The sequence below is a fragment of the Hordeum vulgare genome, chromosome 4H (genome assembly GCF_904849725.1).
Source record: "Hordeum vulgare subsp. vulgare chromosome 4H, MorexV3_pseudomolecules_assembly, whole genome shotgun sequence".
Classification (NCBI taxonomy): Eukaryota; Viridiplantae; Streptophyta; class Magnoliopsida; order Poales; family Poaceae; genus Hordeum; species Hordeum vulgare.
In genome coordinates this window covers 211,840,367-211,912,455 of record NC_058521.1, presented here as the reverse complement: position 1 = coordinate 211,912,455, position 72,089 = coordinate 211,840,367, and positions in this window count along the sequence as shown.

Below are 72,089 nucleotides of genomic sequence, written 5' to 3'. Positions count from 1 at the left end.
ACACTTGATGCTCTTTCCGAAGTTTTGACTCTGCGACTTTCAGCATCGCGAATAACTCGCCGGGTGAATTGTTCATCCCTTGCATGTTATAGTTCAACACAAAGCTCTTATAGCCAGGTGGCAGTGATTGAAGAATTATGTTAGTGATAGCCTCCTACGGGAGTTCAATCCCCAGCTCAGCTAGACGGTTTGAGTACCCAGACATTTTGAGAAAATGTTCACTCACAGACGAATTTTCCTCCATCTTGCAAGCATAGAATTTATCGGAGGTCTCACACCTCTCGATCCGGGTATTCTTCTGAAAGATAAACTTCAACTCCTCTTACATCTCATATGCTCCATGATGCTCAAAGCAACGTTGAATTCCCGGTTCCAAGCCATACAAGACTGCACATTGAACTACTGAGTAGTCCTCCTTACGCGATTGCCAAGCGTTCAAAAACATCTTGGTGAGATGTAGCGGGTGGTTCATCTCCTAGCACAGAAACAAGGACATAATTCTTTTTCCAAGCTTGTAGGATGAGCCTAAGATTACGTGCCCAGTCTACAAAGTTGCTTCCATCATCTTTCAACTTAAATTTTTCTAGGAACGTATTGAAATTCAGGGTTGCTACTACGTGAGACATTGATCTACAACATAAAATATTGCAAAGTGGACTTAGACTATGTTCAAGACAATTAGAGTTTAACTAATCAAATTACTAATAAACTCCCACTCAAAAATACATCCCTTTAGTCATTTGAGTGGTGCATGATCCAAATTCGCTAACTCAAGTCCGATCATCACGTGAGTTGAGTATAGTTTCAGTGGTAAACATCTCTATGCTAATCATATCAACTATATGATTCATGCTCGACCTTTCGGTCTCTTGTGTTCCAAGGCCATGTCCTCACATGCTAGGCTCGTCAAGTTTAACCCGAGTGTTCCGCGTGTGCAACTGTTTTGCACCCGTTGTATGTGAACGTTGAGTCTATCACACCCGATCATCACGTGGTGTCTCGAAACGGCGAACTGTCGCAACGGTGCACAGTCGGGGAGAACACAATTTCATCTTGAAGTTTTAGTGAGGGCTCACCTTATAATGCTACCGTCGTTCTAAGAAAGATAAGGTGCATAAAAGGATAACATCACATGCAATTCATAAGTGACATGATATGGCCATGATCTTGTGCTTCTTGATCTCCATCACCAAAGCACCGGCAGGATCTTCTTGTCACCGGCGCCACACCATGATCCCCATCATAATGATCTCCATCATCATTCCGCCATCGAGGTTGTCGTGCTATCTATGCTATTACCACTAAAGCTATAACCTAGAAATATAGTAAACGCATTTGCAAACACAAACGTTAGTTTAAAGACAACCCTATGGCTCCTGCTGGTTGCCGTAGCATGGACGTGCAAGTCGATATTAACTGTTACAACATGATCATCTCATACATCCAATATATCACATCATGTCTTTGGCCATATCACGTCACAAGCATACCCTGCAAAAACAAGTTAGACGTCCTCTAATTTGTTGTTGCATGTGTTATGTGGCTGCTATGGGTATCTAGTATGATCGCATCTTACTTACGCAAAAATCACAACGGAGATGTGCAAATTGCTATTTAACCTCTCTCCAAGGACCGCCTCGGTCAAATCCAATTCAACTAAAGTTGAAGAAACCGACACCCGCTAGTCATCTTTATGCAACGAGTCGCATGTTGGTCGATGAAACCAGCCTCTCGTAAGCGTACGGGTAATGTCGGTTCAGGCCGCTTCAATCCAACAATACCACCGAATCGAGAAAATACTAAGGAAGGCAGCAAATCGAACATCAACACCCACAAAAATTGTTGTGTTCTACTCGAGATAACATCTACGCATGAATATAGCTCATGATGCCACTATTGGGGAACGTTGCATGGGAAACAAAAATTTGCCTACGCACATGAAGACCTATCATGGTGATGTTCATCTACGAGAGGGAGATTGGATCCACATACCCTTGTAGATCGCTAAGCGGGAAGCGTTAAGAAACGCGGGTGATGTAGTGTTACAGCTTCGTGATTCGAATCACCGTCGTCCCACGATTTGTTCCGATCTAGCGCCGAACGGACGGCACCTCCGCGTTCACACACGTACAGCTCTATGACGATCTCGGCCTTCTTGATCCAGCAAGAGATATGAAGAAGTAGATGAGTTCTGCGGCAGCGTGACGGCGCACCGGTGGTGGTGATGATCTACTCCTGCAGGGCTCCGCCCGAGCTCCGCAGAAATCCGATCTAGAGGAAGAACTACGTGGTATAGGTTTGATTTTCACGTGGCAAAGTTGTGTCTCAAAAAGCCCTAAAACCACCAAAATATATACATGAGGAGGGTAGGGGCTAGCCTTGGGGCTCAAGGGAGCCCCAAGGGCGCTGGCCGATAGGAGGAGGTGGACGCACACCCCAATTCGGTTTGGGGGAAGGAGTCCACTCCTTTCTTCCCACCTCCCTCTTTACTTGGTATTTTTCTCTTGTGGTGTCATAGCCCTCTTGGGCTGGCCTCACCATCCCACTAAGGGCTGGTGCGCCACCCTAGGGTTACTGGGCTCACTCTCGGGTGGGTGGTCCCCTCCCGGTGAATACCCTAAACCCATTCGTCACTCCCGGTACACTGCTGGAAATGCCCGAAATCTTTCCGGTGACCAAATGAAACCATCCTATATATCAATCTTCGTTTCCGGACTAGTCTGGAAACCCTCGTCACATCCGTGATCTCATCCGAGACTCCAAACAACCTTCGATCACCAACACATATAACTCAACTATACTAAAACATCATCGAACCTTAAGTGTGCAGACCCTGCGGGTTTAAGAATTATGCAGACATGACCCAAGACGCTCCTCGGTCAATATCCAATAGCGGGACCTGGATGTCCATATTGCATCCTACATATTCTACGAAGATCTTATCGGTTAAACCTATGTGCCAAGGATTCATATAATCCAATATAACATTTCCTTTTGTCCTTCGGTATGTTACTTGCTCGAGATTTGATCGTCGGTATCCCTATACCTATTTCAATATCATTACCGGCAAGTCTCTTTACTCGTTCCGTAATACAAGATCCCGTGACTCACATTTGAGTCATATTGCTTGCAAGGCTTGTATGTGATGTTGCATTACCGAGTGGGCCCTGAGTTACCTCTCCGTCACACGGAGTGACAAATCCCAGTCTTGATCCATGCTAACTCAACGAACACCTTTAGAGATACCTGTAGAGCACCTATATAGTAATAGAGTAACGTTGTGACGTTTGATACACACAAGATATTCCTCCGGTGTCAGTGAGTTACATGATCTCATGGTCACAGGAATGAATACTTGACACGCAGAAAACAATAGCAACAAAATGACACGATCACATGCTACGTTCATAGTTTGGGTCTAGTCCATCAAATGATTCTCCTAATGATGTGATCCAGTTATCAAGTGACAACACTTTGCATATGGTCAGAAAACCTTAACCATCCTTGATCAACTAGCTAGCCAACTAGAGGCTTACTAGGGACATTATATTGTCTATATATTCACACATGTATCCATGCTTTCATTCAATACAATTATTGCATGGATAATAAATGATTATCTTGAATCAGGAAATATAATAATAACTATTTTATCATTGCCTCTAGGGCATATTTCTAACAGTCAGTCCCGCCCACGGCGGTATCGAGCTTGGCGAACGCCGAGCGATCTCCTTTCATGTAGTTGGACGCTCCAGAGTCCAGGTACCACACGCCATTTCCACCGCCCCCCTCGTGCCCGAGGTTGACCTGGATGGTGTCCTCGACCAGGTGGATGGGTGCAGTGCATGCTCTATCAGTGTCGATATGGAATAGGCCGCACACTTGGGCCATCAGTACCCCTTGCTCTTCATCATCAACACCGGCCTGTGCGAGATGAGCCTCCCCGTTGTTCCCGGACCTGCACTCACACGCCCAATGCCCCACCTTCTTGCAGTGGCGGCAGACGTCCTTGGACTTGTCGCCGCAGCTCACGCCACGGCCCGTGCTCTCCCCACGTCCACGCCCGCGGCCAAGGCCGCGGCCGCGCCCCCGTCCATCACTCGATGAACCATCGCCTTCTCGTAGCTTCATTCGCAAGCCACTCCTCCTCCGTGAGGAGCAGCTTGTCGTTGTGGTCACCCACGCCAGGCGCGGTGTCCAGCTCATACCTCTCCTCGGCGGCCTTGAGCCGCTCGATCAGTTCTTCAAGGGGGAGGGTTTCCAGGTCCACTAGTGTCTTGATCGCGCATGCCATCTGGGAATACGATTTGGGCACGACCGAGAGGAACTTGCGGACGACCGCGGGCTCGCCGATCTTGTCACCAAGGAGCTCAAGTTGAGTGACGAGGGAGGAGAGGCGCATACCACAGTCATTGATGCTTTCGCCGTCGTTGAACCTGGTCGTCTCGAATTGCCGGTGAAGCGCTGTTGCCTCGGCTTTCCGCACGCGACTCACTCCGAGTCGCATCGTCTTGATCGTCTCCCACGCATCCTTCGTCGTGTCCTTCACGGCGAGTGTGGACACCATCGCAGGCGGAACTGACCGCAACAGGCACTCCATTGCCGTGCGATCTGTCTCCCGCTCAGGCGTCCCGTCGTTGAAGACGACCCAGAGTTGTCGCGCCTCCAGCATGACCTTCATCAGGAGGGCCCAGTCGGAGTAGTTGGAGCGCATGAGCATGGGCCACATGCTGCCGGTGTCGCGCACGACGCGCTGATGTACTACCATCGCACCACTTCTTGTTTCGCTGATCTCATCGCTCTTCTTTGCTAGACTGCTAGGTTCTGTCATCCCCACATGTGGTTGAGCACGAGGCTCTGATACCAAATGTCGGACGGATTCCTCCGCGGCCGGTGGTTCGCCGGAGTTCACCGAACATAAGGAAAAAAGGGACTCACACGCAAAAGAGAGGTGGTTCTTTTTGTGCATTACAACCTTTTCTGTCTTTCACTTTTTGTTCAGAGTTCAGAGTCTAAGGGCCCCAACAGTCGATGCGAAAAATCACGGCAATGATCCCTGTGACTCGTGCCATTCCACGAGTCAGATCGTGCGCGCATGAATCCGTCCTTGACGACTCATCCAGCTCCCTTACAATGCCGTGCCATCCCACGACTGGGCAAGCTGGAAATCCGCAAAGGAATACCCTACAAACTACACTACAGCCAGACCGAATACTACGCAGAGTTGACAATGGCGCTTATTCTTCAGGGAAAAAACAAACTATACCGTGACAGCTGATTCTGCCACGGCAAAACTACTGAACTTGAGTTTAACACCAAAAAGAAGTGAGCAAAAGCATCCAGCCTCGGTAGAAATATGGCAGACGCATGGCTCCCCATTCTAGCTTCTCTGCTCCTCGCACTCGCTACTAGCACGGGATCAACACCAATTGCACACGCCGGAATCGCCACAAGGAATTCCACTTCCAGCGACCACTCTGCTCTCCTATCCTGCAAGTCGCTCATAAGGGATGACCCCTTGCAAGCTCTGGAGTCATGGGGCAACCGGTCCACACCCATGTGTCAATGACACGGCGAGGCATGCGGCAGGCGGGGACGCCGCCGTGGCCGGGTCGTGGCGCTGGACCTCGACGACCTCGATCTTCTGGGCGTGGTCTCCGGCTCTTTGGCCAACCTTACATTCTTGAGGAGGCTCCGCCTCCCCGGCAACCGCCTGCATGGCGCCGTGCCATCGGCGCTTGGCCACCTACGGTACCTGAAGCGGCTCAACCTGTCAGACAACTCTCTGGACAGAGCTATCCGCCGTCGCTTTCGCGGTGCCGACAGCTCGACAGCATCAGCCTTGCATACAACAGGCTGAGAGGGGAGATACCACGGGAGCTCGCTACCTTGCCCAACCTGGTCTTACTCGAGCTCCGCCGGAACGAGCTCGGAGGGGAGATACCGCATGAGCTTGGTGTTAGATTGATCTCTCGTTCAATGTGGGCCCATTGGAACCTTGACCCACGCCGTGATCGGACGCGTCCAGCCCAAGCAAGGCTGGTGGGCCCCTGTCGCGCACTGCTATAAAGAGGAGGTGGGGACCATGGCACAAGACACGAGGTTCGCCGTCGCCACTGGTTCCCCACTCTCAACCCTAATCCGGTCCAGAGGGTAGCATTGAAGCGATGGGAAGTCCATCACCGCCGCTACCGCATATCTCTCTCCTTCCCCACCGTCGTCACCACCTCACGACGGTCGCTGGAGGGAGCTCATCGAGTTCACCATAAGGTAATAAATCACTATCTCATCACGAACACATCTAGCCTAAGATCCACGGGATCTATCAATGGTATCATGAGCCACGAGGCTTTAGATGCGTTTTTGGTTAAAAGAGACAAGTGAAGTTTCCCCATCCCCGATATGAACCCGAGAAGGGCAAAGTTCAAAGAAAATAAAGGTTTCACCGGAGTACTCTCCGGCAAAGAGCGCCGCCTCGGCCACGCCTGTTCCTCTCGATCCTCACACCCATCGGCAAGCCGAGGTGTGGGGAAGAAAAACCCACCTCCTTGAAGGCAAAGAATGGATCTAGATCTTAAAGAAAAAAATGAAAGCAAACGGATCAGATGCGGAAAAGGCAAAAGGAGGGGAAAATGCAAACGAAAACAAAGTAACCCCACGGGGGTTAAGGACTCCATGACCAAATCCCTCGACGGCGACACGCCCACCGCAAGGCGGATGCACCACCGGCGAGGCGGATGTCAAAGGAGCTGTTTGCGATCGCGCACATGGAACACCCTCTCGACAGGGAAGATGGCACCCCAACACACCACTTGACGGCGGCGCACTCTCCCTCGGGAGAGGGCGCACACTGGCAAAAGGAGTGAAGGGGGCCGCCGCTGCAAATGAAAGAAAAGGGAGGAGGGGCTTTGTTCCTCTCACGCAAAGAAAAGCCGAAGGCTGCAGGGGAGAAGGCGCGGCGCGGGACCCATAGTCTCCGTTGCCGACGGCCAACTCCACCTCGCAGGCCGACAGAGCTTCCCCTAGGTGGGGCATCGCTGCCGCTGGCTCGAGGGAAGAACCCGGCCACCTGGAAGGGGGGATACTGACACAAGCCACCGCGCAGGCTCCTCGACGGGGCAGCAAGCCACCGCGCGAGCGCCAACAGGGGTAGGGCGCCAGCGCGCTATGCAGGTCACGAGCCTCTCGGCGGGGCCTGAGAGCCACCACGCAAGAAGGGGCTCGGCCTCCGCATGACAAGGGACGAGGGGCTCCTTGTCGAGGCTGCAGCCGCCGCGCCGGGCGCGGCACTGCTGCCGCGGCGCGCTGAGGAAAGGACCAAGAAGAGAGCGGCGGGGTGGGGAGAGAAATAGAAGAAATGAATTAGGGTTAAACCCCGCGGCTGTGAGCTGATTTTTGTATCAGTATCCCCCTCCCAGGTGGCCGGGTTCTTCCCTCGCGCCGGCGGCAGCCATTTTGCCTTCTAGACCGTTCATAAAGTCTATGTTAGTGAAATTCAATCCGATGGCAGCCCGTCGGTTTCGGCTGATACAAAAATCAGCTCACAGCCGCGGGGTTTAACCCTAATTCATTTCTTCCATTTCTCTCCCCACCCCGCCACTCTCTTTTCGATCCTTTCCCGAGCGCGCCGCAGCAGCAGTACCTCGCCCGGCGCGGCGGCTGCAGCCTCGACAAGGAGCCCCTTGTCCCTTGTCGTGCGTAGGCCGAGCCCCTTCTCGTGCAGTGGCTCTCAAGCCCCGCCAAGAGGCCCCATGACCTACATAGTGCGCTGGCGCCCGACCCCTGTTGGCGCTCGCGCGGTGGCTTGCTGCCCCGCCGAGGAGCCCGTGCGGTGGCTTGTGTCAGTATCCCCCCTCCCAGGTGGCCGGGTTCTTCCCTCACCCCGGCGGCAGCCATGCCCCGCCTAGGGGAAGCTCTGTCGGCCTGCGAGGTGGAGTTGGCCGCCGGCAACGGAGACTATGGCTCCCACGCGAAAGAAAGGGGAGGAGGGGCTCTCTTCCTCTCGCACAAAGAAAAGCTGAAGGGTGCAGGGATAGGACGCCTGAAAAGAAATGTTGATTTTTCTAAAAAGAAAAATAAAAGGTTCTCAAAATAAAATAAGTTTTTCAGAAAAAGAAAAGTTCATGGATTTTATAAAAGGGATTATAAAGTTCATGAATTTGTTAATTATGACAGAATATTTTCTGTAATAGTAACATGATTTTTCTGAAAAGAAAAATAAAAGGTTCTGAAAATAAAAGAAAGATTTTCAGAAAAAGAAAAGTTCATGGATTTTGTAAAAGGGATTATAAAGTTCATGAATTTTTAGTTTTAACAAAATACTTTTCTGTAAAGGTGCATGAATTTTTATATTCGCGTTTTTCCGCTGCAAAGTAAAAAGGTTTAATCCTCCAATTAAATTGGAACTAACGGGAAAATTTAATTGGAAGAATTGTTCTTAGCAATGATTTTTCCCCTGTGGGTGAAATAAGACTCAAACAGTTTCCGCTATAGAAAGATGTTTGTTTTAAAGTTAAAATATGGTATTGTTGCTATCTGACCAACGTTGATGATAACAATACTATAATTGTATGAGTCATCTCATGATCAAAGCTTAAATCTTTGATAAATTTTGTATCAAAGTGATCAATTCTCAAAGCACAGACAAAGAAATGCATATTTCTTTTTCTGCTGCAATATGGTTAATGATGATGATTATTTCTTAGCAAAGTTGTTCAATAAAAATACTATCAGCACATTGTTTATAAGTTATATGCATTATTTCCTTTTCTGCCCAACGGTGATATGGAATTAATGTAGAAGGATGATGTTTTATTCTAATTATGCCACAATGGTGATTTAGAATATACAAGAAAGTTTTAAAAAGTTTAATGTGCATGATTTTAATCAGACCAACGTAGGGTTATTTTTATGCTCATTACCGTTGTTTATTGGCTAAGTTTTCTCAAACTAAAAGTTTTCAAGCTTTCATTCATGAAAGCGGATGGCTGGGTACTTGTGACCCGAAAGATAAGCAAGAAAGGTAATAACTTGAGGGAAATTGTTCTCTCTATGGAATGGCTTCAAAAGAAAAGAACTCTTGGATACTAATTCAAGAAAAGAAAAGAGATAGATCATTGAGAGTCTTGGTTAACGAATGTCTTTCATGTACTCTCTATGAAGAAGTCTCCTTTTTCAGTCAATATGATTGAGATAAACAGGCAACATGCATGTTTAATTTGACCAATGTCGGATCAAGCATATGTGTCAAACATAATTCGGATTTATTTCTGAATTTGATGATTCAATATGCAGTCAAAAGAGCCGATTATGGAATTTATGTCCCTTACGGGGAATTACCCGCATGGCGGGAAAAGTCTGGGAAAATACCTGCGTAACTGGGTAAAGTTGACATTGTATTATGTCAACAATCCGTGTATAGCGGGAGAAAATTTTGGCAAATGCCTTATCCTGTATGACAGGAGAAAGTTATGATGACTCATGTGCGGTTAATGTGTCCCACTATGGGAGAAAAGTATGGTGTAGCTATTAAGCTTTCCTAGTATCGACCGTACACCTTATGTGTAACGGTCATTAAGCAATCACTAAATCCAGAAAGGATAAAAGTAACAGACGGACCTAAAGACAAGAATGATATGCAAGTGTGACTTGCAAAAGTGACAATTATAAAGAACTCTGTTGAGTTTCTGAAATGAAATGAGGAAAAAGTACTCCCATACTAGTTAACTTATAACTTCATTTTACATGAAGTGATAAGATGAATGAGCTAGATAATCGAAGTTTCCTCATTTCACAAGAGCTATGAATGGGTTTCGAAATTGTGGCAGAAAAGTTCTTGCCACATTTCGAGGGGGAGAAAGAGACATGAAATACATTGTAGTGTATTTCATGACTCCTATGTACTTTAGATGATGTGATGCACTTTACTCCTCTGTACTTTAGATGATGTGATGCACATTATGCATCTAAAGTGATCCATTAATGAAGAATGTGATTGTCAAGGGGAGTACGATAGTCATTAGAATACCGTCATTATGATACCCCTAAAGAAAAGAAATAGTTGTATTTCCGGATCTTTTATAGTTCCGAAAGCAGACTAAGGAATACAACAATGGTGCTTAAAGTGCCGTAAAGAAGAAAGTTTAAAGATACGCCATTTCTTTAGTGAAGATAGAGTAATCTGGGGGAGCATGTTGTATGACCTATACAACACCTGTTGTTAGTTCTACAAGGGATCTTGTGATACAGGTCCCTGTAATACCTATTGCCTTTTGGAAATGGGTGACTATAGAATTAATTTGCCTCTTGGCAATGACAGAGCAACGAAAACCCCATATGAAAGAAGTGCCAGTACTTGAGATTTTGATGGTCTCTAGGAATGTGAAACTAAGATACTTGTGATTACTATAAAGTCTATGTTAGTGAAATTCCACCACTTGAATTTCACTAACATAGACTTTATGAAGGGTCTACAAGGAAAATGTGACTCCAAAAGAAATATGTAAAGGTGTAAAACATGACTTAAATCGAAAGAGTTTGCGCAAAGAAAATGAGAGGAAGATTGCATTCTTGCAAAGTTATAGAATGGGAAATTCGTTTCCCAATTCCCGTGCATGTGGATGACGTCCTACTTGCTAGTGGTGATGTCAATTCTAGTGCAGGAGGAGAGAAGAAGTTCTTGTCCTCGGAGTTCAAAAGAATAAAAGGGGGTATTAGGAATGTCGCATGGACATGCTAAGAAAGATCTCTAAAGTATGCATAGAGAAAAACCTACGCCTGTTCTTATAGTCAAGGGTAATGGAACTGGAAACTATGGTGTTCCAAAAGTTGATAAGAAAAGATTGTAAACGGATATGGTACCATATGCTTCAGTTGTTGGAAGCTCAAGATATTACCCTGACACAGTTCACGTATATATCCGGGTTGTTTTCTCAATGTCCAGTCCATAGATAAATCAATGGAATGGAGTCGAAGATATCGGCCTCATGCTGAAAGAAATAAGTGCTCTCAAAAGATTGTGAGTACAAAGGCAGCACTTGTGAAATGTATAGCGAAATCCACAATTGTCGCTAACTTTCATACTCGGAGTTTTGTGTGGAAAATCTCCAAATGAGTGAAACAATTGTCATCAATGTGATGCAATGATATGTTATTACTTGATATGAGGCTGAGGGACAGGCAAAATGGTTAAGGCTACCAGTACCCGGAGTTGATAATGGTTGACAACAACGATAACCATTTTTCTCTCCTATCACAATGAGTCAGGTGTTGATGCCAAACACACTAACAAAGAGTTACGTGTTGTGAAGAATAATGTCCGGAATTATGGAGAAATGCTTGAAGCATAAAAGCAACAGACAAGTGTTTGCAGATCTGCTTATCAAAGGCTTACCGCCCAGTATGTTCGGAGAACACAGTCGACATGTGTTTTCTATATAGTCTAAAATTTCTGGACAATAAAGGGCCCAAGGTTAAAGAATTTGTTTCAAAACAGAGAGGTACGTTGTGGCCGTCTGATTCTATCGGCAATTGAGTTGTGACGATGAAACATGCCCTATGTATTGATCTGTTGCGAAACGAGTAAAGTTACAAGTATATGATGAGATCAAGGGGGAGAATGTTAGATTGATCTCTCGTTCAATGGGCCCAACAGCCCATTGAAACCTTGATCCACGCCCTGATCGGGGGCGTCTAGCCCAAGCAAGGCTGATGGGCCCCTGTCGCGCAGTGCTATAAAGAGGAGGTGGGGACCATGGCACAAGACATGAGGTTCGCCGCCGCCACTGGTTCCCCACTCTCAACCCTAATCCGATCCAGAGGGTAGCACTGAAGCGATGGTAAGTCCATCACCGCCGCTAACACATCTCTCTCTCCTTCCCCACGGTCATCACCACCTCATGATGGTCGCTGGAGGGAGCTCATCGAGTTCACCATAAGGTAATAAATCACTATCTCATCCCAAACACATCTAGCCTAAGATCCACGGGATCTATCACTTGGCTCCCTGCACAGTCTTGTGGTGCTCGATCTAGGCCACAACAAGCTTCAGTAACCCAGCTCGATCTAGGCCCATGAGCCAGCTTGAGATTATTAGCTTGTGGGGTGGTTGCGGGAGGAGGCAGCAACGGTGTCTATTGCGGGAGGAGCACGCTGGGCCGGGGTGGTGGTTCGGCAGCGGTCCGGGGGTGGGGGCGCACAGAGTAGGTCTGTGGCCGTGGGAGATGTGGGGATCGGGACGTGGAAGACGTCGGGTGGGCCAGTTTTTGTTTTTTCAGGAGTTCCGGAACACCTAATCGGTCCTATACAGGGTCGGTAGTTCAAAACAACTATTCTGGCCATGGGATCAGAATAGTGCTATCCTATTTATCATAGCTTGTCACACAAGTAGTTTAGACTCGTTAAGTTTTTGACGGCTTAAAAGTTAACAAAAGATATGAAATAAATAATGTAGCATATCTTTACCGTAACAAGATGATCCGTCGTCCAACGACGGGATTGTAAAAATATGCATTTATGTGTCCTTGAAAAAAAAACAAGCATTTCAGCTTGAGCTGACATACAATATATACGTTTTCAATCGCATCTTTGGATCACGTTATATTATAGGTGTGATATTTCAGTATTTCTTTTCAGAATTTTTAGGAACTTTTACACCGTCAAAAACCTTAACTAGTTCTGTGACAAGTTACGATACAAATTCAAATATATATATATATATATATAGAGAGAGAGAGAAATATATAAAAACTCTATTCATCAGCCAGGATGTAGAATAGTTTATTTTTCACCCGAGATAATCTTACGATCAATTTACAAATAAATTACATCCGAAATACAAATAGATACATTTATATTAAATCACTACGTAAAATTTGACAAAAGAAAAACAAAAATATAGGTCACAAGACCAGAAAAAATTAAATTTATTGTATTTTCTGCATTATTTTTGTATGTTCGTAATTTTACGTAACATAAAATGTTGTTACGTTGATTATATTTTTTTACGGTCTCTTTTTACCTGTAAAATAAGACAAAATTTATGAAACGTAAAATTATGGTACATTGATGTTAAAATAGAAGAAGGGTGAAGAATAAATATTCCTCACATAGGGTGACGTTATTCTGCTAACATTTCCAGCTCCACGCTCAACGGTAGTGTAGTGCATGTCTATCAAAACGAGCACTGCAATGTCACGAGAAAAAACTGCACTCATTTTTTCGACACCATTTTCGCTCTAGTTTTTAAAAGCGTTTGTCGAAAAAAAGACGTATAATAAACCGTTTGCCGGTTTAGGGTTATGTTGAACACTTTTCGAGATTCGTCGTGGTTTGAGAGCAGTTTCGACAATAGTGGCTGCATGACGCGCTACAAGGAGCGTATTTTCACGATTTTTTCTAAATCACTCGTCGGAATGAAGCAAATGATATGATGTTCGAAATATATTATCAAGCCGCATCTTTTTCATGTAGATTACTCTCTCTAATTCCTTACGGTTTGAGAGCAATTTTAAATTTACTAAAAACGGAATTCTATTTTTCAATTCTTTCAATTTTTTATTACGTTTTTCGCTGCAATTTTTAAACCTTTTATCGAAACGAGGCATATGATACGGCGTAGAAAAGCTGTGTAATAGGCGCAACTTTCATATGTTGGTTATTTGTTGAGATTCCTCACAGTTTTAAACGAATTATAAAATCGGTGCCGCTGTCTACGAGTTGCAGCGAGCGTATTTTCGTAAATAATTCGAAACTGCTTGTCCGAATGAAGCAAATGATACGACATTGAACACGTATCAATAAGACCCATCTTTTTCATGTAGAACACTCTCTCTAATTCCTTATGGTTTAAGAGCAATTTTGGTTTTACCAAAATGCGGACACTGTTTTTCACGACATCAAAATGGACGCCTTAACCACATAAGATAGACGGGCAAGCGAGCTGCATGGTTTTCCTTCCGTCGGATGTGAAATTTTCAAGACAAGGAAGTGAAGTACTTCACTTCACGTCGGCGCTAAATGAACCGCGACAAATATCAAAGTTAACCGCGTTAGTATTTTTCTTGTTTCGTTACATTTTTCATACTTTCACATTGGGTGCAAGTGAGCAGACTCACTCTTAAAAATGAACCACATCCGATTGCCGAACACACTGCATGTGTTGATGTAGTCGAACACACTGCATGTGTTGATGTAGTCGATTAAATTTTGAAACACACGAAACAAATTGCACTTTCATAGATAGGGATAATACTTTTGGGGTGGACTGCATCAATGTTTTTTATGTGCACTTCCGATGGACAACAAAGACGAGATGACACGACTTCATCGTTTCATTTTACGTTTTTCTTAAATCTAGCTATTTATTTCGTGTTTACAGAAAAAATGAACCACATGGACAACATAATGGATTGCATGTTTTCTTTAGTTGTTTATTTCGTTGTTCGCGTACAAATAAAATACACTTCACAGCAAAGTCAACGGTAAACCACCCAGCGGTGATCTACACTGCACAACCCATAGCAATTTTCTGAAGCAAAAAAAAAGCATCAGAACTTACACCCACTTTTTTGCGCCACACAAATGCATTGCACTACATATGTGCAAGCCCAAAGATGAATCCGACGCCGAGCGGCAAAAACGAACTGCACAGCCACAACGAACATACACCAATGGGAGTTACCAGGGAACTGCATGGTGCATAGCCTTGGTGCGTGTACTGCACGACCTCAACGCGCAAACTGCACGCACACATGCCTCAGAAAATCAAATAGCAGTTATGTCCTACAAAAGGGTAAACAGAAACACACATAAACATTGAAACGAATAGCAAAAAATCGAATTGAAGATGGGAGAGAAAGCTCCCTCTGAACTGCATCGGTGCATCGACACATAAAAAAAATCAAAAAATAGTACGTAATTGCGTGGGGCGAGGAAGGAGGAGTTTGGCTGTCACACGAAGAGGATGTGAGCAGGGGTGGCAGTGGGCTGGCCAGGGACGCCATGGATTTGCGACGAGCGATGGTTCGACGGTGCGCTGGGGCAGAGGGGAGGTGGTGCTTGTCGTCGATGGTGGGGCAGGTGGTGGTTGGGGTGTGGTGCCACAGTGGGTGGGGGCCGACCCATGGTCGCTTGTGGCGCATGCCTTGGAGGTTGGGCGGCAAGGCAGGTGGTGGTGCGGTGGGGCGCCATGGCTAGCCGGCGGCGTTGAGCTGGATGGAGGTCGTGGTGGGTTGGGAACCGGCGCCGCGAGCCTTGGAGGTGGGGTAGCACAGTCCTTCAAGGTGGGGCGGCACAGGATGGTAGCCGATGGCAGAGGCTTCCGTGGTGGGGTGGCGCAAGAGAGAAGGATCTGGTGGTGGAGACCTCACTGCGGGATGGGGCTACCAGATCCAACGCGGGGTGGTGGCTTGGGCGGGGCGGCGCTTCGTGGTGGTCAGGGCGGGGTGGCGGCACGGGATGGTGAGCGGGCATTCGGCGTGGGGTGGTGGCCGGGGTCAGGAGAGGTGGTGGGGTGTGGGGGTGGCCCGGGTTGGGAGTGGTGGTGGGTGTGGAGGTGGGGTTTTGCTCATGGAGGAAGAAGGTGGGGGAGGAGAGGAGTGGGCGGACGGCCTGGGGTGGGATTGATGAGGGGAATAATTCTCTACTATTAAAGCAGGATGTGTCGTCGTGATGGTTTAACCTCGTGTGATGGTTCAACCTCGTGCGATCCCCCTCTTAACGCTAGCACTTCCACTGCTAGCAGTTCCACCAAGGGCAGGGAGGCGGTGATGGTGGAGGCCGCGGGCCGAGGACGGGGCTACCAAGGCGGCGGCGATGGTGGAGGCCGCGGGCGCGGCGACGGCGGACGCGGCCAAGGCCGTGGCTACGACGGGGCTGGCGATGGCGGACGCGGCCGAGGCCATGGCTATCAGCAGGGCGGCAACGACTACGGCGGCGGCCGCGGTGGCAACAACTACGGCGGCCGCGGCGACAGAGGAGGAGGAGCCCAGAAGCAACCTCCCCCCGTCTTCCCCCAAGCGGGGCCTCTCCTCTCTGAGCGCTACCACGCAGAGGCGACCCAGCTCCGGGAGAAATTCCAGGCGATGGACATCAGCCGTGCCGAGCCGACATTCCCCACACGCCCCGGGTTCGGCACCACCGGGCAGGTGTGCCTGGTGAGGGCCAACCAGTTCTTCGTCGGCCTGCTGTTCTTGTACGAATAAAAGTAAGCTGCTGATTCTTGAATAAAATTGACTTCTTTGCAGATTTCGTATGGTCAAAAGAAAGATAGAATTGATCTTGTTCATTGACTGTTGTTTGGATGTCAGCCGCTTGTATGAATAAAAGTAAGCTGCTGATTCTTGAATAAAATTGACTTCTTTGCAGATTTTCGTGTGGTCAAAAGAAAGATAGAATTGATCTTGTTCATTGACTGTTGTTTGGATGTCAGCCGTCAGAACTTTAAGAGGAGGGTTATCTAGGTGTTGTGGAGGTGTCGTACTCATCGGCAAAGAGCTCCGAGTGAGATAGTAGTGGACGACAAGCAGAGTCCGCTTGTGCAGAGGTTATCCAGTTGGTTGGTACATGCCTTTTGTACATTCTTGCCTTGGCAACAAGAACTTGGACTCGTTTGATTTGGTTCATTTTTATTTGATTATGTAGCTATGGCCGTGTTCAATTCTCGGATACGAGAGGGAAGAATGAGAAAATATGAAGTCGTAAAGGTCTATTTTGACTTATTTAGAGGTAATTTCAGAGCTTTAACATGTAAAGCCCCATTGATGGGGTCATAGTCCTAGGGTAGGGTCATAGGCCTGCCCTACATGTCCTACCCAAGGACTACCCCACACAAGGGACAAGACCTTAAGTCTGCCTCGACTGAATTAAGGTGTCCCCATCATCCAGTCGGTAACAGGCCCAGAATCATCCAGTCGGAGACTAACATTCGGAGAGCACCAGGCCAACCGACTGGATACACTCGGTACGTCGTAACCTCTCCGGAGGTAAACTGCCGTACGTTTCCGGGTGCGTTTATTAGCATTTAGAGCATACGTTACCTGTAACGTATGCATTCAATCGCCACTACTCCACCCCTGAGTCAGAACCGTTGTGGAGGGCAGCGCACTCTATATAAGCCGCCCTCCCCCACTGGTCAAGGGGTTAGCACATCATTGTATTCCATATTACACTCGGTAACAAGCTCCGAGAGCACTGAGACGTAGGGCTGTTACCTCCACCGCAGAGGGGCCTGAACTCATACAACCTCGTCGTAGCTAGGACTCTGCCCATCTCATTCGTACCCTACACATCTACTGTCAGGCTTATACCCACGACAGTTGGCGCCCACCGTGGGGCAGGCGTCTAAGCGACTTCCGACGAGTTTGCAACTACGATCCTTCATCATGTCGTCTGGTGGAGATTGGAACATGGGTCATCAGATCCTCTTCGGCGCTCTCTCCTTCACCGTCGATGATTCGGCATGGCTTCGGGAGGCGCCTCTCGACGTCAAGGCGCTTCCCCGTCGCGGGGCCATGCATTTCTGTGCTAGCGCTCGCGGCGTTCTTCTTCTCCAACAATCGGCTCCATTGTCAGTTTGTACCTCCGTCATGCGCCGCAACAAGCGTTCCCGCAGTCCGCGTCTCCAACGTTGGGTGCAGCATGCCAGAGCGCGTCAGATCGCGTCCTCTCAAGTGGCAGTTCTGGAGTCTGTTGTGGTTGCCCCGCATTCCCAGTGCTCGGGCTCGGTTCTGACTGAGCTCCCCTCCGAGTACACGGGCCGCAGACCTGCAGCAGAAGTCCACATGGTGAACACCCATGAAGATCCCCATCAGGCCGGCCCGAGCGAGCGCGAAGTCGGTGAAGCATCCGGCGCACGCCGTCCGCCTCGCCGTTCCGCCAGTCGGCGCACTCGGCGGAGCAACGTGGAGTTGTTCCACACACCTCTCCTCAACTTGGCTGCGGCTGCCAAGATCGCTGATTCCCTCCAACCGACTAATTCAGAGGCAGGAAGGGGAATTGAGCAGATCCGTGCTTTATTGCACACGACGCAGCAGCAGAATTCGGCAGTTTCCGAGTCGCACAATCGGATCCACAATAGTTCCGTCCATGCAAACACGCATCGGTCGGTTCACAGCCCTGGCTCCCATCAGCACCACAGGGGAGGCAGCCGTTCTATGATCCGTGAAGATCGCCGCCACTCGCGCACCCCTCCGCGGGGTGGACCCTATGGGTCCGGTCATCATGATGATCGGCGTTCAGTCGGCGACACTTACGACCCAAGACCCGACGCAAGAGGGCGAATCGCCCAGCGAAGAGTCGACAGAGGTCGAGCCCACCGCGATGGTCACGATCTGGATCGTCCGAGTGGCAGCAGGACCATCGTGTCTGGCCCCGAGTGTTTTAGCCGAGCCATCCGCTCGGCTGGCATCCCGCCCAACTTCCGATTGGCAGCGGGAATCGATAAATTTACGGGGGAATCCAAGCCTGAAACATGGCTAGACGACTACCGAGTGGCAGTCCAGATCGGAGGAGGGGACGACCATGTCGCTATGAAGCACCTCCCTCTAATGCTCGACGGCTCGGCGCGAGCTTGGCTGAACCAGTTGGCCCCCTCAAGCATTTACAGTTGGGCAGATCTGGCCCGAGTGTTCATGAGGACCTTCGAAGGGACATGCAAACGCCCTGCAGGTCTTGTGGAGCTGCACCACTGTGTCCAGAAGCCGAACGAGCCCTTGCGCGACTTCATCCAGCGATGGAAAACTCTCTACCACACGGTGGAGAACGTCACCGAACATCAAGCGGTCTGCGCATTCAAGGCAGGCGTACGGTACAGGGAGCTGTACCTAAAGTTCGGCCGGACAGGCGACATCTCCATGAGCAAGATGATGGAGATAGCAGCTCGCTATGCAAATGGCAAGGAAGAAGACCGCATTCGGAGTGGCAAAAACAAGACAGTCGGCGATGCCGACGGAGGTAACACTCGGAAGCAAAAACAGAAAGTTCCGCCCACACCGTAGGCAGAAGCTGCAGCTGTCACCAGCACCAAGTTCAAGGGTAAAGGGAAAGCGCAGTCTGCTCCCAAGAAGAAGCTGTTCAACAATCCCATCCTGGACCAGCCTTGTCCGGTTCACACGAAGATGGACGAAGAAGGCAACCCCATATACGCGAAGCACACCACTCGGCAATGTTGTCTCCTGATCCAGGGGTTCAGCGAAGGGCAACCGTGTGAGAAGAATCTTGAACAAGATGAGGAGGATAAAGAGGATCCGTTCCCCCAAGTCCATGCAACCCTCATGATTTTTGCTGACGTCGAAAGCAAGAGTTGACTGAAGTTGGTGAACAGAGAGGTCAACATGGCCGTTCCGACTGCTCCCAAGTTCCTTAAATGGTCTCAAACTGCGATCACCTTTGATCAGTCAGATCATCCAACGCATGTCCCCACCCCAGGAAGACAGGCTCTGGTCGTCGACCTGGTGGTGGAAGGAGTCCGACTGCGCAAAGTCCTCATGGACGGTGGTAGCAGACTGAACATCATGTACGCTGACACTCTCAAGGGAATGGGCATTCCGATGTCCAGACTCAGCGAGAGCAGTATGCAGTTTCACGGAGTCGTCCCTGGACGGAAGGCCAGGTCACTTGGCCAGATCGCCTAAGTACTAACCTCCTCCGAGTGTGCACTATACGTCGCACTCGGGGACTTAGTTGTGATCATGAATCACCTAGGTAACAACCTCCTCTGAGTGTGCACTATACGTCGCACTCGGGGACTTAGCTGTGATCAAGAATCGCCTAAGTAATAACTTCCTCCGAGTGTGAACTATACGTCACACTCGGGGACTTAGCTGCGATCCTGAATCGCCTAAGTCTTAATCTCCTCCGAGTGTACACTACAAGTCGCACTCGGGGACTTAGACGTGACCAAGAATCACCTAAGTCTTAATCTTCTCCGAGTACGCACTAAGTGTTGCACTCGAAACAACATTCAAACAAAAGACTAAATGTTTTCATTTCGACAACATAAGTCCAAAAACGATAGCTGACTCAGTTCGGATCAAGATTACCCGCACCGATTTAAAACTATGACGGCCAACAGAAGTGGCCAGAGTATCTTACAGGTAAACACTCGGCATACCGAGGATAAAGTTTGATCACGCGTCAGCTGGGTCGGCGTCAGGACTGGAGGGCTCCACAAAAGTGTCCAAGTCGATTCCATCAGCGATGCGGGTAGCAGTCTCAAGGAACGTCTCCATGAAGTCTTCGAATCGAAGCTTCTTCGTGTTGGCGACCTTCAATGCTTTCAGCTTATCTTCCCGCACCTCCTTGCAATGGACTCGGACCAAGGACAGCGCAACATCAGCACCGCAACGCGCTGCCGATTTCTTCCAGGATTGCACTCGGCTCGGAACCTCCTCCAGTCGCCCCGTCAGGGTCTCCATCTCCTGCCGCGACTCGTCTTCCGGCCAAAGTTCCTTGTTAATTCGGCCGACAATTTCTCTCAGTCGACCGATGAAAGGACCTACTTTGCCTACGCGGATATGTGCCCGGAGCAGATCCCGGTTGGCGTCATTGCCGAGTGGCACCTTGTCTTTCATGGACCGCTCCACAGCTGCTGCTTCAGCTTCAGCGTCTCCGCAAAAGTCTGCACCAAACGAGCAAGCAGACAGTAAAAACCGAGTGTTCGTCACACGGTCCAACCACTCGACAAAGCATACGACTTACCAGCCAGACTAGTCATCATCTGTGCAGCCCAGTCGGTGACATACTTCTCTTGGGCTATGCATCGTTTGTTCAGGATGCCCATCTGTTTGTGCAGCTCAGTCCTCTGTTTCCCCGTCCTCTCCACCTCCGCCATCAACACCCTGTTTGCCTCCAGCGCCTCCTCCAAGGACTTCTCTCGAACTTCCAGCGCGTCCTTCATGCCGGCCATGGCGAGCATTGCAGCTTCCAGTTCACCAGCATACCGGTTCCTCTCCGCTCTCAAGGCTTCATAAGCCGTTCCCATTTCACAAGTTTTCTGCACCAACAAACAAAGGGTAAACGGCAAGTTTATCAGTTCACAGACTAAGTTCTTCACACCCCTGCCGACGCAAGCAGTCGACAGCGGTCTCGGGGACTACACCCAGTGGGTTCACTAAGAGTGACCCCACTGGCATGCACCTCAAACAGGCCCGCCCTATTGAGGTGCACTCGGAAATACTACTCCTCCGAGACCAATACTACTCGACCTGCGTGCAACTTACTCTCGGAGATTCTTACCGCAAGAGCACTCCGACTGCAATAAGTACTCGCACTCAGAAATCCTGTCTACGGACACAACCAAACAAAAGACAAAATGTATAAAGACAACTGTCGGTGCAAGCACTCGACAGAAGTCTCGGGGAGTACACCCACTGGGTTCACTCGGAGTGAACCCATTGCAAAAACAATACCACCCAGTGGGTTACAGGAGAAAAAGTAAATACTTACTAGACTACTTACTCGGATGTCATCGCGTAGCTCCAAGCTCCGCTGGTACAAGGCCGCGACGGAGTCATAAGCCCTCTTGGCTTCTCCAGCCATGAGCTCCGCCTGCACCATGGCCCCCTTGGCCGCTCCCACCTGCTCCTCTGGGACACACCGGATGTTGAATTCATAATTCGATGAACCGGGAATCGTGGGAAGTTCCTGGGGCATCCCAAGGTTCACCCGAGTCGGTTCCTCCCTCACTGGCACCGGTTCAGTCGGTGGTGGCACTTCGGTCGGTGGAGCGTCGGCGACGAGGGCAGCAGCAGGAGGAGCAGCCTTAGGAACTGGCTCCAGGAGGGGCTCCACAGCGGGGTCGGCTCTCCCCTGGTCGTCCTCGTCCACGTGAATCGCCCCTGACAATGACAAGCCGAATGACATGATGTCTCAGAAAAAGAAAGAATGGCGTAGTCCGCAGGAATAAAATACCCGACTCTCCTACAACATACCTGGCTGGGACGAAACGACGTTGTCCGTGTCCATGGGGTCGTCCCCTTGGCGGGCCGGAGAGGTTGCAGAAGTGGCAACCCTGTCGAGTGAAGTCCATTCGACTTATAAAGCAGGAGTTCACTCGGTCAACAAAAAGAGCCGAAAGTTAGATTCACTTACGTGGAGGTGACGGGGATGGCCATCCTCATCCGCGGCAGAGCCTTCCGAGGTTTGGGCCCACTCGGCTTGGGCGCCCTGGAGGACTGGCCTGCGGGCTCAGCGGCTGCGTCCCTGGCCCTCTTGGTGCCTCGAACACCCGGTACCACCGGGGCAGCAGGCGGAGCACTCGACGACGCAGGAGGAGCTGAAGGGACGGCGGGCTCATGCCAACGCTTACTCCGATGCTCTGGCCGCGGAGGTGGCGAGTCTGGCTCTTCATCCTCTTCCTCTTCCTCGCTGTCCTCCTCCGTCTCCCCGCTGTCGGAGACGTATTCGGCGCTCTCCACGCTCCCCTCCTGGCTGCCTTCTTCCTCCTCCTCCTCCGGATTCCCGTTCGAGACGGGGGAGAACCAGTTGGTCCATGCCTGCATGAATTTCAGTCGGAAACATTAAGCATCACACGGAGATATAAGTAAACGACTGGAATAAAGACGATTCAATGCACTCGGCTGATGCCACTCACCTGATTCGGTGGAGGGTTGTCCGCGCTGTCAGGCGCCACTCGGCGGGCTCCTTTAGGGTTCTCACAAGGACCCGTGATTTGGAGCACCAACGAGGTCACCTTCTCCTCGAGTATGCCCACCACGTTGGTCCGAGTGGAATCCTCAGGCCGTGTGTAGTGCCACATAGCATGGTCCCGAGCCTGCAGAGGCTGGATCCGCCGACCTAGGAAGACTTCCAGCAGGTCTATACCGGTGACCCCTCTCCTACCAACATCCACGAGTGCCTCAACCAAAGGCTGGATATCGTTCTTCTCGGCCTTAGAGAGCGCGAGTTGTTTGGGCGGAGCGGGACGGTCTAGACTAAACGGAGGCAGCCCAGTCGACGCATTCGGACAGGCTATGTCCTGGCAGTAGAACCACGTCGACTGCCAGTTCCTGACCGACTCGCTCAACTGGAGAGCGGGATAGCTGCTCCGACTCTTCTTCTGGAACCCTAAACCCCCGCAGAGCTGGAGGAGATGCGTCTTGTCGTCCGACTGACTAAGACGTTTGATGGTTTGAGAGCGGGCGGAGAAGATATGTTTGAATAAACCCCAATGGGGGGGGCAACCGATAAAGCACTCGCACAAAACAATGAAGGCAGAAAGATGGGCGATGGCATTCGGAGGGAAGTGATGGAGTTGAGCACCAAAGTGATTCATGATGCCTTTGAAGAAGGGATGCGGGGGCAGAGAAAAACCTCTGTGAACATGGCTGAGGAGCAAGACACGCTCCCCCTCCCGTGGCGCCGGCTCGACCTCGTCGTCCGCCGGCAGCCTCCAGGACTTATGCACGAGCATGCCGTGCTCCACCAGCTCCAGCAGGTCCCCCTCCGTCACCGTGGAGGGGAGGAAATCTCCTTGGATCCACCCCGCCGGCAGCGGCCGCTGCCGCTGTTGAGCAGCCGCCGCCTTGCTCTTCTTCTTCCTTGCCTCCATCTTGCTGGTCTAACCCTTGGTCATGGAGGCGACGGCGATTCCTCGAGGAGGAGGAGGAGGAAGAAGCGTAGGTGCGCAGGGGGTGGCGTGGAAGACGGAGCAGGCGGGAGCGAAAGATTCGGCGAGCGTAACCGAGGAGTCTCGCCGCCCAGAGTTAAATAGAGCACCGACTGGGTCGCTGGCGAGCGGGCCCGAAATCTTATCTGCCCAACCGGCCACCGCGATATTAGTGGAGGAGTTGAAGGCACGGGAATCGAGGAGTCAGGCGCTACTCGAGCGCTGACGTCGTCCCCGCTGAGAGCGCGGAACCCGAAATTTGAGATCCCTGAAAATCCGCCGCTGTCAGTTGACCAGTCGCGTCAAAAGATGCCGCGAAAGCACTCGGTTTCTGACATTTCGTTTCGCAAGCACTTCCACTTGGAACGCTGGTCACGAGAGATAAAATAGATAGAGGCAAGCAACGCTCAAGCCGAACCTAGTCCAGTCGGATCTGAACCTCAAGCACCGCTTCGGCGTTTCAACCCCAATCCATTCGGGGACTAATGATGGGGTCAGAGTCCTAGGGTAGGGTCATAGGCCTGCCCTACATGTCCTACCCAAGGACTACCCCACACAAGGGACATGACCTTAAGTCTGCCCCGACGGAATTAAGGTGTCCCCATCATCCAGTCGGTAACAGGCCCAGAATCATCCAGTCGGAGACTAACATTCGGAGAGCACCAGGCCAACCGACTGGATACACTCGGTACATCGTAACCTCTCCGGAGGTAAACTGCCGTACGTTTCCGGGTGCGTTTATTAGCATTTAGAGCATACGTTACCTGTAACGTATGCATTCAATCGCCACTACTCAACCCCTGAGTCAGAACCGTTGTGGAGGGCAGCGCACTCTATATAAGCCGCCCTCCCCCACTGGTCAAGGGGTTAGCACATCATTGTATTCCATATTACACTCGGTAACAAGCTCCGAGAGCACTGAGACGTAGGGCTGTTACCTCCACTGCAGAGGGGCCTGAACTCATACAACCTCGTCGTAGCTAGGACTCTGCCCATCTCATTCGTACCCTACACATCTACTGTCAGGCTTATACCCACGACACCCATGCTACAGACCCCTTTCGAATCTCATATCTTAAAGATGGGATCTCGAAACTTGCCATGTGTGCATAATTGTTCTTTCTATACAAATTTTCAGTTTCTTTAACATGAATGATTATGTTGTAAACCCAATAATTTCTGCATTATATACTTGATGTTTGGTTCTTCTGGATAATCATGATGTAGAGAAAGTAGATTGGAAAGTAAGAGGTGGACTTTTCTTTCTTTTTTCAAAGATTGTTAATGTATAGTGGAACAAGAGAATAGTGTGAGCGAGCATCTCCCTGCGACATTTGGCTGGGTTCCAGTGATAACGAGAGCATGACCACCCCCAACTCCTTAATCAATTGGTTTGGTTGTCTTATTCTAATGGATGTGCTGTCACCTCATTCCCAAAGGAATCAAGTTATATGTTGCGATTCCCTCAAAAAAAGTTATATTTTGTGGTGGTAATCAACATATCAGGTAAGCAAGATAAAATTATGAAACAATCATGCTCATAATATGATGTTTTCTTGGTCCGTCCATGCTCATAATTATGAAACAAACATATCAGGTAAGCTTGTTTCTGATTTAACCTATAAATGTAGCTTATGTGCATGCAAACAACATGTGGTGAGACATTCTCGTTCTTTTTCTTCAGATATTAAGATAGTAGAATTTAGAAATGGCTTGGAGGGAAGAGCTTCTCAGATGTCTGCTGTCCAAATTTTGATGGACTCTAAAGATTTAGTGCAATTAGAAGGTATGACTTTTGCATTTGTTTTATTCATTGCCGCTCTTTAGTCTTTACTGGCATTGTCCTGGTTGTACTACTTAAAAATGCGGTGACCCAGGGTAATTACAATGATGTTTTTGCCATCTTTACTATCGAGAAAATTGGGAAAATATACATTAGACTAACAGTGTAAGGGCTTTGTTGATGGGAAAAAGGTGGGCAATATATTCAAACAACCCCTTCTCCCTCATGTTTATATTAGCATCTACATTTATTTTCCAGCAGATAGTTGTGTTTAAGAAGAAGAAAAAACTATTACTGGATAACTAAACACATGGGCTCTTTTATTAGGAATTGATGAATTCTTAATTAACTGTAAACTCGGGAATGCTACAAGATCAAACTTAAGAAGAGTGTGAGAGTGGATCGTACACACCAAAAGTACTCGTGCAGAAAATCATCAGCAGGTACAAATTTGCCAAGGCATTGTGATTTTAGTTTGATTGGGATAGGTAGCAATCTACATATTTAATTCTTTCTTTTTCCCCTTACATTCCGTTTAAAGGTTCAAACAATGGATTTTCATTAAAATGAGCTTGTTAATAAGATGGTAATCAAAATCCTTTGGATGTCATTCCTGTGTCTTCACTTCCATCTTATATCACAATTTCACATGTTACATCTCTACTATTAAAGGAGAATATGCCGTCGTGATGGTTCGACCAGCATCCTCGCCTCTGCCATCGCCAGGAAAATAGCCGCAGTCAAAACCTCCCACGATGGAAATATGGTTTTTTATGACTTAAAAAACGGAGTTGGGTGAACCAAACTCCCACGATCCCCCATGCGGCGCTTCCCACGTCACGCGGAAATCTCTCCTTCTCTCTTTCCATCGTGAGGGTACAATTGATGGAATTAGGAGAGGAGACAATCGACGATAGGGATTCTTTGTTGGAAATAGATTAGTAAAACCATATCTTCACGATCTGCAGATCTATGTGCAAGACCAAACTGGGCAAGTTCCTGTTCTTGTGAAGAATAAAGTTGCCGAGATTCTATTTTATAATATCAACGCAGATTATGTGTCTGAATGCTACAAGAGCCGCCACTGCATGCTGGTAGATACTTGTGACTCTGGCCAGTGAAGCACTTGTGGGATGCTAGATGGCAGTGGCAAGACATGCATTGCTAAAAGGAAAAGAACCAAACATAAGCTTGATTTTCATCTGATCTGGCTCATTGTTATGAAATGCTTGCTGAACCAAGGCAAGAACAGTCCATTCTGCTTCCAGATTTCAGTCAACACCGGGAGAAATGTTGAGGATGGATGATTTGAACTGATTTCGTTGACAATGCCAATACCATGAGATGGGAATTCTTTTTTACCACCTATCTCAAACCAAACTAATGGTTATTATGTGCCTCTGCAAAAGGAATTGAAGGTCTGTTTTTCACAGGTGATTGCTGAGTACACTAGAGGTGCTTTGGTGTTCCCATGGTTTGCACAGCGACATGGTTAGGACGACAGAAATATTAGACCATTAATCTTCAGCTTTAGCAGGATCAACTTAGCAGAAGAAAAGACCTAGCACATTTATGACCAATCCTCTGTAACACTCTGCTCCTTACTTTTAAAGAGCCCATATTCAACTGGGATCTCCAATTAAAATTGCATCACCCTATTTTGATCACATTAACAATTTCTTAAATCTTTCTCATCCAATTATTTTATACTATCCAATATGCTTTCTAATTTTTAAGCCTTCGCAATTAATTAAAGACATCAATTTAAAATTGGGTCACTTGACTTTGACCAGGTCAACAATTTCTCAATAAGCACTCTCATTTATTTCTTTTAATTCATTATATTTTCTAATTTTGAAATTCTTTCATTAACTTGAGATATTCAATTTTAAATTTGTTTTACGTTTTTGACTTTCCCAACGAATTTACAAATCAATCAGCAGCAATCGGCTGTACAAATATATCAATCCCGTGCATCCTCCCACCATCCAGAAAAAAAGTGTTACCATGTGATAATGTAGCATCAATATAGTATACCAAAAAGGGTTTCCCCGCTTTGTATAAAAACAACCAACCAATACAACCAACGATACGTGCTGGGGCAGGCAGCATAATCATGCCCAAAAGAAAGAGAAAAGAAAAATAAGAAAAAAAATGCGAGCAACGCCGGATCAACGAAAGTTGTAGTGTCCCGCAACTATTGCGCCCACCGAATAGTTCCACCACACGTCAGTGCCATCGGATTGTCGTGTGCCAAGCAACACCTTCAAGGACTTCGACGACAACGACGCTGCTGCCCGGACAAGTCCTAGGATTTCTCCCGCCACACGGAGGTTAGCCCGGGAGAGGTACATCCGACGCCCTTCAGGAAGGGAGGGAGTGCCCGTAGGCGTCACCGCATCGGTGTTGGCCAGATCTGATAGAGATTTCTCCCGACCCCTCGCATCCATCGCCCGGGACCAATCCTTAGCTCCACCATGCCAACAACCCACCAAACACAGCGAGGTCGACTGGACTGAGACACAACCACCGTAGATAGCGGCCGGCAGTACCACAACCGCGTGGGAGGGGACAACCTCCACCGACACACGCGGTACCAGATCGGACGCAAGTGCAGGGGCATGCTGGACCCCTTGCCCAGCCGGGCCCAAATCGGGCCCGTTAAGCCCCCGCCACCGCGTTGCAGCAGACGCAACATAGGAGCGGCCGCCCCCATCGCCCGTATGGCACCAGACCAGCCGGAGACGACCTGCCGAAGACTGAACCGGCCCGCCCTGTCGGATCGCCGATCAACAGACCGCCTCGCCGCCAAGGGCAGCACCACCACCGCACCTACCACCGGCCCCTGCCACCAAGGCGCCGAACCGCCGCCCGCCAAGCAGCCCACGCCGAACCCGCGGCCTGTGCCGCCCACCGGGCCAGATCCAGCCTCCGCTGCATCCAGCCCCGAGCATGCCACACCTGCGCGCAACCACCGCACTGTGAGCCCGCGCCCATGCCTCTTCCACCGCACGCGCCAGTTGCCGCACCGCCGGACCCATGCGAGCACGACGCCCTCGCGCGACCAGGCCGTCCCGCACCAGCCCAAGATCCAAGTGAAGGATAGAGGAAGCCCGCCACCACCGGCGGCATGTGCTGACAGCGGCGGGGAAGGGGGCGGAGGAAGGGGGAGGAAGCCGACATCTAGGGTTCGCCCTCTCGGTCGCCCGCGGGGGAGACACGAGAGGAGGGGGGGGGTCGGGGCATCAATATAGTATATGAAACCATTGATCCAAAAAAATTCCACATAAATATAAGTTGCAGCGGATGAGACAAAATCACACCATGAAAGACCCACCAAATAAATATGTTTTAATTTTATTTATAATAATGGGAGAAACCTTCCACCAAACAACTCCCTCTCTTTTTAATGCAATGAAACGCAAAATCTCTTACGTTTTCTTGAAAAAAATAAACATTTCATCAGTTTTAAAATATAAGGGGTACTTTTTTTTTGAAAAGTCAAATTTCTGTAACTCTGTCCAAATTCAGAGCAAAAATATCAACATCCACAATATTAAATAAAAATGGATGGAAAATAAATTTACGACGAATCTAAGCATAATCATTTAATATTATGAATTTTGATATATTTCTCTAGCCAGCCTGTCCGTATCAATCTCGTCCGGGAGACCTAGGTTTGACCCCAGGTACCCCCATTTTTTCTAACCATTTATTTAAATATTCATATCTTTCAAACCTCAATTTCAAATTTAACATGTTATTTTTTCACAAAGGCCATCTCGCAAAATTGTCGCTTAATTTTCACCTTAGCCCATTGTTAAATATTACCTATAAGTGATAAAAAATATTCATGATTTTAAATATGTTCATGATTTTTAGAAAATGTTATGATTTCTAAATTGTTCATGATTTCACGAAATTAAGAGTGATAGTGTATCTCAGTGATGCAGTAAAATATGGTCATCTTCATTGAAAATTAGGAAAAAATAATCCGTTGCAACGCACGGGCCTTTTTCTAGTAGGGGTAACGTCCGATGTGGGGGAGGGGTTGGTGCGGTTCGGTCGGTTTTGGGTGAGGGGTTCGGTTCGGTGATGCAGAAAGGTACAAAAATGTTAGGAGAATAAGAAAAGTGTTAGCAGACTAAGGATCTTAATACCCCTTACCATAAGGGGCACCAAAGAGGTTATCTATGAGTTGTGGCATCAAGTCGGATGAAGTTGGCATTGCGGGACTACGCCTTACCATAAGGGGCACCATCATCACCTATGCCTACTCAGTGTACATGGGCGGTCACACTATCTTAAGCCCGGCTGAGTGGAATGACTTCCTTGCTCGCAATAATCTTCGGGTTGGACAGACCATTCTAGTGATTATCAAAAGTCACGGGTCTCTATTCGACCTTTTGTGCGCGTGTTTTGGAAATATGTCATAGAGACAATAATAAAGTGATTATTATTATATTTCCTTGTTCATGATAAACTGTTTATTATCCATGCTATAATTGTATTGATCGGAAACTTGAATACATGTCTGGATACATACACAACAAAGTGGCCCTACTAAGCCTCTACTATACTAGCTCATTGATCGAAGATGGTTAAGGTTTCCTAGACATAGACATGAGTTGTCATTTGATAATGGGGTCACATCATAAGGAGAATGATGTGATGGACAAGACCCAAACCTTAAGCACAACGTTTGATCGTATCCAATTTACTGCTATTGCTTTCTGCATGTCAATGTATCTCTTCCAATGACCATGAGACCACGCAACTCACTGACACCGTAGGAATACCTTGTGCGTATCAAACATCACAACGTAACTGGGTGATTAGAAAGATGCTCTATAGGTATCTCCATGATTGAGTGTTGAGTTGGCATGGATCAAGACTGGGATTTGTCACTTTGTGTGACGAAGAGGTATCATGGGGCCCACTAGGTAATACAACATCACAGTAAGCTTGCAAGCAATGTGACTAAGGAGTTAGTCACAGGATCTTGTATTACTGAACGAGGTAAGAGACTTTCCGGTAGCGAGACTGAAGTAGTTATAGAGATACCAACGATCGAATCTCGGACAAGTAACATACAGATGGACAAAGGGAACTGCATACGAAATTAGGTGAATCCTTGACACCGTGGTTCAGCCGATAAAGATCTTTGTTCAATATGTAGGAACCAATATGTACATCAAGGCCCCACTATTGGTTATTGACCTTAGAGGTATCTCGGCCATGTCTGCATATTTCTCGAACCCACAGGGTTTGCACACTTAGTGTTCGGTGATGATCTAGTATAGTTGAGTTATTGTGTTGGTGACCGAATGTTGTTCGGAGTTCCGAATGAGACCCCAGACATTACAAGGAGTTTCGGAATGGTCCGGAGGTAATGATTGATATATGGGAAGTTGGTATTCGAGTTCTTGAAGAGTTTCGGAAGGTTACCGATTTTCAATGCCTAGAGGGTTGGCTCATCTAGACCCTTGTTAGCAATGCCTAGAGAGTTCATAAACATCTTCCAATCAGAGTGTAGCACACGGGCACCAGTCATCCAGGTCAAGCGCCTTTCATCACCATCATGGAAGTGAATAGTGGCATATAACTGAGCCACGATCTCGCTGTCAAAGTCCTTGTTGAAACCGATGATAGGGCCAAGACCCCACTTCTTGCAAAGAGCATAAGGTTCAGCAAAATAAGAAGTATGGAGATTAGAGATCATGTGCTCCATATAAATGCTCTTGACGTCCACAAAGAGGTTGGTCCTTGCCTTGATGATCTTGGAATAGATAAGAGATTGGGTCTTGTTCCAAAACGGACACCCTGCAAGAGCATCATCCTGAGGCACACAATAGGGATTCTTATTGCATAGCACATCAAACTCTTCTTGAGGCAACTCTTGGGGCTCTTTGGGGCCCTTCTTCTTGTTGACTGTCCCCCTCACAGGATGCTTTTGAGGATGAGCACTGGAACTAGCAGCTGCCTCCTCAGATGCACGTGGCCGCTTGGAGCCAAGCTTGGGGTTCATGTGACGAGTAAAAGGATCACAACCATCACCTGAAACTCAAAAGAAGAGTGGCAAGAAAACATGTGTAAACAGACTGCAAAAGTAAAAATAGGAAAACAAAACAGAGATGGGCAGATGTAGGAAAGAAAATGGGTGCAGGTGCCAGGGCGGTAGTACCGCTCTGGAGGAGCGGTACTTCCGCCGAAGCGGTAGTACGAGTCATGCATGGGCGGCAGTACCGTCCTGGGGAACCGCTGGCAATGGAGGTGGCAGTGCCGGATCTTTCCATCCCACAAATCTCTACTGCAAGTACCAAAATGATTGTAACACAAGATTATCCACACATCCTACGCATGCCATGGAAAACAAACTAAATAGGGTATCCACATGCATTGCCCTAGATCAAGATCAAACAAAATACCATGAGAGAGAGACGGGGATCGAGGGCAGTACCGAGTTCCATGGCACGAGGGAGATGGGAAGAGAGATCCTTCCACACGAAAAAGGGGAGGGCGGCACGGATAGAGGGATCCGGAGCCGGCCTCCGGTGATGTTCTTGGTCGCCAATGAGAGGGAGAGTCGTGAGGAGAGGGAGGGAATATGCATGAGGGAGTTAGTACTCCCCTTGCCCCGATCTGAACTCCCCACGCAATCCTCGAGGCGGTAGTACCGCCCATCAGCACGATAGTACCGCGAGAGCGATTGTACCGGCCTGGGAGCAGTAGTACCGCGTGTGACGCAAGCAACAACCACCTTAAAAGAATGAAGGCAAAAAAGTAGGTTCTATTTGATTACGTAGAGGAGAGAGTAAAGGCACAAAATGAAGACAGTACTCCACCGTCAAAGAATGCAAACCGAGAAGTAGAACGCATTGTGGAGTGACCATACATTTAATTAACAGAAAGAACTTGTGTTGAAGAGGGGCGGTGGTTGAGGCCACCTATGTTTTAGTCAATTGTTATGGAACCGTGAAGACTTTAACCTTGGGTCTATGACCAGAACTCGTCTTTGAAGCACACGTATCACCATCAGTGACTAATGTGAAAGACTTGATCGATTTATGCATAATAGGGGGAGGGAGAGTTCATTGAGAGAACAACACTTCCCCTAAATTCATGCCTACATCTAAACAAAATAGAATGATGAGAGTGGTGGGTTGTGCCTAATTTCAATCCACATTGCTCAAATCAATGTTATTTAGCTCATGCCTTACCTCGTGAAATCTTTCTTCATTTAAAGGCTTCATGAAGATATCTGCAAGCTGATCATTAGTGTTGAGGTAAATGAGGTAAATCTCCCCGCGCTTGATATGCTCCCGGATGAAGTGATGACGAATACTGATGTGCTTCGTCTTACAATGTTGAACCGGATTGTTGGAGATTGAGATAACACTAATATTATCACAATAAACAGGCACTTTGTCACAAGTGACACAGTAATCCTTAAAAGTTTGCCTCATCCAAAGCAACTGAGCATAGCAACTTGCAGCAGCTACATATTCAGCCTCGTTGGACGAGAGAGAAATGCAATTTTGTTTCTTGGAATACCAAGTTAGCAGAGAGCGACCAAGAAATTGGCGACCTTTGGAAGTTGACTTCCTATTCACATGGTCTCCCTCCCAAGCTGAATCCAAATATCCTATGAGTCAAATGAAGCCCATTTGGGATACCATAAGCCAAATTTTGGGGTATCAGCCAAATATCGAAAGATTCACTTGACCGCCACATAGTGACTTTCCTTAGGTGCGGATTGAAATCGTGCACAAATTCCCACACTCAACATAATATCCGGTCTATATGCGCAAAGTTAAAGCAGAGAGCCGATCATAGAGCGATATACCTTTTGATCCACATATTTACTATTGGGATCGAGGTCAAGATGACAGTTGAGAGGCATGGGAGTGTTGGCCTTGGATGGTTTGAGATCATCCATCTTGAACCTTTTGAGCATGTCTTGAGTGTATTTGGCTTGATTGATGAAGGTTCCTTGACTTCGTTGCTTGACTTTGAACCCAAAAAAAACTTCAACTCTCCCATCATAGACATCTCAAACTATTTAGTCATTAGAGCAGCAAATTATTCATTAAAAGCTTTGTTAAGAGAAGCAAAGATAATATCATCAACATATAATTTTCATATGAACAAGCTCCCCTTGAACTTCTTAGTAAAAAGAGTGGGGTCAATTTTAACAACTTCAAAACCACAGTCATGTAACATCTCGGTAAGGTGCTCATACCATGCACGTGGGGCTTGTTTAAGGCCATAGAGGGCCTTGTCGAGAACATACACATGATTAGGGAACTTGGGATCCTCGAACCCGGGGGTTGCTTGACATAAACCAAGTCCTTAAGGAGACCATTAAGAAATGCACTCTTCACATCCATTTGGTATAATTTGAAGTTATGATGAGAAGCAAATGCAAGCAACATGCGAATAGTATCAAGGCGAACGACAGGAGAAAAGGTTTCACCATACTCGATACCCTCGACTTGGGAGTAGCCTTGTGCTACCAATATTTCCTTGTTCCGAGTGACGCCACCGTTCGCATCTTGCTTGTTCTTAAAGATCCACTTTGTCCCATGACATTATGGTTCTCCTTTGGTGTTGGCACCAGTCGCCACACTTTGTTGCGCTCAAAGTTGTTGAGTTCTTCACGCATGGATTCAACCCAATCCATGTCTTCGAGAGCCTCTTGTACATTTAGTGGTTCAATGCAAGAAAAAAATGCATGATGGGCACTAAAGTTTGATAATTGACAATGTGTGGTTACCCCTCTCTGTAAGCTGCCGTAGACATTCTCGAGCACATGAGAATTATTTTTGAGCATTTTGGTAGCCTTGGCAGCACGTCTTTCTTGAATCTCCTCATTGGTAAGCTGAGGAACCTGTTTGAGACCTTTACTGCCTTTTTGAGTTTTCCCTTGATCTTGTGCTTGATTTTGTTCTTACGCTTGCTCTTGATCTTGAACTTGGTCTTGATATTGAGCTTGCGCTTGATCTTGAGTATCCTCACAGGGGTGAGATGGATCAAGGAAATCATTGGGTGTAGGACAATCTTGAGGTTGATCTTCTCCTTGATCAGGATCATGGGGATGATGGCCTTCAGAGTGTTCTTCGGAAGCTTGTGGGTCTTGCGCCGGTGATGGTTTCACATGAGTGGGAAATTGTCCTTCTCCTTCAGCTACAAGGGGTTCCTCAATGGGAAGGAAGTATCCTACACCCATTCTTCTTATGGCTTGGGGAGGAATTTCATCACCTACATCACAAAGACGACTTTGCACCACTTGAGAGCCATTATTCTCATCAAACTCCACGTTACACGTCTCCTCCATGAGTCCACATGACTTGTTGAGGACACGGTAAGCGCGAGAGTTTGTAGCATAACCAACAAATATGCCCTCTTGAGCTCTAGGTTCAAATTTAGACAAACGAGCACCTTTCTTAAGAATGAAATACTTTTATCCAAACACCCATAAGTACTTGAGATTGGGCTTGTTGGTGGTAATAATTTCGTATGGAGTCTCGTTCAAGCCTTTGCGAAGGTAGAGCCGATTGGATGCATGACATGTAGTGTTCATGGCTTCGGCTCAAAAGTTATATGGAGATTTAAATTCCGCCATCATGGTTCTTGGCGCATCCATCAACGCGTGGTTCTTCCTTTCCACCACACCATTTTGTTGAGGAGTGTAAGGTGCAGAATATTGATGATTGATTCCTTCATCACTCAGAAATTCATTTAGGGTGTAGTTCTTGAACTCGGTGCCATTGTCACTTCTAATCATAAATATCATTGCATTATGTTGGTGTTGAAGGTTTGTTGAGTCTCACTCTTTTATTAGCAAAGTCGATGACGGTTTTTTGAGTCTCACTCTTTCATTAGCAAAGTCGATGACGGTTTGTTGAGTCTCACTCTTTCTCTTGAAAAAGTATACCAGGTATATCTTGAGTAATCATCCACTATCACCAAGAAATACTTTCTTCCCCAAGACTATCATAGGATGGAAGACCAAAGAGATCCAGGTGGAGGAGCTCCAAGGTCCTTTTTGTGTAGATGATAGTCATGGGGTGGTGAGCTGTCTCATGAATTTTTCCTTCAATACACGCACTACAAGCACGATCTCTAGCAAAACTCACATTTGTTAGTCCGAGAATGTGATCCCCTTTGAGGAGACTTTACAAAGATCTCATAATGACATGGGCTAGCCGGTGATGCCAAATCCACCCCACATCAACTTTACCCATTAGGCAAATCGCGGTCTTAGTGGGTCGCTCCAAAAAGTTAACCCCATAGAGACCATTCTCAACATGCCCAAAAAAGGCTACCTTAAGAGTCTTTCTCCACAAAAGGGCCACAAAGTCAATGCCAAAGAAGGTACTAAAGCCCATAAGGGCAAGTTGATGAACGGAAAGTACATTGCTTACGAGGGTCTCAACAAGCATAACATTTTCAATGGTAAGTTTCGGAGAAATTACCACCTTGTCGAGACCCAATACCTTTGAACGTCCACCACCAAGTCCTTGCTTCCGGTCATATGATTTGTTTCTCCACTATCAAGCAACCATGACACCCCACCGGAAGCAAACTCCTGCATACAATCAATGATGGGATTTAGGTACCCATTCTTTAATGGGTCCTCTTATGTTAGTAACAAGGGTCTTAGGAACTCAAATAGACCATTTAATGTACTCATCATAAGAACCAACAAACTTAGCAAAAACATTCCCATCACTGGCACAGCACAAAACATAGGAGGGGTTAAAGTCGCCGACTGTGTTGGCTAGAGGGGTATTGCCCTTCACGGCATTACCACCCTTAGCTTGGTTCTTTTTCTTCTCATGAGTACCCTCCCTAGAATTAATAAAGGTTTCCATAAGCTGGGGAGATTGCTTGGTCTTCTTCTTCTTGTTCTTCTTGGACTTGGGTGCAAACACAACTCCTTCCATTGCAACCACTTCCTTTTGACTGCTCAAAAGGTCATTAAGATTATTTTCACCTTGGATGCATGTCACAAGGCCTTTCTCAAGCTGCTCTTTTAATTTGGTGTTCTCCTCCACAAGATGTGCATGCTCACAACAGGGGTTAGTAGCATGGACATTATCAATTAAATCAAATGGAGAGTAAGTGGCTATTTCCTTAGCGAGTTTTACTTGGAGTTGAGCATGAGACTCTTTTAAAGATACATGAGCAATCTTCAAGGCCTTGTGAGCCTTGTCAAGTGTTGCAAGCTCTTTCTTTAGTCTAACATGATCAAGCCCAAGTGCACTCTTTTCGGATTGAAGCACACGGGTAAGAGCAAGAGCATGATCAACATCTTTCTTTAACTTAGCAAGGTCATCGTTATGTGACTCCTCAAAAGTCAAATGAAGTCCTTGCTCTTTTTCAAGAAGAATGGAAAGATTCACAATCTCATCGGCATAGTCACGACTATGACCTTGTGATCTCGAGATAGTCTCTTGATGAGATTCAATGAGGTCATTAGCCTCTCCGAGTTGTTCCAAGAGAGCAACAAAATGTTTCTTGGATTTACCCTTGAGTTTTCACATGAATTTACCAAAGGAGTTTTCTTCCTTCTCTATCTCTTCCTTTTGATCTCCGCTATCCATGGTAGCAGAAGTGGTAGCTTTGATGTTGTTAGTTTGAGCGTTAGAGGTTACCTTGTCGGATGCCTTGGCCATCAGGCACTTGGCAATGCAGTTCTCATTGGGGGCCTTGAAGAGAGACACCTTGCTTGGAGAAGCGGATGCAATGGCCACCATGGCCATTCCCATTGCTTCACCACTTGTCTCATCGTCATCATCCTCATCGGAGAGGTACTCTTCTTGAGCCACCAACACCTTCTGGGGCATCTTGTTGGGGGAGTTGTTCTTGTTTGGGAAGGACTTGGTCTTGTCTTTGCGAATGAGCTTGCCACCATTGTATTCCCTCTATTCATAGGGACAATCTGCCACAAAGTGACTCACATTGCCACAATCTTAGCAAGTCCTCACGCGTTGCTTTCCCTTGGACCCATGTGAGTTGTTCTTGGAGAAGATGGGCCTTGAGTTTTTCTTGTTGCCCCAAAACTGCCTTGATGCGAGAACCATGTGCTTGTGGTAAGCATACTTGGTGTCTTCGGGACAAGATTGTTCTTCGTCTTCATCATCTTCCTCCAAAGCAGCCTTGTCTTTCAAAGCAAGTTTGGGGAAGTCTTTTCTTGACAGTTGAACTCGGGCTAGAGCATTGTCAGCGGTCTTGTTAAAAATGTTAATGGCAATAAACTCATCCAATACATCACTTGAGGGCAAGGAATGAAAGTCCGGCCTTTGACGGATTACAGAGGACATGGACTTGTTGAAAGGTATGATGGCCTTGAGAAAATTACACTTAATCCAAGTGTCATCTGCTACTTCTTGAGCTTGCGTTGGTTTTTCCCTTGAAGAGGAAAGGGTGATGCAGCAAAGTAGAGATAAGTATTTCCCCCAGTTTGAGAACCAAGGTATCAATCCAGTAGGAGTATCAAGATGAGGCACCAAGGCACCTGTGCAAAGACAAACAAACTTGCACCCAACGTGATAAAGGGGTTGTCAATCCCTTTACGATTACTTGCAAGGTGAGATCTTATAGTGATAATAGGTAAATATAAATAAATAAATAAAAGTGCAGCAAGGTATTTTTGGTATTTTTGTATGTAGATCTGAATATATAATGTGTAAAATACACCCGGGGGCCATAGTGTTCACTAGAGGCTTCTCTCATGATAGCAAGTATTACGGTGGGTGAACGAATTACTGTCGAGCAATTGATAGCATCGCGCAAAGTCATGACGATATCTAAGGCAGTGATCATACATATAGGAATCACGTCCGAGACAAGTAGACCGATACTTTCTACATCTACTACTATTACTCCACACATCGACCACTATCCAGCATGCATCTAGTGTATTAAGTTCATAACAAACAGAGTAACGCCTTAAGCAAGATGAAATGATATAGAGGGATAAATTCATGCAATATTATATAAAGCCCATATTTTTACCCTTGATGGCAACAACATGATGCGTGCCTCGCTACCCCTTCTATCACTAGGTGAGGACACCGCACGGTATGAACCCAAAACCAAGCACTTCTCCCACTGCAAGAATTATAGGTCAGGTTGGCCAAACGAAACCCATAACTCGAAGAGAATTACAAGGATACGAAATCATGCATATAAGAAATCAGAGGAGACTCAAATAATATTCATAGATAATCTGATCATAAATCCACAATTCATCGGATCTCGACAAACACACCGCAAAAGAAAGTTACATCGGTTAGATCTCCATGAAGATCATGGAGAACTTTGTATTGAAAATCCAAGAGAGAGAAGAAGCGATCTAGCTACTAGCTATTGACCCGAAGGTCTGTGGTGAACTACTCACTCATCATCGGAGAGGCAATGGTGTTGATGAAGAAGCCCTCCGTGTCCGAATCCCCCTTCGGCAGGGCACCAGAACGGTCCCCAGATGGGATCTCGCGGAAACAGAAGCTTGCGGCGGCGGAAAAGTATTTTGTGGCTCCCTCTGTTGGTTTGGGGATTTTAGGGAATTTATAGGCGAAACAGGTAGGGCAAAGGAGGCACAAGGGGGCCATGAGCCTGCTAGGCGCCCCCCCGGGCGCGCCTAGGGGGCTCGTGGCCTCCTTCGTGGCCCTCTTACTTGGTTCTCAAGTCATCTGGATCCCTTCTGTTATGGAAAAAATCATCCCGAAGGTTTTATTCCATTTGGACTCCGTTTAATATTCTTATCTGAAAAAGGTCAAAAACACGGAAAAAACAGAAACTGGCACTGGGCACTGAGTTAATAGGTTGGTCCCAAAAATGATATGAAATAGCATATAAATGCATATAAAACATCCCAAGTTGATAATATAATAGCATGGAACAATAAAAAATTATAGATACGTTGGAGACGTATCAAGCATCCCCAAGCTTAACTCCTCCTCGTCCTCGAGTAGGGAAGTGATAAAGACCGAATTTTTGATGTGGAATGCTACCTAATATATTTGTTCTTTGTAATTTCTTTATTGTGGCATGAATGTTCAGATCCATAAGATTCAAAACAATAGTTTAATATTGACACGAACACAATAATACTTGAAGCATAGTAGCAAAGTAATCATGAACTTTTGAAATAACAAGGTCAAAGAAAGTTATCCCTACAAAATCAGATAGTCTGGCTATGCTCCATCATGCCCACAAAACGAATTTAAATCATGCACAACCCCGGTTTTGGCCAAGTAATTGTTTTCGCACTCTTACTTTCTCAAAAAATTTCAACTCTCACGCAATACATGAGCGTGAGCCATGGACATAGCACTATAGGTGGAATAGAGTGTGGTGGAGGTTGTGAGGCAAAAAGGAGGAGAAGGTCACATCGACTCGGCGTATCAACGGGCTATGCAGATGCCCATCAATAGATATCAATGTGAATGAGTAGGGATTGCCATGCAACGGATGCACTAGAGCTAGAAGTGTATGAAAGCTCAAAAAGAAAACTTGTGGGTGTGCACCCAACTTGCTTGCTCACGAAGACCTAGGGAAATTTTGAGGAAGTCCATCATTGGAATATACAAGCCATGTTATATAATGAAAAATCACACTAGTATATGAAAGTGACGAAACAAGAGACTCTCTATCATGAAGAACAGGGTACTATTTTGAAGCACAAGTGTGGGAAAAGATAGTAGCATTGTCCCTTCTCTCTTTTTCTCTCATTTTTTTGTTTGGGCTCTTTGGCCTCTTTTTTTTATTTGGGCTTCGCGGGCCTCTTTTATTATTTCCTCACATGGGACAATGCTCTAATAATGATGATCATCACACTTTATTTACTTACAACTCGATACTTAGAACAATAATGACTCTATATGAAATGCCTCCGGCAGTGTATCGGGATGTGCAACGATCTAGCTTAGCGTATGACGTTGGAACATCTCGCTAGCTATCTTACGATCATGCAATGGCAATATGAAAGTGATGTCACATGTCATGAGGCGGAACGTTGTAAGTTGAATGACAATATATCTCGGAATGGCTATGAAAATGCCATAATAGGTAGGTATGGTGGCTGTTTTGAGGAAGGTATATGGTGGTTTTGTGCACCGGCAAAAGTTGCGCGGCACTAGAGAGGCTAGCAATGATGGAAGGGTGAGAGTGCATCTGTACCATGGACTCACATTAGTCATGAAGAACTCATATACTTATTGTGAAAGTTTCATTAGTAATCGAAACAAAGTGGTAAACGCATACTCCTAGGGGAAGGGTTGGTAGGAGTTAACCATCACGCGATCCTGACCTCCACACAAAGGATGAAAATCAATAAATCAATTATGCTCCAACTCCATAACATAGCAGTTCACCATACGTGCATGCTACGGGAATCACTAACCTCAACACAAGTATTTCTAGATTCACAACACCCTACTAACGTAACTCTAATATTACCATATCCATATCTCAAAACTAATTGTGAGGAATCAAACTTCTCTTACTAATCAATGCACTTGAATATGAAAGTTTTTATTATATCCTCTTCAGATGCCTATCATATTTAGGACTAATTTCCTAACACACGCCAATTACCAAGTTACTTACAGAGAGCGCTCTCAAAATGATATAAGTGAAGATCGAGTGTTTTTATTTCTAAAATATGACACCGTCGTGCTTTACAAAGATTTAAGTGAAGCAGTAGAGAAAAATTATCTAGCTCAAAAGATATAAGTGAATCTCATGGGAGCAAAATTATGTAGCTCAAAAGATATAAGTGAAACACATGGGAGAAAAATTATCTAGCTCAAAAGATATAAGTGAAGCACATGCGAGCTAAGTTGCCTAACTCAAAAGATATAAGTGAAGCTCATTGAGTATTCTAACAAATTCACGATGAGTGCATGTCCCTATCAAAAGCTGTGCAGCAAGAATGATTGTGATAAAACAAAAAGCAAAGACTCATATAATACACGACGCTCCAAGCAAAACACATATTATGTGGTAAATAAAAATATAGCTCCAAGTAACGTTACCGATGGATTGAAGATGAAAGAGGGGATGCCTTCCCGGAGCATCCCCAAGCTTAGCCTTTTTGGTGTCCTTGAATTCGGCTTGGGATGACTTGGGCCTCCCCAAGCTTAGGCTATTTCCACTCTTTATTCCATTTTCCATAAGAACATCATCCAAAACTTGAAAACTTCACAACACAAAACTTTAAACAGAAACTCGTGATATCATTAGCATAAGAAAACAAACCACCAACTTTTTAGGTACTGTAGTAAACTTAATTTCCATTTAGATTGATGTTATATTACTGTATTATCACTTCTCCAGGGCTCATACCCCCAAATACTAACAATAGTTTCATCAAAATAAGCAATCAACACAACAAAAATAGAATCTGTCAAAAACAGAACAGTCTGTAGCAATCTGTATATTTCGTATACCTCTGCTATCCCAAACATTCTGAAACAATTATGACAATTAGGGCAATTTGCATATAAATCATCAGCAAACAAAATCAACTCAAAATCTCTTTCTGGATAGGAACTAAAAGTAATTTCGTGAGCACAAAGTTTCTGTCTTTTTTCAACATGATTAAACAACTATCACCAAAACAAATCATAAAGGTTCTACTTGGCACAAACACTAATTAAAACATAAAAAACACAATCATAACAGAATTGCGATGGTGTGGACTCAACAAAACAGAAAGTAAAAAGCAAAAATAAATTTATTCATTGGGTTGCCTCCCAACAAGCGCTATCGTTAACGCCCTTAGCTAGGCGTAAGGCAATAGATTGAAGTGTTGTCATCTTTAGTGCTCAAACCATAAGTAGCTTTCATAATGGATTCATAAGGCAATTTTATTTTCTTTCCAGTAAAGTGTTCCATGCCCTTATTTAGTGGAAATTGAAATTTAGTATTCCCTTCCTTCATATCAATAACGGCACCAATAGTCCTAAGGAAAGGTCTACCAAGAATAATGGGACATGTTGGATTGCAATCAATATCAAGCACAATGAAATCTACGGGCCCATAGTTCCTATTTGCAATAATAAGAACATCATTGATCCTCCCCGTAGGTTTATTAGAATCCGCAAGATGCAAATTAAGAAAGCACTCATCAATCTCATTGAAACCTAGAACATCACAGAAAGATTTTGGAATTGTGGAAACACTAGCACCCAAATCACACAAAGCATGGCATTCATAATTTTTAATCTTAATTTTTATAGTAGGTTACCACTCATCATGAAGTTTTCTAGGAATAGATATTTCCAACTCAAGTTTCTCTTCATGAGATTTCATCATAGCATCAACGATATGTTTGGTAAAAGCCTTATTTTGGCTATAAGCATGTGGAGAGTTTAGCATGGATTGCATCAAGGAAATACATTCAATCAAAGAGCAACCATCATAATTAAATTCCTTCAAATCTAAAGTAGTAATTTCATCACTATTCAAAGTTTTGATATCCTCTACTCCACTTTTAGTATTTTTAGCATCAAGATAAATAGACTTTGAATCATTGGGGCGTTTCTCAACCAAAGTGGATTCACATCCAGCCCCATCATCATTAAGATTGACATTAGAAAACAAGGATTCAATAGGAGTCACACCAAACACTTTAAGATCTTCGTGATTCTCATCCCATATTTCAGGTTTAGTAGCCATTTTATTGACTTAGGTAGCTTGTTTATCGGAAATCTGGCCTACCAATTTTTCAAGACGAGCAAATTGAGAATTTAACACAAGGAATTCTTTGGCCATATCATCAACCTCTTTATTCATATAAGCCATAAAAGAATTTTTCTCCCTTAGTTCTCCATGAAAGTAACTATTATGATCAAACTGTGTAGACATGAAGCTTTTAACACTAGTTTCAATCTCTTCCAACTTTTTATAGTAAGCATCATAATCATTTGGTTGGGCCATGAGGATAAATAAGATAGCACACACGAGAACACCGAAAGCAAGCAAAAGAAAGGGGCGAGCGAAAAAGGAAAAATAAAGAAAGAAAAATATTTTTGTGAATTTTGTTTTAGAAGTGGGAGAGAGGAAAACGAGAGGCAAATGGCAAATAATGTAAATGCAAGAGATGAGTTTGCGATGGGTACTTGGTAGATATACTTCACTTGAATACTCCCCGGCAACGGTGCGAGTAATTCTTCCTGCTACTTCTTGAGCTTGCGTTGGTTTTTCCCTTGAAGAGGAAAGGTTGATGCAGCAAAGTAGAGATAAGTATTTCCCTCAGTTTGAGAACCAAGGTATCAATCCGGTAGGAGTATCAAGATGAGGCACCAAGGCACCGGCGCAAAGACAAACAAACTTGCACCCAACGAGATAAAGGGGTTGTCCATCCCTTTACGATTACTTGCAAGTTGAGATCTGATAGTGATAATAGGTAAATATAAATAAATAAATAAAATTGCAGCAAGGTATTTTTGTATTTTTGTATGTAGATCTGAATATATCATGTGTAAAATAGACCCGGGTGCCATAGTGTTCACTAGAGGCTTCTCTCATGATAGCAAGTATTTCGGTGGGTGAACGAATTACTGTCGAGCAATTAATAGAATTGCGCAAAGTCATGACGATATCTAAGGCAATGACCATACATATAGGCATCACGTCCGAGACAAGTAGACCGATACTTTCTACATCTACTACTATTACTCCACACATCGACCGCTATCCAGCATGCATCTAGTGTATTAAGTTCATAACAAACAGAGTAACGCCTTAAGCAAGATGACATGATGTAGAGGGATAAATTCATGCAATATGATATAAACCCCATCTTTTTACCCTTGACGGGAACAACACGATGCGTGCCTCGCTACCCCTTCTATCACTAGGTGAGGACACCGCATGGTATGAACCCAAAACCAAGCACTTCTCCCATTGCAAGAATTATAGATCAGGTTGGCCAAACGAAACCCATAACTCGAAGAGAATTACAAGGATACGAAATCATGCATATAAGAAATCAGAGGAGACTCAAATAATTTTCATATATAATCTGATCATAAATCCACAATTCATCAAATCTCGACAAACACACCGCAAAAGAAAGTTACATCGGATAGATCTCCATGAAGATCATGGAGAACTTTGTATTGAAGATCCAAGAGAGAGAAGAAGCCATCTAGCTACTAGCTATGGACCCGAAGGTCTGTGGTGGACTACTCACGCATCATCGGAGAGGCAATGATGTTGATGAAGAAGCCCTCCGTGTCCAAATCCCCCTCCGACAGGGCACCAGAACGGCCCCAGATGGGATCTCGCGGAAACAGAAGCTTGCGGCGGCGGAAAAGTATTTTCGTGGCTCCCTCTGTTGGTTTGGGGATTTTAGGGAATTTATAGGCGAAAGAGGTAGGGGAAAGGAGGCACGGGGGGCCCACGAGCCTGCTAGGCGCCCCCCTGGGGCGCACCTAGGGGGCTCGTGGCCTCCTCCATGGCCCTCTGCCTTGGTTGTCAAGTCTTCTGGATCCCTTCTGTTATGGAAAAAATCATCCCGAAGGTTTTATTCTGTTTTGGACTCCATTTAATATTCTTATCTGAAAAAGGTCAAAAACACGGAAAAAATAGAACTGGCACTGGGCACTGAGTTAATAGGTTAGTCCCAAAAATGATATAAAATAGCATATAAATGCACATAAAACATCCCAAGTTGATAATATAATAGCATGGAACAATAGAAAATTATAGATACATTGGAGACGTCTCATCATCCACATCTTTGCTTCGATGATCCTGAAGAGCAACAACAAGAGTTGTAACTCTTCGATATAGCTCACGAGGGTACTCATCCTCGATCATAGCAAATTCATCGGCCTCATCAAGAACCAATTCATAGTTGGACTGTTGAATGCTAGATCTTCCTTTGTACATGGAGATGATGTGCTCCCAACAATATTTGGCACGAGTGAAGGGACGCAAGTGGAGAAGGTCTTCAGTAGGTACAACTGCTTGAAGAATGAACAAGGCAGAGTGATTGAGCTGATTGTCGGCCTCTTCTTTTGGCGTGAGGTTTCTTGGATCATGCGGGTAGTACCCCTGCTCAATGAGTCTCCAAAGTTGTGTTGAGTTATGGTTCAAATGAGACTTGGTACGAAAAACCCAGTTAGCAAAATAATTCTTAAAAAGCTTTGGTGGAGGACATAGATTAATACTATGCGGTGGGTGGACCGGTCCTCCATAGACCATGGGACGAGGAACTGAGGCAAAGGCATTTGCCCCTCTTGTTCCTTGAGGCGTTTTATCCTTTTCACTACTACCATTTTCCTTTTCAGAATTTCCCCCGGTATCCGAAGTTGTGGGATTAGTCACCAACAATGGCTCGGTAGGTAGTTTGTAATTATCAAGGAAATTCTTAAGCATGTTCTTGACTTCGATAGCCATTGAGGATTTAAAGGTGGACATGACCTCATTTAATTACTCTCGGGTGACCCAGTATGCAACAGCTCCCTCGGGCACCTCCCCAACCCGGTCCCCGTCGTCAACCATACTCTTTGGGTGGTGAAACCCTTAATAAAGAGACGAGGCTCTTATACAAATTGAAAGGATCGATATGGTTGACTAGAGGGGGTGAATAGGCAACTAACAAATTTAAGCTTTTCTTTAAAAAAAATAGATTTAGCAACAAATAGGTTGTCTAGATATGCAACTAAGTGAGCAACCTATATGATGCTAACAACTCTAATAAGCAAGAAGTAAATACAAGTAAAGGCAAGAAATAACCACAAGTGGAACCGATGAAGACGAGTATGTGTTTCCGAAGTTCCTTCCCTTTGAGAGGAAGTACGTCTCCGTTGGAGTGGTGTGGAGGCACAATGCTCCCCAATATGCCACCAAGGCCACTGTATTCTCCTCACACCCTCACACAATGCGAGGTGTCGTGATTCCACTAAGTGGTGCCCTTGAAGGCGGCGACCGAACCTTTACAAACAAGGTTGGGGCAATCTCCACAAATTAATTGGAGGCTCCCAACAATACCATGAAGCTTCACCACAATGGAATGTGGCTTCGAGGTGACCTCTTCCGTCTAGGGTGCTCAAACATCCAAGAGTAACAAGATCCATGGGAGATTAATGTGGGGAACAACTTTTCTCTTGGTGGAAGTGTGGGGAAGGGCCTTCTCCTCCAAACCCTAGAGAATCAACAAGAGTTGATGGCTAGGGAGGTAGATCGGGCAAGTTTGAGCTTTTGGAGCAACAATGGAGCTGGATAGGAAAAAGGTAAGATCTCCGCGGGGAAGTAGAACCCTATTTATAGTGGGGGGGGGGGTCTGGGTGTTACCAGGACCTTACTTGCCCAACTAAGCAGCAATACTGTACACCAGGGAGGTACTTCTGCTGGAGCGCTACTACCATCCAGTAGGGTGGTTCTTCTGCCCAGCCAAGCCGAAGGGGAGATAGCAAGCCAAAGAGAAAAATTAAGCGGAAGTGGGCGCGGAAGTACCGCTGGAGTTTTACTACCACTCCCCCTGGGCGGTACTTCCGCTGAACAAAAATAAAAGCCCCCCCGGACACGAGAGAAGAAAATCAAGCGGAAGAGGGCCTGACTCTGGTGGGCGGCAGTACCGCTGGAGCGGTACTACCGCTCACCAGGGCAGTACTACCGCTGCTCTAAATTCCTGGGCACAATATGTGGACAGCTCCTTTGCTCCGGAAAAGGGATGGGGAGCAAGAATGAGAGATAGTGTTCCACCCAACTTTTCCAAACGCGGATCCCCTCTTGATAGTACATGATTATATATGACTCGAGTCCACCAACCTAAATCAATAGCTAAGCACCATCTTCACTTTCACTTACTGAGGGGAATATAACCGTCTCGTGCCACCTGATAATTCTCTGAAAGCATATCGCACACGATTAGTCCGCAAAGGATATCATCATCAACCACCAAAATTACTTAGGAGAAATTGTGCTCTTACACCAACCCCTTGAGGGTTGGTCGCCCCACCCACCTAAGGTTCGTGAGGCTAAAGAGGTGGGCTGGCCCAGAGTGGGTCGGCGCCCCACCTAACTTGGCAGCCAAGCCACCTGGTGGTCGTCGCCCCACCTGAGAGGAAACCCTAGGGCGCGACCTCCTCCTCCCTCCCTCCTATGTACACTAGAGGAGAGGGAGGGAAACCTCACCAGAAATAGCCATGGAGCTGCCCTCCTCTCTCTCTTGTAGTTCCTCTATCCCATTTTGTCGTGGCACTGCTTGGCGAAGCCTTGTCGGGACAGCTCCACCATCACCCACACCACACCGTTGTGTTGCTCGGAACTCAAACTACTTCTTCACCATCGCTCGCTGGATCGAGGAGATGAAGGCGTCATCTAGTTGTACGTATGTTGAACACGGAGGTACCGTCCATTCGGCTCTTGATCGCGACGTCCATGATTAGATCGCAGGACGGATCATGATTGGATCGTGAAGATGTTTGACTACATCAACCACGTTTCTCAATGCTTCCATTTAGAGATCTACAAGGGTATGTAGATTCACTCCCCCTCTCGTAGATGTTGATCTTCATAGATTGATCTTGGTGAGCGTAGGAATTTTTTTGTTTCACATGTGATGTTCCCCAACAGTGGCATCATGAGCTAGGTCAATGCATAGATAACATGCACGAGTAGAACACAAAGTAGTCGTGGGTGTTAATGTTCAGATTGCTTACTTACTTAGTATTATTTTGATTCGTCCATATTGTAGGATGAAGTGGCCCGGACCAACCTTACTCGTTGAAACTGACATACAACTTGTTGCATAAAGATGGTTGGCGGGTGTCTGCCTCTCCCACTTTAGTTGAATCAGATTCGATTGAGGCGGTCATTGTAGAAGGTTAAATAGCAACTTGAATATCACCGTTGTGGCTTTGCATAGGTAAGAATGATTCTTCCTAGTCACCCATAGCAACCAAGTAAAACATGCAACAACAAAGCAGAGGACATCTAACTTATGTTTGCAAGGTATGTTGTGACATGATATGGCCAAAGACATGATAAGATATATGTGATGTATGAGATGATCATGTTTTGTATAGATTAGCACAACTTGCATGTCGATGAGTATGGCAACCAACAGGAGCTATAGTGTTGTATTTAATTAATTTGTGCCTTTTTGCTTTACTTTATCGCTATGAGTTAGCAATAGTTGTAGAAACATAGTTGGTGCAGCAACCCAATGGTGACAGGTGATACGTCTCCAATGTATCTATAATTTTTGATTGTTCCATGCTATTATATTATCATTCTTGGATGATTATAATCATTTTATAGCAACTTTATAACATTTTTTGGGACTAACCTATTGACATAGTGTCTAGTGCTAGTTGTTGCTTTTTGCTATTTTTTTCCTTTGCTAAAAATCCATATCACATGAGGTCCAATTGCCAAAAAACTTTATGGAGATTTTTTTAGACCAGAAGGAAACTTGCGGGCCAAGAATGAGCACCAGACAAGGCCCAGGGGGTCCAGGGCATGCCACAGGCCCCTCACATGGCTTGGTGTCTAGTGGGGGCCCCGGGCACCCCCTCCACCACATGTGAGCTCTATAAATACCGCAATACTCAAAAAACCCTAGAGGAGTCAAAGAAAAATCGTTTCAGCCGCCGCAAGTTCCACAGCCACGAAATCCAATCTAGAGCCCATTCCGGAGAGGAACACGATCACAAAGGGATTTATCATCCTCTTTGGTGCTCCTCCGATGATGCGTGAATAGTTCTTATCAGACCTGCGGGTTTCTAGGTAGTAGCTGGATGACCTTATCTCTTGTTTTGTTTCTCAATACAATGTTCTCTTCGAGATCCATATGATGTAAATCTTTCTTCTACGGTGTGTTTGTTGGGATCCGATGAATTATGAGTTTATGATCAGATCTATGAAAACATATTCATGCTTGATTATTATAGGCTCGTATTTGTTCTCTAATATTTGTTTTTGTCTGGCCAAGTTGATCTTTTATCTTGCAATGGGAAGAGGTGCTTTGTGATGGGTTCGATCTTGCGATGCTCAATCCCAGCGACAGAAAGAGACATGACATGCATGTATCGTTGTTACCAAGGATAACACGATGGGGTCTATTCGTACATGAATAGATCTTCTCTACATCAGGTCCTTATTCTAAAGGTGTTACTCCATTTCTCCACGAAATCAATACACTAGATGCATGCTGGATAGTGGTTGATGTGTGGAGTAATAGAAGTAGATGCAGGCAGAAGTCGGTCTACTTATCTTGGACATGATGCCTATATACATGATCATTGTCTTGAATATCGTTGCCCAATAGTAATTTGTCCATCCATCGTTTGCTATTTCTCGAGAGAAGCCACTAGTGAAACTTACGGCCCCGGGGTCTACTTCACATCATCTATTTGCAATCTCTACTTTTCTATTTGCGTTTCTACTTTATTTGCTCTTTTGTTTTCAGATCTATATTATCAAAAAACCCAGAAATACCTTGTTGCGTTGTATTTGCTATCACTCTTATTTGCATCTATCAATCTATCTTTACTTTACCCACAAGGGATTGACAATACATCCATGCGTTGGGTTGCGAGGATTTGCTATTTGTGTTCACGTGCTACTTACATAGTCTTGTGGATCTTCCTACTGGATTGATACCTTGGTTTCTTAACTTGGGGAAATACTTGTCGTCGTTGTGCTACATCACCCTTTAAGTTTCGAGGGAATCCAACGCATCAACGAGAGTTAGCAACACAATGATAGAGATCATGGTGGTATGCCTGAGGGAGTCCGGGACTAAGGGGTCCTCGGTCTGCCGGTCTATCTCTACGGGTCGGACTCCTGGGCTACTTCGGGCCACCGATGACGTATACGAGGAAGATTCCACAAGACTTGGCGATCAAAATAAGGTCTCCTCTACACCGACGTAGCCGACTAGGACTCTGGTTATCCTAGGCCTCTGGTGTGTTATATAAGCCGAGGCAAGGCTAGTTGATAGATATTCATGAGACACAACGTCTACGTCATTATGGTTTAGACCACAACATATGATCTCGAGGTAGATCAACTCTATACTCGATACTTCATCATAATTATAAACATAAACATGCCATACGGTTTTACCTCCATCAAGAGGGCCGAACCTGGGTAAACATCGTCTCCTTCATCCCTTGTTACACATCGAACCAAGATCCATAGTTCGGACCCCCTACTCGAGATCAGCCAGTTTTGTCACTGACATTGGTGCTTTCGCTGAGAGTTTTGCTATGTGATCGACAGAAGGATTGATGGCTCGTCTGCAGATTGATTAAAGTTTTTTCTGGACAGCGAATTTGTGTTCATCTTCCCTGTTTCCTCAAGCGCCGCTTTGACGATTGCTTCGGTGGAATTGAGTGAAATTATATATACAACTAACCTGCAAAATTTCATCGCGTTCCGATGGAGGAATTTCTGGCGATCTCCGATATACCATAGCCATGTTGAATCTGGACGAGAATCGGGATGAATTTAGGGCGAGGGGTCGAGCGTTCAGCTCGGACATCGTTTGGTAAATCCCATCATTCATCGGATGCGGAATTCCTATATCAATCATCCCTCAAAATATCAGTTTGATCCGACTGTTCAAACTCCGGGAAACGTCCGATGAGTACATCACTTTTTCGGATCTGTTTTTTCGCTGAAACGAATCCTATCTGAATTCATCTTTCTTCATGAACGGGGTTTCAGACATCCTTTTTGAAGAAATTTCTTTAAGGTATTATGCGTTATTCTAAAAACACATGCCCAAAAAATTTGAGCATTTTTCAAGGCAATCTTCACCGTCACGCCGGTGGCAAACTAGCTCGACAACGTTGCTCCGCAGTTGTCGACCTGCGTTAAACAGATTGTCACTTCGTCAAGCTGAGGTCAACCTCATCGGATCATCACCTCGTCGAGGCAACCAAGAGTTTGGCATGGTGAGGGCCGAATACTCATTAAGAGAACCTCGTCACACATGGGTTACACACGACAGACACTCTATTGCTTCATCAAGCTAGCATGGACCGCGTCACAAATTCTTACCTGCGTCGGCATCGCCGCACCGTCGCTTTCCTTAAACCGACTTTTAACACGCCGACCTGCTTCGACACATCGGCTAGCATGGGGGCTCTAGCACCACCTTGCTGAACTGCTCTGTCACCTCGGCAAGACCGGGGGCTTCACCACCTCTTCATCAACCTGCTTCGATGACTTTGGCATTACTAGTCGAACAACTTTGTCACCTTGGCTGGACTGGGGCACCTCGACACATCAGCCGTGCCGCATCGCGACTACATCAAGACGAGCACTTTGCTCGGGCACCTCGGAGCACAAGCTATATTTTTTCTAAATATTTACTTCACTTCAGTTCATTAAGTAGAGGATTTTTATTATTATTTGATATTACTTTTGGCTTGCGCTATTTTATGTGCATAGCTGATCGTCTCCGATCGTACTAGACACTCATCTTGGCGCACTGATGTCGTTGTCACACCTCCATCAATCAAATTGCATTCTCGACATGGTCGGCTAACTTGGGGGCTTTGTCGTCACACTGCTGAACTACTCCGTCTCCTTGGCTGGACTAGGGGTTTTGCCTCAGCCTTTTCGAAGTGTTGTGTTGTCACTTCATCAAGCCATACTCTTCATCGGCTACCTCGTGACAGGCTTGGGGGCTGCGACCTCATACCGCTGCAAGCTCAGACTGGGTCACACCGAGCACATTGACCAGCTAAGTCGCTTTTATGCTCAACCTTTTTTAAAAAATTAATTTCTATGCGGTTCAGCCAAGCATTATATTTGTGTTAAACACAAAAGTTGTTTGTTAAAAACTTAGCTTGTTAAATGCATTGTTTGTTAAAAACACTTCCTTTACCCACGTTAAGTAGGGCTCTTAAATTTATATTAGTTCTTTTATAAATGAATGTTTTTCTTCTTGGTCGTTGCAAAGTCTTTTTTCTAATACTCCTTTTTCCAACACTAGTGTGTGGTCAATAGCCGGATAGCCTAATTTCTTTGTAAATCCGCTCGAGTTTAGTTCACTAAACAGGCCTCGAAGAAACACTCCGCCTTGGGAATATGAATGTTAAAGCCAAAGGCTGGCCCACTTGAAGTCTGGAGATAGGATGTATTATGTTAAAGCACGACCAAAGCACATATTAACTTTAAAAAGACCAATTTTGGATTGGCACCAAAACAATTGATTTAATTAAGACATCAAGTCTGTACATATTTTTTTTGGTTTTTCGAGCTTATGAAACTTTTAACCTTTTGAATGTTTTCAAGAGGAGGAACATCCTCTTCACCGAGGTGCCCTACATAATAATTCAGCTCGGGAAATATTTACCGACCCGCAGTTCGGTATCTTCCCTGCCGACCTTCACCTTGGTTTCTTGGATATTGCTTTATATGCATCAGTTTTGAATTGTGTCTTCGGTTCATAGTTGGGTTGTCCGGTTCGTGTATTGCCTCCTATATTCCGATTTGTTCGGCTAGGTGTGCAAAGGGAGAACCACTTTGATTGTACTTCCGATTTCACTAGTGATACGTCCAAAATGCATCACTATTTTGTATCATAATTTGTCTCTATTCATTGATATATTTCACATTATGATGTTGTTCTTATAGTGTTTTGGCTTATTTTACACAGTTTACAACTTTCTGGTGCCGAAACAGCACACGCAGGATTCAGCGAAGAAAATAGCATGAAGAGTTGCCTAATCAAAACATCTCCATTTGAGCTGAAATTTACGGGGAAGGAGTTTTCGAACAGATCACGAAGACACGACGAAGAAGGGTCGGAGGGGGGCCACCAGGCACCCAGGCGACCTGCTGGCGCGGGTCACCTTTAGGCCACGCCCAGAGACCGCCTAGGTGGTGGGTCCCGCCTCCGGTGCTCTCCTTTGGCCTATATGACCCTCGTGACCTAAAAGGTACAAGGACATAAGTTTTTCCGGAGTTCCACCGCCGCTCTGGGGCAGAAACCTACAGAAAAGAGAAGACCTCTCCGACGGGAAGATTCCACCGGGGAGAACTCCTCCTGGAAGGGGAGATCGCTCTCATTGTCATCACCATCGTCACGGGCATCATCAAGATCATCATCATCATCATTATCATCACCAACACCATCTCCATCTTCACCCCATCTCACCTTACCATTGCAATCGGAGTTTTACCTTGCACTATTCATGCCCTCTACTCTACCGGTGTTGATTACTCTTTTGTGGTGAATGCTATAGAGTTTTGTTGGAGAATTATTGTTATGACTAGATTGTTCATCATATTTTCATCACCTCTGATCATGATCTCTTTTATGTTTTGTGACCAGTTACTTTAGTACTTGAGGACATGGGAGAAGTCTAGTTGATAGTAGTCATATGTTGTTGAAGTAATATGTGTTGATTGATATTTTAAGTTATGGTGTTATTCTTCTAGTGGTGTTATGTGAATGTCGACTACATAAGACTTCACCTTTTTAAGGGCCTAGGAGAATGCATCATGTATAAAGAATGCTTATGGTGGGTTGCCGGAGTGACAGAAACCTGAACCCCAGTTCGCATGCTTTTGCACGAGGGAGTGTTGAATCCTAAAGCTTATTGCTATGGTTAGGCTTTGCCTTAATTTCTCTCTTGTATTTGCGGATGCTTGCAAGGAGTTTAATTATAAGAGTGTACTTGTCTTAGCCTAGACGGTGCACTAGTTAAGATCCGCCCACATAACACTTATCAATACAAAACATAGTACTAGACGGTATATGGCAAAATCACTTGACTATCTCTCTCGTATGTCCTCAGGAATGCCTTAGTCTTTATAAGTTTAGTCCCCCGGCTTATCCTTTGTGTTCAAAAGGATTGGGACACTTGCTGCATCTCAGCACCATTTACTTTCCCTGCATTTATTTCCTTGTTTCTTATACTAGAAAACCCATAAAAAGTTACCTTTGAGTACTTGCAGTTATTCCTTGCTCAAGATCGCTTGTCAGTACCTTCGGCTCCTGTTGGATTCGACACTCCTACTTATCGAAAAGGCTATGATAGATCCCCTACACTTGTGGGTCATCAAGACCATTTTATGGCGCCGTTGTCGGGGAGTGTAGCGCTATTGGTAAGTGAAATTGGTAAGGAAACCTTTACGCTGTACATGCTATTTTTTTACTGTTTCCGCTTTTTGTCCCTATGGACAACTCTGCTCTTGGTTTGTTGCTTGTGGGGAACTGCCCCAACACTATTATGGTGGAGAGGCCTCCCCCACCTACTGAAATTGTGCCGTTTCAAATACCAACTGGTATTTTTGATTGTGTCTTGGCTAATCGATATGCAGGAGATAGACATCCAGGTGAACACTTGCTATATCTTTCACAACTATGCTCCTTATTGAAGCTTGTAGGTATATCAATGGATTTTGTTATGAGAAAGCTATTCTCTCTACATTAAAAGATAAGGCTTTGGATTGGTATAGTCTCTTTCATAACTCTCATTTACTAAATTGGCAAGATCTTATGCCTCTCTTTTATGCAAAGTTTTATCCTCTTCACGAAATACATCGAGACATGAACTACATTTATAACTTTTGGTCTCGTGACGGAGAAAGCATCGCTCAAGCTTGGGGGAGATTGAAGTCCCTAATGCTCAAATGTCCCAATCATGAGCTCCCCAAGGAAATTATTCTTACAAATTTTTATGCAAGGCTTTCTCGTCAAGATAAAGAGATACTTGATGCCTCCTCTAGTGGGGCATTCTCCAACAAAAGCACTGAAGCTAGGTGGGATATTATTGAAAGGATCCAGAAGAACACTGAAGATTGGGAGATTGATAAAGGTATTGAACCCGTTATAAATTATGAGCATGATTACATTGAGTGCTATGTGAAAACTGATTACTTCAATACCTTTTGTGCTAAGATTGGTCTTGATTCCCAGCTTATAATTGATTTTTACAAAGACTTTGCCTCTCATATTGATTCTTCTAAGAAGAGGGAGGATCAATAACATAAACCTTTTAAGGAATTACCTGTTCATATCAATGTTGTTGACCCTATCTTGACTGCAGTGTTATATGAAAAGCCCCCTTTTCCCACAAGGATGAGGGAGCATTCTTTTGTTGAAGGCATACTGAATAAAAGTGAACAAACGACTGATGAGCATGAGGACCTGATTAAGATCAATCCTCAAGTTGCATTAGTCAAGGATCTTGTAACTAGTAATGTTGAGGATTCCAATATAATTTTTTGTGTTGTTTCTACTAACCTTGTTACAACCAAGAATAAAGACCCAATTTCAGGTACTCCAGTTGTATCTGTTAAAATAGGAGATCATAATTATTATGGGCTATGTGATTTGGGATCTAGTGCTAGTGCTATTCCTTTTTCACTTTATCAAGAGATCATGAATGAGATTCAACCATGTGAAATTGAAGATATTGATGTTACTATTCATCTCGCAAACAAAGAAACTATCTCTCCTATTGGAATTGTGCGAGATGTTGAAGTCCTATGTGGAAAGGTAAAATATCCTACCGACTTTCTAGTACTTGGTTCAGTGCAAGATAGTTTTTTCCCTATTATCTTTGGTAGGCCTTTTCTCAAAATTTGTGGAGCTATTATAGATTGCAGGAAAGGAAAAGTATCTGTTGAATTTAATGGTGAGCCATATGAATTTAACTTTTCTAAATTCTCGAAGCAAACTCGTGCAATTTATGGAGGACCACGAGAATGATATGCATATGCAGGAAAGGAATTAGCTAGACGACATATTCTTGAGACAACCTGCTATCCTAAAGCACAACCTTCCGGTTGAGCCTTTGGGAATTTTATCGAAACCAAAAGAAGACCCGGTGTTTAATCTTAAACCTCTTCCCAATATGCTCAAGTATGCTTATTTAGATGAAAAGAAAGTATATCATGTTATTATCAATGCTAACCTTTTAGGATATGAAGAAGAGCGATTATTGGAAGTCCTTCGTAAACATGGAGCCGCTATTGGCTATACCCTTGATGATCTTAAGAGGATTAGTCCATGTATTTGTTAGCATACTATCAATCTTGAGCTTGATGCTAAACCGGTTGTTGATCATCAACGATGATTGAACCCGAAGATGAAGCATATTGTGAGGACCGAAATCCTCAAGCTTCTAGCCGCAAGTATTATCTACCCTATAGCTGATAGTAAGTGGGCAAGTCCGGTACATTGTATTCCCAAGAAAGGAGGTACGAATGTGGTTCCTAATGATAAGAATGAACTAATACCTCGAAGAATTATTACTGGATATAGAATGTGTATTGATTACAGGAAGCTGAACAAAGAAACCAAGAAGGACCGCTACCCGCTGCCGTTCATCGACCAAATGCTTGAAAGGTTATCCAAAAACACTCACTTTTGCTATCTTGATGGGTATTCTGGCTTCTCTCAAATTCATGTTAACACTGCCGATCAAGAGAAGACCACTTTTACTTATCCCTTTGGTACTTATGCTTATAGACGTATGCCTTTTGGTTTATGCAATGCTCCTACTACTTTTCAAAGTTGTATGTCTGCTATCTTTCATGTTTTTTGTGAGGAAATTGTGGAGGTCTTCATGGACGTTTTCTCCGTCTATGGAACCTCTTTTGACCACTGTCTCCACAACCTTAATAAAGTTTTACAGAGATGTGAGGAGACGAACTTGGTACTCAACTCGAGAAGTGCCACTTCATGGTCAATGAGGGAATTGTTCTTGGCCACAAGATTTCTGAAAAGGGAATCGAGGTGGATATGGCAAAGGTTGAAGTAATCGAGAGGATCCCTTATCCAAAGGACATCAGAGGTATTTGTAGTTTCCTCGGTCATGCTGATTTCTATAGAAGATTTATTAAAGACTTTTCTAAGACTTTGAAACCCCTCACTAATCTTCTCCAGAAGGATATTCCTTTTGTGTTTGATGAAGATTGTACGGAAGCCTTCAAAGTTCTTAAGAAAGCCTTGATAACCGCCCCTATAGTCCAACCACCTGATTGGAATTTGCCTTTTGAATCATGTATGATGCTAGTGATTTTGCTGTTGGAGTTTTGTTAGGACAAAGGGTTGATAACAAATTGAATGTTATACATTATGATAGCAAAACCCTTGATAGTGCTCAAAAGAATTACGCTACTACTGAGAAAGAGTTTTTAGCGGTAGTGTTTTCTTGTGATAAGTTTAAGCCTTACATTGTTGATTCTAAAGTCATCATTCATACTGATCATGCTGCTATTAAGTATCTTATGGAAAAGAAGGATGCCAAACCAAGGCTTATCAGATGGGTCCTTCTTCTTCAAGAATTTGATTTGCATATTGTTGATAGGAAGGGAGCACACAAGCTTTTAGCAGACAACCTTTCCAGTATGAGGACATACCACATGATCCTATTCCGGCCAACGATAGTTTTCCTGATGAACAGTTAGCTGTTTTGAAAGTACAATCTAATTCCGACCCTTGGTATTCAGATTATGCTAACTTTATTGTTGAAAAGTTTTTGCCTCCAGGTTTAACGTTCCAACAGAGGAAGAAGTTCTTCCAAGACTTGAGGTATTACTTTTGGGATGACCCATATCTTTTTAGAGAAGGTGCGGATGGGATCGTGAGGAGATGCATACCGGAGCATGAGCAGAAGGATATCTTGAGACAATGTCATAACAGTCCTTATGGAGGACATCATGCCGGTGAGAGGACCGCACACAAGGTTCTCCAGTCAGGTTTTTATTGGCCTACTCTCTTTAAAGACACTAGAAATTATGTTTTATATTGTGATAAGTGCCAGAGAGTTGGTAATATTAGTAGGAGAAATGAGATGCCTATGATATATTCTCTAGTCTTTGAGCCTTTTGATTGCTGGGGTTTTGATTTTATGGGTCATTTCCTCCTTCACACAAGTACACTCACATCTTAGTGGCTGTTGATTATGTGATCAAGTGGGTTGAAGCAATCCCCACTAAAAGTGTTGATCACAAGACATCTTTGAAAATGCTCAAGGATGTAATCTTCCCTAGGTTTGGTGTACCTAGGTACCTCATGACCGACGGAGGATCATATTTTACACATGGTGCTTTTAGAAAAGCTCTAGCCAAATACGATGTTAATCATAGAATTGCTTAACCGTACCACCCTCAAACAAGTGGGCAAGTTGAGCTCACAAATAGAGAGATCACATTGAACTTGCAAAAGACAGTGAACAGTTCTAGAAAGGACTGGTCCAAAAAGTTAGGAGATGCCTTGTGGGCGTATAGAACTGCTTACAAAAATCCCATGGGGATGTCTCCATATAAGATGGTCTATGGAAAGGCATGCCATCTACCTTTAGAGTTAGAGCACAAAGCTTTCTGGGATGTTAGAGAGCTTAATGCTGACCCAAAGCTTGCTGGTGAAAAGAGTCTCATGAACTTGACTTCTCCAGATGAGTGGAGAAGTGAAGCTTACGAGAGTGCAAAAATGTTCAAAGAAAAGGTAAAGAAGTGGCATGAAAAGAGAATTTTGAAACGTGAATTTAATATTGGTGACAAAGTTATGTTGTATAGATCTCATTTCAGGTTTTCTCGATGTAAATTACTTTCCAAGTGGGAAGGACCGTAACATATCAAAGTAGTCTACCGCTCCGGTGAAATCAAGATTAATAATTTTGAAGGCACAAAACCACATGTTGTGAATGGGCAAAGACTCAAGCATTACATGGCTGGAGACCCCATCAATGCAGAGGTGGATGTGATACAGGTAGCCACTCATGAAGATCATATTGCAACACATGTCAGACACTGGCAAAAGCAGAGTAAGAATAGGTACGAAATACGGTAAGGAAACTTCGCGAACATCAATAAAAGTCCCGTATTATGTGTTTTTGCAAAATTAGGAAAATTCTGAGCCAAAGTGGAGCCGGAGAGGAGCTCCAGGTGCGCCTGGAGGCCGCCTGGACCACCCGGAGTCCATCTCCGACCCCACTTTAGCTTGTTACCTTCCTTTTGGTGCAGAAATTTTTGCTATATATTTTCCCGGATCGTCCCGGTTTTGTATCTTCCGATTCCGTGCGTTTTCTTTTAGATCTGTTTGTGCCAAGAGAACTTTCAGCAAACCTAGGTGCCATGGCTTCCCCAAACTCCCCCAAGGACAAGTTCTTCGTCAACGTCATCAACCCTTACCTCGCAGAGGTAAAGAGACACCCTCAAATACTCTGGGTAGAGGATGGTGTCCTCCACAAAGAAGATCTGAAGGGACCTATCAAGGAGGGGAGCACCGAGGCCAGGATGGAAGAAGTGGAGCAAGAAGTCTTCAAGTACAAGTCAATGATCGAGCGTGGTGTCGAGGCCAACTTCGATATCATCGCCGAGCTGAAGAAGTAACATGAGAAGGAGATGAAGGAAGTGCGATCAATCATATCCGCACTGGAAACCAAAGTGTTCGAGCTTCAAGGGCACATATATGACCTTCAAAACCAGAACTGTGAGTATGAACTAAAGTTTTTGCACATGGGCTTATCTGCCGAAAGCGGGATCCTAGAGACTGAAGAATCCCGTGTGGAGGGAGGACCTTTGCCATGGAAGCTTTTCGCTAAGGATTACCTGAGGAACAAGAATAAGGATGAAGAGTGAAACTCCATGGGTAATGGCATTCCCTTAGCTTGTTCCAAGCTTGGGGGAGTGCCCGATATCTTTATCTTTACCCTTTATCTTTTATGGTCAAGTTTAGTGTTGTATCATGTCTAGGGAAGTTATCTTATGAAATAGGTGTTTGCATTGAGGTCTATCACTCCTTTGTGGAGAGTCTTGTATCCGTGAGTGTGCAGTTGTCTATGATGGAATATTAATGAGAACTCTATTGGTTTCTTTGTTGCACCTAGTATTCTGTTCATGCAACCGACCTTATATGTTGATTCTTATGGGAGTATTCATCTTATATATCAGGTATGGCCTCGAAAACTTCATTTAATCTTGGTAAACATATCATTGGTCATAACAACAAGCATGAGTTTTTCTAGTAGCGACATAGCCAAAACCTTTATGTTCTTATGCTCAAAGTGTTATGCTAACAAGGAAGACAACTTGATGTTTTATGCCAATTCTTTATGTTAAACCTTATATTGTTTTGCATCCAAGTCAACATCATTTGTCTGCTCTCAAAAGCCTTTGCTAGCCAAGCGTTGTACTAAGCCGGAATACTGCTTGTGCATCCATACCTTGAAACCTCAACCTTCCCAAGAGTCCACCATACCTTCCCTATATGTGGTATTTCACCACCACTCCTAAAGTATATTACTCATGTGCTATCTTTAAACCTTTAAATATTACTCCCTGTTTTGTGCCTCTGTTTTAGCTCATGAGGAAGTAGTACATAATTCATGATCTTCTCATACTGGACAAGCTTTATCCTGGGTTTGCATGTCTAATCTGCGAACCCCTAATACAAGGAGGAACTTGCATGAGTGTGCCCAACTCGTAAAAGATAATAACAACAAACAATACCTCCTTCATGCTTTGTTTATGAGAAATCAGAAAACTTTGGTAGTGATAAAAAAAGGAGAATAAGGGGATGTGATCGTCCCCACTTTGGGAGTCGTTCCTCAAAACTTGTCCAGCATGAGAAGTATTGGGCTATCTGTTAGCATTCGTTGACAAATTATGCACCTCTCAAAAGCTTGTTTTTACAATCTTATTGATATTGAAATCTCTAAAAGCTCTAGCACATGAGTTTTCCCTACTTTCCTCTGTGAAGGGCTAATCTTTTACTTTTATGTTGAGTCAGTAAACCTACTTCTTTCTATCCAATAAAAGAGCAGACACCTTATGTTGACAAAGATGCATGCATTTATATTGTTTCATTGAGAATTGCCATATCACAACTTTGTTGATATTGTCATTAAGATAAGTAAGTTGTATGTTAAGCCTAGCTAAAGCAAACATCATCCTTTGTGTTAGCATTTTCACTTCTTGACTAATAACATGTTCTTTCAAAAAGCTTCAATTGATCTCATCAAAATATAAGAGGAAGAGCAAAAGTTAAAAGTTATTAGTTGTTCTTTGACTAAACACATGTTTGCCATGGTCTGATGAGTTTCCTTAGCCCTACTTTTGATTGTAATTGATATTACTCTTTCATATAGGCCTTATGAGTTGAGAGTGCTGTTGAGGATGGTTGAGTTTAGTAGAGAAATTATGATGCTTCTTGTCTGTATTCGTATTTATCGACACTTCACTCTCTAAACTTGTGGACGGGTTTACCGAACTTAGTATTCGCTTGGGGACAAGCGAGGTCTAAGCTTGGGGGAGTGGATACGTCCAAAATGCATCACTATTTTGTATCATAATTTGTCTCTATTCATTGATATATTTCATATTATGATGTTGTTCTTATAGTGTTTTGTCTTATTTCACACAATTTACAACTTTCTTGTGCTGAAACAGCAGATGCAGGATTTAGCGGAGAAAATAGCATGAAGAGTTGCCAAATCAGAACATCTCCAATTGAGCTGAAATTTACGGGGAAGGAGTTTCCGAACAGATTAGAAGACATGCCGAAGAAGGGCCGGAGGGGGGCCACCAGAGGCCGCCTCGATGGTGGGTCCCGCCACCGGTGCTCTCCTTTGTCCTATATGACCCTCGTGACCTAATAGTTACGGGGACATAAGTTTTTCCGGAGTTCCGCCGCCGCTCCGGGGCAGAAACCTACAGAGAAGAAAAGAGATTTCCGACGGGCAGATTCCGCCAGGGAGAAATCCTCCCGGAAGGGGAGATCGTCCTCATCGTCATCACCATCGTCATGGGCATCATTGAGATCATCATCATCATCATCACCAGCACCATCTCCATCTTCACCCCATCTCACCTGCAATTGCAATCGGAGTTGTACCTTGCACTATTCATCCCCTCTACTCTACCGGTGTTGATTACTCTTTTGTTGTGAATTCTATAGAGTTTTGTTGGAGAATTACTGTTATGACCAGATTGTTCATCATATTTTCATCACCTCTAATCATGATCTCTTTTATGTCTTGTGAAAAGTTAGTTTAGTTCTTGAGGACATGGGAGAACTCTAGTTGATAGTAGTCATATGATGTTGAAGTAATATGTGTTGATTGGTATTTAAGTTATGGTGTTATTCTTCTAGTGGTGCTATGTGAACGTCGCCTACATAACACTTCACCTTTTTAAGGGTCTAGGAGAATGCATCGTGTATAAAGAATTCTTATGGTGGGTTGCCGGAGTGACAGAAACCTGAACCCCAGTTCGCATGCTTTTGCACGAGGGAGTGTTGGATCCTAAAGCTTATTGCTATGGTTAGGCTTTGCCTTAATTTCTCTCTTGTATTTGCGGATGCTTGCAAGGAGTTTAATCATAAGAGTGTACTTGTCTTAGCCTAGACGGTGCACTAGTTAAGATCGACCCACATAACACTTACCGATACAAAACATAGTACTTGACGGAATATGGCGCAATCACTTGACTATCTCTCCCGTATGTCCTCAGGAACGCCTTAGTCTTTATAAGTTTAGTCCCTCACCTTATCCTCTGTGTTCAAAAGGATTGGGACACTTGCTGCACCTCATCACCATTTACTTTCCGTGCATTTATTTCCTTGTTGTTTATACTAGAAAACCCATAAAAAGTTACCTTTCACTACTTGCAGTTATTCCTTGCTCAAGATCGCTTGTCAGTACCTTCTGCTCCTCATTGGGTTCGACACTCTTACTTATCGAAAAGGCTATGATAGATCCCCTACACTTGTGGGTCATCAACTGGTCAAGTACCTCAGTGGAGAAAGCCTAAAACTGACTGTCACAATGAGCACAAGTTGTTCAGCAACCCGACGACTCTATCAAACTATAGGCCGATAGAGGTTACCCCTTGGGCCTTACATATAATTGGCTGAAGTGATAATGGCTTAACCTCGGCGAACGCCGAGCACTAACCGGGGGCTAGTAACTTGCCTCCCTACTTGTAAACTCCTATGACTAAGCGAAAGTTATAAAGCCTAAATATCTGATTGCTTCCTTTCCACTAAACACAACCGCATTCGGTCACGAGACGTCGGCTACGGGTTGTCTTGTTAGTACGGAAACACCTGGCGTAGTATCTACAAAGGGGTGGAAACCGACGATGGGCCAATTTCAGATTATAAACGGTCACAATGGATTCAAAATAGCATATCATAAAAGCATTTGTATTCAATATGCGAGTGCTTCCTTCCATAATCATCGTTATAAAGCCATAAATATGCATCAATTTGACTTCAGATTTTGGCCAAGCTGGGTTGACTGGTTCGTGTGTTTACCCCCTACGTACCTGATTGTTTGGCTAGGAGGTAAAGAGAGCACCTATGTGATTTTTACTTCCGGGTCATCCGGGTTAGTACCTCAGACTGGGTGAAGCCAAAAGCTCGCCATCTTAAGAATATAAATGGTTGGCAATGACGGAAATAAAAATTTCGGTTCATTAAAGACAACAGAGTTCGGGAACATTCCCCAAATAAAATCCTCAATATTTTCCTCCCACTTTGATCGGAGGTGAGCTTTCACGATCATGGTCAACATGACAACCTGGAAAAAGGAACTTATAAATGAACTATTTTTCCCACAAGACGTTTCTTACATTAAATAGTAATATAACATATCTCTCCACACACCTTTGTTTATAAAACTGTATGGCCCAATTGCCTTGTTTTCCATAATTATTTGTCCTTATAAAGGCTTTATAAAGTAGTACAAACACTCCTCGACTACTGGCTGAGGAGGTTGAAGCCGATGGTTGGTCAACAAAGTGTTGTATAATACGGATCCGAGCATTACTGATGTGAAGTACTTGGATACATAGAATCATTACATTTAAACTATGTCAAAAATAACAAAGTTTTTGTCAAGCAAATATCGATCCTTAATTCGACCACACGTGCGGAAATAAAGGCTCAGGGGCTACTGCATTGCTTATTCAATGCAGCAAATTCAAAGTGCAATACGGTTTTCAGGGGATTCGATCCTCAGGTCAATTGGCCACACCCAACCTGAGTCTCGAAGGCTATTGTACACCTGAATGAAACTTGATTTAGTTCGAAATGTAATGTTTTGCTAAATTTTTTGGTATTACCAACCTTATGGCACCTTTAACCTATTTATATGTTTTTCTTTCACAAGGCGGGACATCCCCTTATTCGAGGTGTTCTACATGGTGATTCTGTTCGAAGAATTTTTCTCGACCTACAGTTCGGCATCTTCCCTACCGAGCTCCACCTCGGTGTTGTCGAAACATACTTAATGGATGAAATAGTTATCGAGGAGATACGATCCTAGGGTCATCCATGTTGCCCAACCCATGTCTCGGGGGCTACTGGTTATACAGCTCGTCAAAGAATAAATTACACCAACTGGTGTCGTTGCCAAAACACACACAACAAGTGCAATACTGTTTCCAAGAAGATTTGATCCTTAGGTCGGCCAACCTCACCCAACTTGAGTCTCGGGGGCTACTGCACACCATGTTTTAATTCCTAAAGTCTTCTCCCGAGCAAGGAATTGGTCCTCAGGACGATTTCGCGAATCGACCTGAGTCTCAGGGGCTATTGGGATCAGTGGTTTTATTTTTTTCCTTCGGGTGCATCTCAGGTTCTAGACCGACACACACCTTGAGGGCTACCTATTGTATATCCAAAAAAAATCAGCCCACGACTAAGGTGGTGCACGACCTCGGAAGCAGCCCGACATATAGTTCGGATGCGAATGGCTGGCTAAATAAAAGACTATTCGGACATTTAAGCTCGGGTGAATTCCTTCAAATTTTCATAGATCGAGGTAATCTATGACACCTCAGATGTCGACCAGTGTTGGAGCTCGGCTAAAAAAAGATACCTCCAATGCAGTCCGGTGTTGGAGCTCACACGCAAGAGGACACCTGGGATGCATTTCGGCGTTAGAGCTTGGAAGCAAGAGGATATAGTCGCACGGGAAACATTTCAAAACCGAGGTGTGGCATGAAAATTTACAAGGCATTAATAAAGGCTCGTAACTTAAAGGGGCTCCTCAGATGCCTAACATGTGAACTCTTCGGATACACCCCAGTGATCCTCAAGATTATTGATGGGAAGATTTGTTGAACCAGTATTCAAAACCGACGACCGAAGATGAATAATAGTTTGGATGAACCAAGGAGCATCCCACCCTTGAAGACCTATGCTCGTAAATTGAGAAGTCATCGGCGGCCGAACTGGTGTTGGCCGAGCATAAATGGGGAGAAGAACTCGCCCTGCAAGCCGAAGACTTTGGACGCGTGATGCTAAGGATCAAGACTACGACATTGGCGGCCAGTTCGGGGGGCTGCTGAGGGATTCCGGGATTAAGGGGTCCTCGGGCCGCCGGTCTATCTCTACGGGTTCGACTCCTGGGCTACTTCGGATAGCCGATGACATATACGAGGAAGATTCGACAAGACTTGGCGATCAAGACACGGACTCCTCTACACCGACGTAGCTGACTTGAACTCTTGTTATCCTAGGCCTACGGTGTGTTATATAAGCCGAGGCGAGGCTAATTGATAGATATTCATGAGACACGGTGTTTACATCATTAGGGTTTAGACCACAACATATGATATCGAGGTAGATCAACTTTGTACTCGATACTTCATCATAATTGTAAACAAGAACAAGACGTTGGGTTTTACGTCCATCAAGAGGGCCCAAACCTGGGTAAACATTGTATCCTTCGTCCCTTGTTACCAATCGAGCCATGATCCATAGTTCGGACCCCCTACTCGAGATCAACCGATTTTGACACGGACAATGCTGGTGATGATGGAGATCATGCCGGTGCTTTGGAGATGGAGATCAAAAGCACGAGATGATTATGGCCATATCATGTCACTTATATGATTTGCATGTGTTGTTAATCCTTTTATGCATCTTATTTTGCTTAGGACGACAATAGCGTTATAAGATGATCCCTCACTAAAATATCAAGATAAAATTGTGTTCTCCCCAAGTGAGCACCATTGCGAAGATTCGTTGTTTCGAGGCACCACGTGATGATAGGGTGCGATAGACTCTATGTTCATATACAACAGGTGTAAGCCAGTTTTGCACATGCAGAACACTTGTGTTAAACTTGACGAGCCTAGAATGTACATGCATGGCCTCAGAACACAAGAGACCGAAAGGTTGAACATGAGTCATATAGTAGATATGATCAACATGGAGATGTTCACCATTGAAACCACCTCATCTCACGTGATGATCGGACTTGGGTTGGTGGATTTGGATCATGTTACACTCGGACCACCTGAGGGAAGTTGATTTGAGTGGAGTTCTTAAGTAATTTGATTAATTGAACTCATTATCATGAACAATAGTCTAAGTTATTTTTTCAAATTATGTTGTAGACCAATGGCTTGCACAATATCTCCCCTGAATTTTAATGCGTTCGTAGAGAAAGCTAAGCTAAAAGATGATTGAAGTAACTTTGCGGACTGGGTTCGTAATCTAAGCTAAAAGGCTTATGTCCTTGTTGCGCTGCTTGGTGCCCCCCCTCTAGTGTCGCGTGTGGACGTTGTGAACGTCTGGCAGGCGCATGGTGATGACTACTCGATAGTTGAGTGTGTCATGTTGTATGGCTTAAAATCGTGACTTCAAAGGCATTTTGAACGTCATGGAGCATATGAGATGTTCCAGGAGTTGAACTTTGTTTTTCAAGAAAATTCCCGAATCGAGAGGTATGAGACCTCCGATCAATTATTTGCCTACAAGATGGAAGAGAAAAATTCTGTCAGTGAGCACATACTCAGAATGTTTGGGTACTACAACCGTTTAACTCAGCTGGGATTTGAGCTTCCACCTGAGATGGTCACTGACAGAGTTCTTTAGTCATTGCCACCTAGCTACAAGAGCTTCGTGATGAACTATAATATGCAAGGGGTGAAAAAGTTCATCTCCGAGCTATTCATGATGCTGAAAGTTACGGAAGTAGAAACCAAGAAGGAGCATCAAGTGTTGATGGTGAATAAAACCACTAGTTTCAACAAGGGCATGGGAAAGAAGGGTAACTTCAAGAAGAATAGCAAAGCAGCTGTTGCTCCCGTGAAGAAACCCAAGGTTGGACCCAAGCCTGAGACTGTGTGCTTCTATTGCAAGCGAACTAGCCACTGGAAGCAGAACTGCCCCAAGTATCTGGCCAATAAGAAGGCTGACAAGGTCAACAAAGGTATATACTATATACATGTTATTGATGTGTACCTTACTAGCTCTCGTAGTAGTGCGTGGGTATTTGATACCGGTTTGGTTACTCATATTTGTAACTTGAAACACACACTATGGAATAAACGGAGACTGGCAAAGGACAATGTGACAATGTGCAAGGGAAATGGTTCCAAGGTTGATGTGATCGCCGTCAACATGCTCTCTCTTTGATTACCATCGGGATCGGTGATGAACCTAAATAATTGTTATTTGGTGCATGTGTTGAGCATGAACATTATATCTGGATCTTGTTTAATGCGAGACGGTTACTCATTTAAATGAGGGAATAATGGTTGTTCTATTTATATGAGTAATATATTTTATGGTCATGCACCCAATGTGAATGGTTTATTCTTGGTGTATCTCGATAGTGATGATACACATATTTATAACATTGATGCCAAAAGATGTAGAGTTAATAATGTTAGTACCACTCTCTTGTGGAATTGTCGCTTAGGTCATATTGGTGTAAAATGCATGAAGAAGCTCCACGCTGATGGACTTTCTGAGTCACTTGATTTTGAATCACTGGACACATGCGAACCATGCCTCATGGGCAAGATGAGTAAAACCCTGTTTTCAAGAACAATGGAACGGGCAAGTGACTTGTTGGAGATCATACATACTGACATGTGCGGTCCAATGAGTGTTGATGCGCGTGGTGGATATCGTTACTTCCTCACCTTCACCGATGATTTAAGTAGATATGGGTGTATTTACTTGATGAAGCACAAGTCTGAAACGTTTGAAAAGTTCAAGCAATTTAGGGTGAAGTTTAGAATCATCATAACAATAAGATTAAATTCCTCCAATCTGATCGCGGAGGAGGATATTTGATTTATGAGTTTGGCATGCACTTCACACAGTGTGAAATTGTTTCACAGATCAAGCCTCCTGGAACATCATAGTGTAATGGTGTGTTCGAACATCGTAATCGTACTTTATTGGATATGGTGCGTTCTATGATGTCTCTTAACGATTTGACACTATCGTTTTGGGGCTATGCATTAGAGACAACTGCATTTCCTTTAAATACACTAGTGGGGACAGGGCCTATAGCCCCGGCCCGTAAGGGGATTTAGTCCCGGTTCACCAACCGGGACTAAAGGGGCGGGACTAAAGGCCTAACCTTTAGTCCCGGCCCTGTTCCAAGCCGGGACCAAAGGTGCTCCACGTGGGCGCCTCGGAGCGCCCTGAGGGGCACGCCCTTTAGTCCCGGGTCTTAACACGGACCGGGACTAAAGAGTTTCTGCAGATTTTGTTTATTTTAGGGTTTTAGGGTTTAGGTGTTCGGGAGATTAACGTGATGCCTCGTTTGGTGTTCGGGAATTAGTTTTCATGTAATTCTAAATATACATGTTTATGCATATATATATATACGATTAACTTATCTTACAAGCGAGCATATATATACAATTATATGGAGATCTGAATTATCGGGACTAGAGCCCGTCTATTAGATTACATGGACCAACATCAGTAATGGCCCCTAGCTACACTAAATCGTCCTTTGTCATCTATAGCTTCCGTCCTCAAAAAGGTCGCAAGCTCCTCTGCAACAGCAATCACGCGTTGCTCTGGTAGGGACTTCTCCCTCATGGCCGTGTACTATATAAGAAGAGGAGATGAATATGAATATCAATCATGATAACAAAGAATGACGGGTAAAAATAGAGGTGTGAATGTTCATTGCTTACGTCGTATCTATGATCCTTGTGCTCAGAGGTAAACGTGCGAATGGTCTCGCAAACATAGTATCCGCATAGATGCGTCCCCCGTGGCTGCTGGTCGCACTTTACGAGAATAGAATATATATAATCAAAATAATAATCTAGCATCATAAATGTATTGAAAATAGAAGTATATCATACTACTACTTACCTGAGCCGCTCTAAAGGTCAGCTTCTCAGGCTCAATACCGGGAGTCACGCACTTGAACCGCTTCCAAACCCTGCCCGACAAGGAAAATGATTTGCTAAGTTTTTCATTAATTGATATATCAGAAAATCATCGAAAGAGACCGATAGAGCACAAGAATGATTGAAATTACCCATGGAGCATGTCCTGCAGGCTTTGGAACTGTTCCAAGGGTCTCGATAATGGGTCGAAGGCATCAACTCTTCCCTTATCAATTTGAATGTCCAACAGAATCCAATGGAAGCTGCACATGTATATATATATATATATGTGTGTGTGTCAATAAATTATCAATTACACTTATAAGTGAATGGACACAACAGAGTAAAGACCCTCACCTGAAGTTGTATGGAAACAGTATGTGGTCACAGAAATTTTGATCTGTTAGAAACCTTAGAAGGTTTTCCTCCGTCTCCTTGGGTTTATCAGTTAGCGTCGCTATATATATTTTATCTGGGTCAATAAACCCAATATTTAGGATGTTCCTACTTTTACATTCCAGAATCTTCATTATGCATAATAGAGTACAAGTTATATGTAGACAATGAATTGAAATAACTAAACAAGTTATATGTAGACAACGAATTGAAAAACTTACAGACAATAGCAACTCATAAGCGATTTGTCGAGGGCGTCGGCATTGTACATCTGGAAGAGTTCATCAAAGTCGATATGGATTTCTTCGGGGCGGCCGTAGTACTCCCGTGGGACATTCACCACGATCATCGTTCTCCCATTCTTTGATTCATTTAAGTACCATGTATGCAAGTAACGCATATTTGTTGGGAGATCACCTTTGCTGACCAAAGGCGCTTCCATGACAAACTGTGGCTTAGGGGCTACCACAGCCTTGGGTAACTTGTCGTCTTGGGAAGCCAGAACGTCTTCAACCGGGATACCCCATTCATCCGCCCACTTCTTTGCTAATTCCAAATCTTGCCCCTGCACCAGAGGGGGGACATTCTCGGGTAACACCCTGAGGGGTGGGATCGACTGTTTGGCCTGTTGTCCAAGCTGAGGAACGTCTGATCTTTTTTTGCTTGTAGTTGAACTTGATTTACTCCCACTTGCACTTGCACGTGATCTGCTCTTTTTCCCTTCCTTCTGCAATGTGCGTGTATAGTCATCAGGCTTATGGTGTAAGTCATACTGTGATGGATGTTTCGTGAAGTATTTTGCATATGCTATTTGCTTCTCGGTGTATTCCGGGCGGGGCTCGGGTTCCTTCTTTTTCATCTGCGCATCATGATGTTCCTTTGCTATCCTGGCATTTTCCTCGGCGGTACGATCATAAGGTCTGATAGGAAGATTAGCATGAGGTACCTTTGGGAGGGGCGACAGTTTGCGCTTTGGGGAGCTCCGTCGCTTAGAAATCATCGACGGAGCGTTCTTGCTGGCACGCTTCCGCTTAGTATCCGGAGCGGGCGGCGGCGGAGACGGACAACCCAAGTCCGGCGGCGGTGATCAAGATGGACTCATGTTGTGCTGGCCGTCGTCATGTGGAGGGCTTGGAGGTGATGGAGGTGTAGGTGACCTGCACGACTCGGAGGCGGTGTTGTCCTTGGGGCCGAGCCTGGAAGCTTGATGTAGTTCTTGTCCCATAGGATGACTCCACCCAGTACTTCTCCGAGTGTCCTCTCATCTTCAGGTCCAGCTATGTTGAGCTCCATATCATGAAACCCAGCCATGATTTCATCCACCCCGACTTTAGCAAAGCCAGCTCGAATCTCACGGCCATGCCAGCGTGCATCAGGGCCAGAAGGTAAAGCTTGTCCGACGGCCACCTTCATGGATATGTTCTTGAATTTCTGATGGAGTTCACAAGATGTTGACTCCTTGATTCCATCCACGGGGTAGCTGGGACCGCCCTCTATCATTCTTCGTGCATCGTCGGGCGGGGCCTCAGATTCAGCCACGCTGCTTTTCCGCTTAGATGGGGCGCCGGTAATATCTAGTGTAGGATCTTCCTGGCGCGCTACTCCTCTAAGCTCATCAATCTGCTTCTGTTGCTCGTTAATCCTGGCAAGCAACTGGTTGAACTTGTCATTCTCCTCATCCTGCTGTCGCTTCTTTGCTCTCGCTCGGCTTCTGTAAGTGTCTTGGTCTTTGGCAAACCCAAGCCACCACGGGTAAGAAGGACCGAAGCCTCGCGTTCGTCCTCCATGTTCGTCATTGCCGAGGACCAGTGTGAGCAAATCTTTCTCTCTATCTGCAGTGAACTGTCTTTTTCCCTCCTTAATTTCTTTCACTATCTTTTTCCAATTCTCCCTGGGTATCCTAAGACCATCACTGCAGATGAGGTCCCATGTTTCTTCGTCGTACGAACCACCATGCGCAAGGAACCAATTTCTTTCTCTCAATTCCAACTCATCACGGAGTGGTTCAGGTAAGATGCCTTTAGCTAACAGATCTTGCTCTTTCTTATCCCACTTTGGGATGGCAGTCTCATAGCCCCCTGGCCCCAGCGTGTGGTGATATTTCTTCTTGTCGGCATTTTTCTTGTTCTTTTCTGATAATGCCTTGGCATCTTCTGACTCCTTGTACTCTTGAAATGCCTTCCAGTTATTTGCCTGCTTGGC